This window comes from Salarias fasciatus, chromosome 20 (genome assembly GCF_902148845.1).
Source record: "Salarias fasciatus chromosome 20, fSalaFa1.1, whole genome shotgun sequence".
NCBI classification, from domain to species: domain Eukaryota; kingdom Metazoa; phylum Chordata; class Actinopteri; order Blenniiformes; family Blenniidae; genus Salarias; species Salarias fasciatus.
In genome coordinates, this window is record NC_043764.1 from 16,155,592 (window position 1) to 16,227,680 (window position 72,089).

Sequence of the window (72,089 nt, forward strand, 5' to 3'; positions counted from 1 at the left end):
CTCTTTTTAGTAGTAGGCGCTTCACGAGACAGGAGAGAGCAGAGAGCAGAGCAGGCGGCAGAAAACCCCCAGATGTGCTGACCGGGTTGTTTTAGCATCGCATAAAGCAAAACCCCCCTCATGACAAACTGAAAGTGGGAAACACTTCCGTCGTCTCGTCTTTTGTGAGAAGTGCGCGGAGATGCAATCTTCCTTCTCACTCACTCGCGTTAAGTCATGACAGTCGAGCACAACAAGCAGTCTAGCAGATCTAATTAATTTTTGCTCGTGACGGGTCTCCTTGTATTTCCGTTTGATGACCTGCGCTGCCCAGGGCGGAAAGTGCAAAACTGCTTGTTGAGCAAACACTGCAGTTAAGCTCAACGTTGCTCAACGGGCATATTCATTGGATTTATGTAAGCAGGTGCTGATGCAAAAGCCTTGCTCTCTTTTTTTTTTTTTTTTTTTTTTACTAAGTAACTGGCAGGAGGAGCGTAAAAAGGCAAGTGGTCCGTATACATGCATAGACATAAAGTGAATTTCTCCTGTTTCCACGTACTGACTTCAGGAGAATGGTTAATTGTTCCCACCGGAGCTGAAAGAATTTTGCTGATACGATGTTCGCTTCTCTGAGGAACTGCATATGTGTAATTTCGCCCATGAAAGTTCACTCTCACAGAGGCACATTAGTAAAATACACTCACAAACTACACAAATATACCATATCTCATAAAAGGTCATCTGATCTAAAGGTCACTGTGACTCGTTATATTTATATTTTTTCATAATATTGCACTTTATTAAAGACTAAGCTGGTTAACTGTTGAAATCTGTGAATATCAAAACAAAAGATGAAGATCTGGCCTCTTGGAAAACCCCGGAGTGGCCCCACATTTTAGCGGAATAATTTCTTCCTATTTGACTATGTGCCCTCTGGATCATTTGACTGAGTCTTTCTGGGCTTCTCTTGTGGGGATGTTCTTGTTTTTTTGTTACAGATAACCGGTTAAAATCATGAGACTGATGTTTTTTTTATTTTATTTTTATGAAGAAAAGCTGTCTGTTTTTGCATGAGATGACTATTCAACAGCACATTATGAACTAAAGACTACAGTTTGTCAAAACAAAGCTCTCTTCTTCTGTTTTTCCTTGATTCAATCTTGGGTCTGTTCACCATCTACATTTCCATGGAGATGTTTTTTTTTTTGTTTGATATTAAATATACTGACGTTGATACTTACATTATGAAATTATACAGCTCTTCCATACTTTTTTGAAAGATTGGCTCTAGTCACAATGTGAACCGTCGAAGTGACTTTATAAACCACCTGAACGTAAAGTGCTCAAACATGTAGGATGTAGGAAATGAGCTCAGTGGGTGTTGCAGGCAGATTACATTAAATCTTGTACCCCGGTGGTCTATAATTCAGTTATTCCTTCAGCCCTGGACCGGGGTTAATAGACAAAATAGACATTGACAAAAATCGACATCTCCTTTCTGTAGAGGGATCAATAGAAGCCCAACTAACCATCCACCCCCAGGGTGAAATGTCCATTTTTAGGTAACAGAACTCAGCAGACCAGCTTTTTCCTGCTCAGGGGGGCTTTGCCCATCTAGTTAAATGTAAAGATTGACAAGCTATGGTTACTCTATGCTGATTTAGGCTTTGAAACCTTAATTTATCCCCAGCAGTGGGGAGAACGCGCTAATTTCCTGGGAGAAATCACCGGCAACCCCATGGTCCTTGAGTTTGAGGCGTACATTAATACATACCAACCAGTCATCACATACAATACTTGTAATAAGCACATCAAAGGTAGTTTAGAAAGTAAAAAGTTTCAGTATTTGTTCCTCCTTAGTACAGTGTAAATGTGCATTTGCATTGTTGCACCTCAGTCTTGCTTGATGTTGATCACTTACCGTGATGAGATAGTTACTGACGCTTATTAATTCAACCTGATGAAATGCTGTTGGTACACATCTCTGAACCGTTTGGCTTGCATATCCTCCTGAATTGGCTTTTAACTTTGTAGTCCCGCGTGTTTTGGCAGTATCACATATTTGAGGCATGAAACAAGATTTCAACTGAAGAAAACCTTTTTTTTTTTCTTTTGCTTTTTTGACCTATTTTTTATGTTTTTCAAAGTACATTGTAAGGGTACCTTAACATGCAATTTGTCTCTAAAATGTTCCCTCTCGTCATTGTTTCCTTCCACTCTTTGCTTTTGTCTCCCGTTCATCGTCTGGCTGTCTGTTTTCTCTAGAGGAAGTCACTCTGCAGCTCGTTGGAGAGCTGACTGACAGCCACCTCGCTGTGCTGCGATCCTTTCAGTATCCTGGCAGTCTGCTGGGGGCTGTAGTCTGCGAAGTTGTCTCTGTTGCCGGCGACCGTTTCGGGACAGGGGCAGTGTTTGCAGGTCCGGTGGTTCTCCGGAAGCCCGTTGGACAGCCTCGTAGAGTTGCACTCCTCGTTGTGGTGAGATTGCCTGCAAGTTCCCTTCTGCGCAGGACTGTGCTGGCACACATATCCACAGAGTGTCCTTCTGCACAGGGCCACGTCCCGACACAGAAACTTCCGGAAATTGGGCTTGAAGACCAGGTAGACAATGGGGTTGTAAAGGGTGGAGGACTTGGCAAAGATAGCTGCCAGGGCGAAAGCCATGGGTGGCACAGTTGTTGGGTTACCGAACGCTGCCCACATGGACACGATAGCGTATGGGCTCCATGCGGTCAGGAAGCCGATGCAAACTGCCACGGAGAGCTGCGAAAGAGACGTGACACAGCCACATGAGCATCGGGACAGAAGATGAACAACGCGATGAAACGCCCGTGTGTTTACCTTAACGATGAGTGCGTGTGCATTGGTGATCTTGTTCTGGGGCGACATGTGCTGCTGCACGGCCTGGCGAGAGCCCCGGACAGTCAGCAGGATGAACGTGTACGACAGGAAGATTACGGTGCACGGCATGATGTAGCAGAAGAAGAAGAGGCATACGATGTAGCTCATGGCTGCCGAGTTCTGACTGGGCGCGTGCCAGTCGATGCAGCAGGCCGTACCGTAAGGCTCGGGCCCGTACTCCCCCCATCCTGACAGCGGACCAAGGGCAAAGACCCCGGCGTAGCACCAGACGCAGGCGACCAGCAGGCAGGCGTGACAGTACGAGAACTTGTTACCTGAACACAATTAAAGGAGAAGAATGATTACTGGGGAAAAAAAGAGCAAACTAACTCAGGAAGTGGAGAGAAATCATCCAATAAATACTGGATATCTTGATGGAGAACTTCTCTTTGTCGACACGAATTTTTGACAGAAATTAATTGATGCAAAATGACAATACAGTCATTTCTGCCCCGGTTTCCATACAGCATATGTTTCCCCTCAGGCGTCTTCTGATGTGGGATTACAGAGGACACAGGAATGCACATGTGGACTTTGTAATGTCCATAATATCATCAACCTGAACATAGACATTATTCTGCATGATTCTAAAGAGAGTGGCTGCACAGCATGTTCGCTCTGGACTCACACTGGGAAAGGAAAAAAACACTCGGAGCACCGATTCTGAGTCTGAGATCTGTCCACGCATTTCCAAGAGAAAGACTCACATCTGGTAGGGACTGTAGCCTGACATTTTTCGGTTCAGCTATTCAGTTGAATAAAGATTTTGATTTATGAAAAAAATAGATATTTTGAATAGAACATTAATTTCAAAAGCACTATAATGAGAACGTTAAATCCTTCATGTTGTCTGGTTTTTGTGTGCACCAAGTGTCGCCCTCAGTCACTTTCTGAACCAGAAAATTTGCAAGTTAAAAAAAAAAAAAAACTGGCAAGTCTTGCATTTTACAATTTACTACTTGCATTTATTGGTTCTGCAGAGATTTCTAGACAGCATAATGAGTAAATTTATGTTTTCATGTCATTCTGGGCTCTGTTATATATTCTTTTTTTTTTTTATTTATTCATGAGATGCATATTTATGCCTGTTTTGAGCAGCATTTGAAGTAGACTTTTTCACTATTCTGGCTGACGGACAGTAAATCAATACATCAACAAGATCGACGTCCATCTCCATTTACCTTCATTTTGAGAAGACGGTTGCACAGTGGTGCAGCGGTTGGCGCTCTTCTCCCGCTGTGAGAAGTGGGACATGTTTTGAAATGTTTGAAATTAAGGGAATATTAGATTATCACAGCCTTTAGTAATGAGTGGCGCAGCGCTGGCTGGTTGTGCTCGTTCCAGATGTAATTGAGAGGATGGTTGGGAAACGGCCTTCATTACTGTCTCCTGTAATTGTTTTAGGTTGGAGCTTCTTACATTCAGTATGGAAGGGAGCACAGGCTGCCTTATCTAAGGCACTACACAGCCTCTTTAGCACAATGTCAGCTCCTCTTACAGTTCAAGCGAAGTGTATGTGTGGGGTGGGGGTGGGGGTGGGGGGGGGGGGGTGATTACGCCCTGTGGCTCACTGGACTGTGTGGCGTTAAGAAAAGATGGCTAGTTAGCCATTACAGATGGCTTTGATGGGATGCTGAGTATTCCTGTGCTGTCCTTACACTGTGGATCCGTGACTCATAAACGACTCATTTGACCGCGGTTCTGTCTTTCCCTCCGATTCAGATATGCTGCCACGTAGCATTGAGATTACGTCATTTTTACAATAAAAGTCTTGTACTGAACAAGAAGGGGTTTGTTTGTTTGTTTGATAGATCTCTTTCGTAAAGGTCTTGCTGCCTCATGAAGTTGTCTCTCAGTAAAATGCACAAAGCCTTTATTCAACAGGATTTGTAAACAAGCTCTTTGGACTTAAAGAAATTGGTATTGACACAAAGATGCCGTTCTTATCATATGTCTGACGATTGCATGGCCCGGCATCCAGTTTTTCTTTGGAAGACAACACTGAAGCTTGTGAAAGTAAAAGAAAAAAAAAAAACCTGTGTTTGGCCTGAGCATGCGTCACAGTCGGTTAGAAGAAAGAGCACAAACACAACCAGACTGTTCTTGGGAGAGCTTTGGAAAGAAGCTCAAGACACGAGATAAAGAACGATACTGTTGGCGCGCGAAGTCACAAACGCCTCCTTCTGGATACCAAGATGGAAATAAATGAGCAGACAAGTGTAAAGTTTGGTTACTTCAAGCCACAGTAGAATAACTGGTAGGCTCCCCCTATAGAAAACTCACTGGTGATTATTCTCTTAGTTTGTCTTCTAAGTGCTTCAGGCGCAGATAGATGTTTGGAAAATCCTCCTGAAATCTGTTTTGAAGCATTGTTAAAGTCAGTGGGCACCTTACAGCAGGTTTGTGGATCACAGCTGATAGCTGACTGCGTTGTATTTACTTTCTTTGTGCATTCAAGGGTTTTCTCTGGGAGCTCAATCCCCTTTCTGAAGTCTCAGGATGTTATGTACACCTGGGATGGCTGGACAACGTCCTCCTGCTGTCTTTAAATTTAATTAACAAGGTCAAAAAATCTGCAAACAGTTCTTTCAAAACGACAGTCAGCCCTCTAATTTGTCAAATAAGTTCACTTAGTAACATGAAATGTTCTCTTTGCCCTGCAATAGCTTTCGCCCCGTCCCATTTGCCCCCTCATTAACCACGGTCACAATGTTATTGATTGTATGTTTCAGACCAGTAGACTCGTCTTGTAAATTGCAGTATGTTAATGTTTGATTGCTCATTTGTTTTTTTTGTTTTTTTTTTCAATAAACTTTTGGTCATATCATTAGCCCAGTGCTTCACTTAATCTGTTAATAATTAAATGATGCATCGTTTGCGCTATCAGTTCAAGCTGATTGCACAGCCTTGCTGTTCAGATGAAGGTCTAACCCATATATTCACACCAGTGGGTTTGCAGATGATTTAAAATTTTCACTTTGCTCTCAGTATATTGTGGTGCCTGTGCTGTTGTGGAGTTATCTGCAGTGATTACGCGGGTTTTCACATCAGTGATGCCGTGTCCTTATTAATTTTTTTTTTGTTTGTGAGAAACGGTGTTGCTGTGAGCTGGAAGGGCAGTCCGTTACAGTATATGAACTAGTTCAGAGGCAAGAGGACAACACTTTTCGACAGAGGTCCTTGCAGGGAAGTCTCATAAAAGTGTAATTATTTGTGCTCATTTGCATTTCAAACACTTTTTTTATTTTTTGAGGCTTGTGGTCTCTCGAGTTTTAAACTTTGCATTGTGGTTGTCTGCCTTCGTCTGGAAAACTGACAAGTGAAAATGGTTTATAAACTCTCTTAAATGCTGCGTGGCCATTAGCTGCATTCATTAAACCTATGGAAAACACATCTGATTAGGAAACAAAGAACAACTTGTATCAGCGAAAAAAGCACCGCAACTCATACGTCTTCCTCACTTGGCTGAAATTTCAAGTACTTATTTGTTCCTTCCACCAAATCTGCTACCCCATTGTGGTAATTGCACAGTGCAAGGGCGTGCGTTACCTTGTTTATGAAGCACTATAAATCTGAGTGATACAGTATGTGTCAGAGTGCCTCGGCGGTGTGTACCCCACGCTGTGTGAGAAGCATGCAAATGGGATATCCTTTGGATTCTGCACACCGGGATGCAGATTCCCAGTGTGAAGTGTGAACGCTCCACAGAACGACTGAGCCAGCGTTCATGGATTAGACCAGAGATGACAGTTGGGGAGTTACATAGTGTTCGGTCGTTTTCAGCCGATGCCAATTCATCCGCATCACATATTCAATTATTCTAAATTAATTATGATTTATTAATTATGAGTCATGACTGACTGGTGCTGTGACAAATGAGCACATTTTCATAGAATGAAAAATAAATGTAATAGGCTTGTTTAATGAGCAGACTCATGTGGAATGATGAGTCTTGGTGAGAAAAGAAAAAAAAAACAAAACATAAACAACTGGCCCCTTTTAAAAGGCAGAAAAGTACTGAATGGGAATACCTTTGAAAAAACAACTTTGTTTTTAATTTGGCTACTTAAAATAAGATATTTGTTTTTGCTCAGCATCCGTCGAGTTGTGTATTTCTTGTTATTGCGTTCATGGTGTAGCTGTCAACACATTGAAGGTAGGTGAGCGCACTTTCATAACCATGATCTAAGTACAAGAACAATAAATTCAAAAGAACCCAAGCATCTGTGTTGCTTAGAAATAGTTTTTCCAAGGCAATTATTTAAAGTTTTTAATAACTTACAGCTGCAAGAAGGTTCATGATCCTCCACAGTGTTTAAAGCTCTGGGTTGACTTTTTTTTAACAAATATTGAAGCAATACTTTATTTTCTAAATTAAATTAATGTATTTTTTGTGTGTATTAGTCAGTTTTCTTGCATATTGCAGTTTTCTATTATTGCTTTCATTATTTTTTTATGGTTTCTTTGTGACTTTGGCAGTTTTTAAACTTCGTGACTCCTCTTTAGTGGCTAATTGTTCATTTCTTATTTGCTCACCGTTCCAAGGTCACAGGGTAAGACTTGAACTAGCGGAACCAAACTTTTGTTTTTGATTTTGACTGTGGAGGATTGTGTTATTTTCTCTGTACACTCTGGAGGAATTTAATCATGACTAACCATCTTATGTGGGCGGGAAAGTGGGTGAATTTGAGCGCAAAGCCACACAAACAGAAAGTCATGGATACCCCAAGAGAGGGCTGGGATGGGGGTCGTACAGCACCGAGACTGGCGGGTGTGGACCTGCAGTGACGCTATATTTTGGCTTCATTGAAATTCATTGTTGATCAGTGTTTGATAAGCGAAGATTCCAATCTTATACCTCGTATTAAATAACCCTTCCACTGCAGCTTCAGGAGCAGATGGAGTTTGCTCAGCTATAATGGAAATGGACTTGTTCTGGCACCCCGTCTTTGTTAGCTAATGAATTGAAATCAGTGTGGCTTTTCGCGACAACAGATTCCTGCAAAGACCAGGCGAGCACTGCCCAGTCGAGTGTGTCCGATGGGGTTGAAGCCCTGTGAGAGACCAGTAATTGGACACTTAGTTTAGTTTATACCTCACTTCACCCAATTTGAGGCTTTGGATAGCTTCGAAGAAGCAGACACTGGGCTTTGAATGCCTCCAAAAGGAAGCTATCAAACGTGTTTAAAGCCTTTTTCCTCCCTGCTCGCAGTCACCGCGTGGAACAGGATCTGTAAGTCGTCTGTTGAAACTACAGAACCTGTCTCTTGTGATATCCGCAGCTGCAGCTACACTCAAACACACAGCAGTTTGCAGTTGTTCTTAGGTTGTTATCAAAGTGTCCTCCGTAGTTTGATCATTCATCATCCAATTTCTGATCTGGGCATTGTTTCTGAGAGTGGAAATCTGAATGAAGACAATTGGTTCCCATGTTTGTGTCAGATAATGGATGACTGTGAGACGAGGCGAAACACGACACTGAAACCCTCATCTAATGGACTAACGGGCGAGATTGCACATTTTAATGTGACACTTGAGCGAAGGCAAAGCGTTTTATATTGTTAACAACATGATGGCTGCACTCAGCCCAAAGCTAAAAAAGGAGAAGCGTCCATTAGAGAGACGCTTCCAATTCCTCACATCTTCAATTCACTCAGATTTTCCAGAAAAGAGTAACAGACACAAAAGAAAGAAGTGAACTCAAGCATCTAAACCCAGAAATGGGTCCATCACATGAGCACTTACTTATTTAACTCAAATACTGCATTATAAGCCAAGACATTACATAAATGTTGAACTGCCAAACATTCAAGGGTAGCAAGTAAATATTTTCTAAATGGTAAACAACACTGATATGAGGAGACACACAGTTTAAACAAAATTCAAAGTTTTGGCCATAGGTTAGATTTTAGCTATAATCTCAGGCCTATTAACTAAGATGATTGTAACTCCAACAATATCAAAATGTTGCTAGTTCAATGCTCTGTTTTCTCTGAAAATGAGCAATAAAAGTTTGGAAATATCTGTTAATCATGCTTGGAGTTTCCAAAACAAGAAGCCAAGTTGCTGTACTGTCACATTTCGGTGGTTTGTGAGTTATTTTCATATGAAGCGTTGCTGAGGAATACATTAGAAGGAAAAAGAGTACATGAAAAGGCTTTGTAAACATGTTATTTACATAAGGCGCTGTTGTAGTGTTGTAGTGCAGCCTTGAACACTGGTATTATTCCGTGGCCTCTTTACTTGGTAATGAGCCCTTGAGCTGCTAGCTTCTTCTGCGAGCCTCAGCATTTCATGGGCTCCGCTGTTCTGTTTTAGTTTTTCCTACGGGGGAACGCAACAATCAAAACGCTATGTGGCAATCAGTACGGCTGAAGAAAACCTTGTCATAAATAGCACTAATTAAGTACACCCCCTTGAATGGTGCCGTGACATGCATGTATGAGCTGAAGAGTCAGAATATAATCAATCATGGTGGTGCAGCAGGTTGGAAACGGTCCAACTTTCAATTCTGGGTGTGGCGTAGTAACAAGATATTTCTGTTAAAATCTTGTGAAATTCTATGCAACTATTGGCTCCATTAAAAATTAATTTCTGGACCGTGAACAGCTCCTGATCAGTCCAGGTAAGTTTAACCCCCCCATTGCGCTTTTCTTACAAGGAAGTGAATATTGCATATTTTTAGTGATAATGTGACAGCATTAGAATATGTGTTTGTGCTATTAGATGTGTCCTTCATTAAATATTTAGCGGTAAAGTCCATGTCAACCTTTGACTCATTCTTTGGATAATAAGGCGTAAGTATCTCTCCAAATATTTAACCTTCATGCAAATCAAGTATATAAGGCCGATAACTAAATAATTAGTTTTAGATATTTAATATGTTACTGTTGTCACAACAGTTTAACTAAGAGGAAAACTGAAGTTGGGTTACCGTAGTTTGGGCAGCAGACCTTGAGCCAGCAGACGCAGGAGAGCACGGTCAGGTTGGTCAGACTGCACAGGCCAAACAAAACGCCGCAGAAGGCGTAGGCAATACAGATTGTCTTATTGAACAACCACCTGAATGGAGACAGAGAAAACGAGGATTTGTTTGTGGCGGACACTGATATTCGAGGGATTCTCTGTAAAATCCTTGCTGTGAGTTGCATCCTGTGGATAGGTAACAGAGACAGATGACACGTTTTCCGCCCGTCCACTGGGTCAAATGCTGCTGTAGAGAGCAGTGATGCACTTTGACCCCTCTCCTTGTATATGACAGTGATTGGAAAAGCATCTATGAGACAGATGTGAATGCAGATAGAGCACCAAATATATGACAGAGGGAAATGGAACCCTTTAACTGTTTATTATTAATGTCTTTTTCACTGCATCTTTATGTATGATGGAGACACAGTAGGAATGTTGCATCTTCACTGGTCTCATGGTTCAATTCCGCAATGCATCACGATGCTTAACTATAAGTTACATCCCCGTTTTTCTTCTTCACTGCACATGGCTGCTTTCTCCACAAATGAATGCAAGCAATCAGATAAATATGAACTCTTTATAATTTAGAAGATTACAACCAAGGCTACAAGTGTATTTATACCAATGAGAAACTAAAATGGAATCAATACAGTTAGTATATTAAAAAAGAACTGCCAAAAATCAAGAAACATTACTGCATTACAACTGATTGCATTAACTTTTGATGCTGCATCGATGCTGAATCACGTCCGCATCGCAATGCATCATAGGTTCGATTATATTCAACCCCCCTGAAACACACTGCTCCTGTTCACAGAGAGAACATCATATCATCACAAAAAGTAATCGATCAGTGTTACACATTCATGAATTTCTGTAGGTATTTTTCTTTTGAAGGTCTTTGTACATACATATTTGCAGTTGTGTTTTTGTGGCTGGTGCAGTGATATTGTTTAATTCTAGCGATCGACGTTTAATTCTACTGCGTGCAGCCTACACTATATTAAAATTTAAATTGACAAAACAACCTGGGTGAAGTACATAGAATATGGAGCTTATTTCTGTTCCGTCTCTTTGTGTTCTTTTCTTCTTTGCAAAAACATTAAATGTGCAGAAGTTGCAAAACATCAAGAGACACAAACAGCGATATAGCACTGCAGATCACTTACATATGAGCGTAAGCTGAAGGAATTGCCAGTGGAAACAGGGTTGTGGTCATTCCCAGGTCACTGATGGCCAGATTAACCACAAAGAACTCTGCAGGCTTCAAGGAGGACTTCTTTCTATAGGCCACAACCAGCAGGATCCCGTTCCCCAGCACTGACAGCACACCTGGGACACATAGGAAGGATATGTTAATACTCAAGCTCAAATGGATCATTACTGCAATATCAACATGCAATTTAATTAATCAGTTGTAACCATTAGAAAATAATCAGTAATTGGCCAAAGGTTGGCAGACTGACTCCAATGTTAACATTTATTTTTCACTAATAAAAAGCAGGGAAATATGGTGTTAGAAATAATATCCTTGTGTTATCCAGTCAAGGACGCTCCGACTCCTTTCATGAAACGCTCCACAGTTAAACCACAGCAGAGCGAAGCGGTGAAGACTGAGGAGCTGACAGTGCGATGAACCGAGCGGTTTGCCTCGATGCTAAGTTTATAACTACTTTGTGGAATAAACAGTAACTCAATAACCTCCACATCTCCCATGACAAAACTCATTTTGTCCATCACGCTTGACTGATATGCTAGTGAGCTAAAAGTTAAAATCACCTAGCTTAAACACTTCAACTGAGTCAGTAATGGCACAATAAACGCACCGGTAAGCATCGCAGTACCTCAAAGTAATAATGTGCTCACTCAGGCAGCCGCATGCTACCACACTAGATAAAACTGGATCGAATTAGGATAAAGTGTTCTTGCAATAACTGTTGTGGGCTGCATTTATTTACCGCAGGGCATGGGCTGTTTAACTGATGGCAATGAGGAGGAAAAAGCATTTCTGGTCAAATTTAAACCTTTAGAAATGAAAGAAAATGTGAACACGCATTTAGAGGACACCAGAGAGGTGCATCATGTTTTACCAGATACTTTTATGAAACTGTTTTTTCCACCTCCATTTTTCCTACAGATAATTGAACAGTTGAAGAGTAATACTGGAATGAAGTAGCCAGTAGTGTGCATGCCATATTCATATTACTGGCAAAGGTAGAGCATTGTTATACTCTGAAAAGTGAGGCGTTGAACGGATGGATAATGCGCGCAACAGTTGCGACAACACTTAATTACCTTCTATCATTGGAAACAAACGGAAACAGCGTTTCTGTTTGCTCATTACTGTTGGTCTGGAGCAACTACGACTCTGCGGAGCTTCACTGCTGACTTCGTTGGTAAGAACTTATCGACAGTCCAGGCTGTGCTAAATGTAAAGGCCACGTTTGGGTCCCACACACGACAGTCTGTCAGTGAGACTTTTGACCATAGTAGAATGAGACGTTTACACACCATGTCCATCTGGTGTTGAGGGACAGAGGCGCAAACATGGTCAAGGGAATTTTACCCTTCAAAGAAGTCTGACCTGAGCTGTAGAGCTCATACACTGTAGCTGAAAATTACTGATAATTAAAATCAAACTACTCTCCCTGCATTAAACCCTGCATAGAGGGCCTGTGTCTGCCACAGCCAGAGGGACCAAACACTGCAGGTATCAAGCCTCTGGGGAAGACCATGCTGGAGAAGAGGTCCGCCAGCGAGTCAAAAGAAGTGACGCTTGCATCTCTGCTTGATCCACGTTGCAAGAAGTGACCCTTGTTACCAGAGACACCGGCTCAAACTAAACCTTCACTGACAGATGAGTTGGAGACAACTTTATCTGACACAACAAGAAGAAGAAGACACAATGCTACCAGAAACTGCTGGAGATGAAAGAGGAGTACTCAAAGGACCAAGACTGAAGGAGGACCGGGTCCACAGTCTTTTCAATAATCTGTTAACAGGCCAGGACCAGGTACCTGAGGGGTTCCTTGAGCCTGAGCGATACATGAGGGAGGCTGTCATTGTCAGGAAAAGCCCCCCCCTTCCATGTAGCTAGAGGTTGGAGCTATTTTTAAGCCACCAAAAGCAGATATTTCTTTTTGTTGTAATTTTAATTGAAAAATTGAAAAATGTTAACGGTTATCTTCATTTTTAATTCCCAATCATAACGGTCACTCGTGAATGCAATAGAGAAGCTAGTCCTCATCCAACATGGCTTCTGAGCTGACGGTGCTCCAGCAGTCAGTGAGACTCTGCTTGTACTGTCTCTGTGGTCTGAACCGAGATAACGAGCGCTTTCCGAAACACATCGTACTGCCACATGTCAATTGAAAAGGCATCACCTGTGCCTCGTCGTTTCAGAAAAGTTTCACGTTTACACTGCAGAAACGCCTGTCTGCTTACATGTGAACAGATGATGTGGTTGTACATTTGTAATAAAAGGACTTTAAAGAATGCATGCATGACTCTCTGTAATAAATGCATGTTAGAAGCAATTCTTACCTTTTAGTATACATCCTTGGATTGGAGTGAATACAATTTAATATTTTGATAGTATATAATTTTCTGTCATGTTTTAAACCTGTTACTGTGCATGGTGAATATTATTCTGAAGACTGAATTGAAGAAATATTGCCAATCGAATGGGATTTGCAATGTATGCCAGACAAATCGCAATTTAATTTTTCCCTAAATCTTTTCAGCCCTATTCTGTGCCACATGAATTTGTTTGTATTTCCCTGTTATTCAGGGAAGTAAAATGAAGTTGTTAAGAGAAGATCAAGCTTGTCAGGAGCTGATGAATCTGGTCATTTTAATAATAAAATTGATTGTATTTCACTTCATTGCTTCAACGTTATTTCTTCAGCACAAGTCAGAATCCCAAAATGCAAAAGATCAAGTGAAAATGACCAAAAACACTCACCAAAAATGGTGTAGAGGGTTCCCATGAGGAAGTCATTGTCTTTTGATATTCTGGACTCGAGCAGAAATGTTTCGGAGGCATTTCCCATCTACAAATAAGACAGAAAAGATAAGTGAGAAACATCTCAGCCCTGCACACATAACAAAACCAAGCGTGATGGACATCGCTCATATCTGTTATATTGAGAGAGAATGCAATAAAGTGCATGAGCAAATCATCCGGTTTCAAATTATATTTGAAGTTTTAATCATCTGCTTTTTCATCATTTAACAAGACGCATCAAATGAAAGGCATTTGAAGTCTCATGCTCTCTTTGCTTCAGTTACCTGGATCCCCCACGCAGTCTTTAAGATGTGGAGGTGCATAAATTCAACCTCATATTGGAAAAGCAGGCTTTGATTTACATGCACAGTAAAACCTTCTGCCAGCACATTCATCCATTATCACTAAAGCAGGCTCCACAGACACAGTTTGTAAAGGAATTAACGATTGAAGATTGCGTGAAAATATATTCATAGCCTTTGTATTTACTCTCTGGCTTCACCTTCCACTTACACATTAAAGAGAAGAGACAAGCTGAATCACCCGGGGTTAAGAGCGGAGCTGCTTGTGAACAAACCATTATTACCACATATTCCAGATTATCTTCAAAGAGGAGAAGCAGAAGGACTTTTTTTTTTTTTTTTAATGACATTCTGTGTGGACATTATACCACTATATAAGTGGACCTGGTATGGGTGGGCGCAATGGGAATAACTGCAGACCTGCGTCGTTTCAGTAGTGCATGCGACTTCATATGACTTCAGTTTTTTTTTCTTCATATTTTGGCCTTTTGAAGAGTTTCTCAGGATGAAGTGCCTCGGGATGGCACAGTATGATTCTTTTTTATTTTTTCATATGTTAACACTGATATTCAGTGGGGTTGAATTTTTGCTGACAACGAAGTCAGGGAACGAAGCGTGATGTGCTTCTTCTTTTTTTTTTTTTTTTTTTTTTTTTTGAACCCTGAGGGAAGTTTTGGATGTCTCACCATTGTTTGATAAGTTCCAGAAATGCATAAAAATGACACTTGGTTCATAAAACCCAGTGTGCAGAAGGAATGATAAAATGATCTGGCCATGTCAAAGTGGCACCGTTGTAAAGAATGAAGTTTATCTTATACACATATAATATTCAGCCTGTACTTCTCCAGGACTTTCATTCGCTGTTGGCAAATGAAGCTGATGTAGCAGTAATGACTCAGTGACGATTCCTCTGTGGTGACCGAGTGAGGTGGAGTCAATCATGTACTCATCCATGAAAGAAACAATCACATCATCGGTAAATTATACACACATCTTCTCACTCGGCCTCTGTGACCTTCAGGGATCTGCTCTGGGTGCTCTTCTGTTTTCACTCTATCTGACAGGTTTATTCAATCTCTAGAAGACAAAAGCTCATCTCTTGCAGTCTTTAGTTCATTCCCAGAACTTCCTTAATGCAAATGAGAAAAGATCTGATATGTTCCCATCGTCCACAAAATCACCGCCTTCGTCTTGCGGCCCACCGTCAGAAACCTTGATGTTGTTCCAGATGCTTCATTAAAATCTGATCACAGAATGAGATCAGTGGTCAGAGGCAGCTTTTCATGTGGAGACTTGTGACTGAAGTTAGCCCCTCCTCTCTTCCTCCTGGGCTGCTGCAGTCAGTCTGATTGCTCATTCAGATCATTAAATGCAGATTTCTTACCGTAGTGCCTCAACTCATTTGTTGGTAATGATATTTACAGAAAGCATAAAAAAAAAAAAAAGTGAAACACGTTGAAGTGAGTGTACATTTTCATGCGGTTTATTGAAGCTGGGCTCCAGAGTCGTGGTCTCGCCGCTGGATTTATATCAGCAATGTCACCAAAGCTTCTCCATACGTTTCGCAGCACTTCAGTTAACACTTCTCTCCCCCGAGCGATCTCTCCCTGCCGATTTATGCTGCGGTCTTTGTGTTATTGGTCTTTGCATTCTTCCCACTCACTTTGCACTCTACCTCTCCTTAGCACTGAAATATCAATACAAAAATATGCTGCACTTTATAAACCCCTGGCACCTTGTGTGGGTTTTGAGTTCACCCAACTTGGTGAGTTTCAGTTTTTACAATCGCACAGAAGCTCACAGTGCTCATGTTTTATGTCTCTGCAAACTCTTATTTAACTTATTTTGAGTTTGTTGCTCTTGAAGCGTCTTAGGAGTTCTAAAGGAGTATCTCATATGAATGAAAAAAATACTTATTTTCACTTTTATTCCCATCAGATGCTGAAAAATAATGTGCTGAAAAAAACACAAAGAAAGAAATTAAAGTAGTTTTTGATCAAAGGTGTTAGAAATTAATTCTTGGTACTGCACTCAAGCTTTCACACTTCAATTGATGTGCAGATCAGAGTGTTTGGAGTCCATTAGACTTTTATACGCCCTAATGAATAAATATTGAATATTCATTATTCATCCTCAGTGCTTTTATTCAGCCTTTACATCATGTTTGAACAGTCACAATGTCTCCTCTGAGTGTTTTTTTTTTCTTTCACATGTGCAACATTTCTCAGTTCTGCAGCAGCTGTCCTCTTTCTTTACACTAATATGTGAATAAAATGCACTTCTATGTCTTAACAGCTGCTGGTGTCCTGGATTCACATTCTGTAGCTGCATGTTCACGTCCTCGCCTACATTTAAAGTGAACCGAGTCCTGATTCACAATATTGATCACAGGTAATCATTAAAAAACCCACTTAAAACCCAGAAAAGCTTCAGCTGGTGTCAGGAAAGGTTAAAGAAATCATTGGCTGCAGTTTTTTTTTAGAGCCAAAAACCAAAGATAGCATTTAAGATTCATCACCAGGGACTTCTCTCTAGACATTTTACATCCTGTGAAATTTGTTAGTTTTTCTTTTTTTTAAAGAAATAAATCCTTATGTAAGCCTTTTCATAACCATTCAAGTCTGTGGTGTTTTTTTCAAAGGGACGCTCAGCTTAAACAGCGGCAGCACAGCAGGACATAAACTGAGATTAAGAAATAACAAAATCATATGAAACACTTTCAATGAGAAAACATGTCAAACACCTACATACAAATAACTGAGACCCCACAGGTTTTACAAGTGTCTCAGAGGTGTCAAACATTTTAATTCAGGGGCCACATACAGATCGATTTTTTTCTTGAGACGGCTGGACCTGTAAAATGGTGTCATAATAATGTTTTTTTTAAGTTTAAACTTTAAAGCTTCTTTGTTGTGGCGCAGATGGTCTGTGATGGGATTTCCATATTTCTGCAGAAACCAAACACTTACTGCCAAAAATGACTTACAATCTCAATATAGAGTCAGTTTTAGTCAAACAAATTACTTTTCTTTGAATTTTTTACAATTTACTTGTATGTTTGTTGGGCCAGATTGGAGCATCTTCCGTGCCAGTTTTGTCCCACAGGCCTTGGGTCTGCTCTTACATTTTCCCTTAATTTGGCGCTACAAGCTTTCTGGAAGCTTCCTTTTCCAGTTCAGAACAAACTTTGATGATATGGAGCTCCAAGCTGTGCACAGAATGAAGGTTGTGGTTCCCATTTCCAGTTTGAGAGAGAAAACAAGTCTGAAGCAATTTCATAGATAAACACACGTGAAGACGGTGGAGACGGTCCGCCCATGGAGCTTCAAACAAGTCTGAGTACAAACACAGTTTCTGATTCTTTGCATGAACAGTGATGCAAACTGTTCATATGCAACACACACACTCATTAATAAATATATTCAGCAACAGGTTCTGCTTCATACAGTAAGAACTGCAGCTCCGGTAAATTCTTCTTGAAAGAGTTCAATCTAGCATCGGGGGATTTCAAAAGTAGATTGAAGTAAGTGAAGTATTTTACTGTATGTGAGTAAAATTAATAATAGAAGAATGAGGTACAACAGGTGTTGTTGTGATTGTGAAGCCTCAACAGTCTGTCACATTAATACTAAATGGTGTCTGCCTTCTGGATTTTAAATCTTCATCCACATTTATATATCCTGAGTTTTAGAAAGACTGACCCAAAAACAAACAAACAAACAAAAAAGATCTTGTCTTCACTTCATATGCAGCAGAAAAGTCGATGTCTGGCTCCAAATTGGAAATACCTAAAATCTGTGAGTCTGATATGGCGTCATTTTAGTCTGACAGAGGCTAAATCTCAACCCTGTCATGGTGACTTATTTGAAATGGTTATTAAAGCCCCAGTACCAGTTGGTAGTTTAGTCTGATAACATTTTGTTAAGTTGAGATCAGATCTAAGGGAATTTAAATAGTTCAGTCTTAGTAGTCTGAAGCCTGCAGCCTCTCGACTGCAGGTTTTGTTGCTACTGTCATTTTAAGCTGCTGTTCTTTTGATATGAACGAGTTAGCTTTATCAAATAAACACATATGCAGCCATTATCCATATTCGACTTTTTATTTTATCTCATTCATATATTTACCAACCGTGCCATAACAGTGCTGTGAATTTTTATTTTGAAAGGTTTAATGGAAGCGTAAACCTTACAAAAGTGAATTGGTTTCATGCTATAACAGTGATTTATTCAGACCATAAAGAGTAAAATGTTATCATGGTTCATTACAAAAATATATCTTATCGTAATATGAAAGGATGAAACCTGCCAACACGTTATATCAGATAATCACTGACACTCAACTAGATGCATTTCCTCCTGCAAATGAGATTCAAACCCATATTTCCACACTCGAGGTCAACCTGATGAGCCTCTGTAGAATTTTTGTAAAATACTTAAGTTCAAATATTGACATTTTCACATGATCTTTTGTATCTGCCTTTGAAGGCAGTGTGTACTCACTCTATATTTCACCTTGTTTTTCTCCTATATCTTTTCTTGATAGTTGATTTTCAGCAACATGTAGTTCACAACTTTGTGCGACTAGAATGAGATTTGTCCTCAACAGTGTTGTCCATCAATATAATAAACAGCCTTCCATATTTTCCCATCACTAGATCTGTTGACATGACCCTCCTGCTCCCCGGCGCTGGCAGCCCGCTGCTCCCAGAATGCAGGATGGGTTAAATTCGGAGAGTTTCCCCAAGAGAAATCAAGAAAGTATACAACAATAAACAGACAATTGGAATCATGAGGCTGACGTGAGTCTCAAAATTACTGTTAACTGTCAAAACATTTGTTCGTTCATTAGCTGAACATGGTCTTCAGGCCTAAATATAGTTCACTCCTTATACGCACATTAACTGGAACGTGTGTTTCAAGCTTTGGTGTTGGTATTAATCATGACATCCAGTAGGGGGCAGTTCAGGGTGTCGGTTTGATGTGGGACAGGGTTTCGAATCCAAGCATCCAGGAAACATGTTGAAAATTCGTAATCGTGTCTGTCGTAGTGTATAGAATTTGGGAGGATCATTTGTTGTTTTATGTTTTGAACTTTTCTCATGAAGACACGTCTAAAGCGTTTTTGTCTCGATGTCCAACTGAGGAGATGGTCGAAATTAGTTTGTATCCGTACTTTCATGCTGTCTTTCCTCACATGATCCTCATTTCTGTTGTCTTCTTTTCTCATTCTCTGGTCACACATGAACACTACTGCTCAACACTGCCGCCGCAGGTCATCAGTGGGATTGCTCTGCTTGAGACATCTCTGAGCTCCCTGAAACAAACGAACAGAAGCTCCACGTCGACCCATTTGAGGATGTATGAGCGCCATCAACTTTTCCTTTCTTAAAACACGAAATAAATTTCCTTGTCACTTTCACAAACTTCATCGTTCTGTTTTACCCATGATCACTTGAAAAATCTGATAACTCCAGTAATGGGATGATGATCAGATCATTAGTGTGGATGTATCCTGGCTATACACCAGAATAGCCCGTCAGTGAGAGAGCGTTTGCTTTAGTCCCACAGGATCACGTCAGCTGATAATATGATTCACAAGCTTCCTTTGGCACAAGCGTCTCACTGGATTCCCTCCGTGATGCAACCTCAGCTGTTGGGGTTTAGGGCCTGGCGGTATTGACCACCGCATGCTTGCTTTCCAAACCTCCGAACCAGTTTCAGTGACCAAAAATACTCATCGAGAGTAATCTCTAGTATGCAGTACACACATTAAAATAGTGTCTCAAAAGTCATGGATGTGGGTGTGTCATGCAAACAAAGTGCTGAAGTAATCCCCCGTCAGAGCAGAACTGAGTGAGTGAGTGTTCAGCCTTGTCCGTAGGGGTGAGGGGGCAACACTGGATTAGGGACCGAGCCCGAGGTGCGTTTGAAGAGGAAAGGCAGTGGATGAAGAACCTGTGCTCACTCTATAAGAATGAGAGGGTGAATAAAGAGTGAGGTGAATGGTGGCAAAGCGGTTAAACACTGCGCAGGGCTGCTGTGACAATTTAAGCTTTTCTCTTGAGCAAAGGGAACTACACACTGAGGGAAAGACACAGAAACACACACTTGAGCGGGGAGGGATTGAGGAAGGTGAGCACTGCTGTAAGAGAGGGGGAGGCTGGAAAACCTGAATGGGAGTGAAAGCGGGACAATCTGGTTAGACGCACATACAGTGTAATACCCATCAAGACTACAACGTGATGCACAGTGAGATACGACAGTGAATGGATTTTCTCCTTTTTTCCTAAGCATATTTGAGTAACAGATCATTATGTACACAGATTCCCTGAATTTCTGCGCTACAAAGCATCTGTTTCCATTTAAAGATCCCAACTCAACACATTTGCTTTCAGACCTATCTTCACAATGACTGCAGATTGCTGTTATTGTTTGCCTACTCACATCATTTGACCATATCTGATAGATAGATAGATACTTTATTCCTTCCCATGGGGAAATTCACAAGCAGTGCTTTGGTAGTGCGGAGCAGAAGGAGCAAAATCACATGTGGCTAATAATAGATAATGTGCTGCTCCAGACAACAGGAGTGACTTTTCATGAATCGTGTTTCATAGCATCACATTAAAAACAAATGGGACTTCCCTGAGGGCTGTTTGTGCTTTGCTGCTGTTGCATTAAGTGCTTCTTATGTCGAGGGTCCAGGCTTCACACCCATTAAGCGGCGTTGAGCAGTTTGCTGAAGTTTAGTTACCTGTTATTCACTTTTATTATTATTAGGAAGCATAGATGCATATGTAGTTTTGCAGTGACTCATTAGTTGAGGTGTCAACTTTGCATTAGTTTCTGAATTTACATTTAACCGTAGTGAAGTCAAATGCACGCACACCATATTGATGTATTTCAGTTAATCAGGTGTTGTTGTTTTTAACGAAATGCATCTGCTCGGCGGATGCAATTTTTTTTTTTGTCAGTTTTGCAGAATTTGGCACAACATCTCAAAATAAATTAATTGATGAATAATTCACCAGCAGAGCTGAGAAAAAACAACATGCAAAAATGCAGTGTTTATTCTGAGTTATGAATGCATGAATGCATTGGAACTACTGTGGACAACGGCTCCTGTTTATTATCGTCAGACATCTTTCATCTGATCTCGGGGAGAATGATGAGATCGTTAATGTAATATTAGATGCTGGAATTAACAGTGGTGCAGTGGTGCAGTGGTTAGTGGTGTGTGTGTGTGTGTGCGGGTGTACCCCGTGGTCATAACTTGTATGAAATTGGAAACATGGTGGCAACTCGTCAGCAGTTAAGACTAAAGATTTGTTTTATGTCAACCATTTTCAGAAATGGCAGGACGGCGAGAACTGTGGATTGTTTTTTTCATTCGCTACTTGCGAAGTGCAGCAAACTCAGAGGAACTGTCTTCGCTCTATGAAGCCATTACAAATGTTGTAGTTAGGCAGTATGACACAGAAGGGAGTGCTGGTGCACTCGGTATCATTACAGCTGAACGATAATGACAACCATCCCGGCAGCACCGAGCTTTCGCACAATTCCACTGTTTGTGTTTCCCTCATGATTGAAACATTACAACAATGATTTGTTTCTTCAGGCATTTGTTGGATCTCTGCCTAAACCACTAAACCACTAAACAACAAATTGATTTTAGTAAAACAACACAAGTTTTTCATTTGTTGTCAGATTGCTACATTACTTTATGAAAGGCTCCTTTGAATCATGTATATTTCTTTTTTCAGTTTTTTCAGTTTTATTTTTTTTTTTGCTTTTCCAAGGGGAGCTTATGAGTATAAGCCCCCCCCCACAAGTTCCTGGGGGCATCTCGATTCTGGGACGCCACTTTGGGCAGTGACACGCCCCAACCGGAACGCAATGAGTGGAGCTAGCCCCACCCATTTTTATTCTATATTTCGATTCAGTGTGCAATCCGCCTTATGGCAGACGGCCAAATGATGTTCCTGTCATCCTGTAAATATCGAATATCAGAACTCGGCATCTTTTCTCATCAGTCGTTATTGCACGAGCAGGAAAAGTCAGCAGCGTTACAGTAATGAACGAGAACTTGTAAAGTTTTCTGTTTGTTTATGACGTCTAGCAGTGAGAAAGCTCCAGTTTTACTTGTCTTATTGCAATTTTTGTGCAGTGAAATTAGAGCGTCTGAGCATCTTCTTTTCCCTCGAATCGCCTGCCTCTCCTCAATACTGCTTCATGAACGTCTTCATGGCCTTCCTCTTCCTCTCTGGCCACTTTATACCTGAATTGTGTTTGTCGTGAAAATGTTTCTAATGTTGACAAAAGCAGCACAAAGCATATACTTCGTCTTGGTCTTCAGCCCTCACGGCCGACAACAGATTTGTTGTTGACTTCAAATCTCTGAGAGTTTGACTGTTCCTTCTTGCACTTTGAGTAACTTTTGACCTTTAAAATATTCAATTTGTTTTCCTGATCTTAACTCAGGACTTTGTTTTGCTTTGAACCGCCATAAAAGGCTTTTGTTCTCAGGAGTGGATTTAGAAAATGTTGTTGTGTGCATTTGACAGATTATGCAGATTTTCTTTTAATGAAAAAGCCCGGTTTGTTGTTTGTTTTATAAATGCGGCACATTCCTTAATATAAAAATTAAATTCCTACTTGACAGCACATCAGGAGGCCCGAGCCAAAATGTGCCAGCAACATGTTTACTCACAGCTAACTGCAAAATTATACAAAATTAAGTATGAAAACCATTTTGTGATCCATAAAGTCATTAGGAAGTGACAGTTTCAATGTATCGGCATGATTTTTCTCACTTAGGAGTCTGTCATTCATAATTAATTTCTTTGTTACATTAAATCAGCACTCATTCTGCCGCGGCGCTGTAAACCAATGCTCAGGCGCTGCGTTTGATAAAGTGCTGATCATTACTGTATTTCCACAAGACGTCACTGGCTGGCATAAATCCTCCTCATTTCAGAGCCGTCATTTATCATTGTGTGCTTCTCTTTGCCCTCATACATTACTGTTATTCCACAGAAGCTCTATCTCCAGTGTGCAGTCGGTACAGTAATGCATGGAGTTACCAGATGTATAGCAAATGACCGAGTGCAGTCTGCAGGAACAGCAAATTACAGTTTCCATCATAAGTCAGAGTGAAGTGGAGAACGAAATCCTTTAAACACTGCGAAGAACCAAGCGGTGGAAATCCACTCCCTCATATTTTCACACTCTCATAAAATGTTAATATTATAATTTTAAGTACACATTTGAAGACGCTGGCTGCTCGGTGGAGTAGCGGTTAACTCTCTTACCTCACGGCAAAGATAAGCCCAGAGTGAGTATAAGCTCGAGGGGTATTTCTTTGTGGAGTTTGCACGTTCCCCCTGTACATATTAGAGTTTTCTCCAAGTGCCTCGGCTTCTTCCTGCAGTCCAGAAGCGTGTGTTTTGCAGTTAACTGATGAATCTAAATTGTGAAATAGCTTGTGAAAGGTACATACATGCTGGGATCAGTAATACAGCCGCGTCCAAGGTCTTGGGGACAAACGAAGAGGAGACCCTCACTTAACAAATGTCAATACCAAGATGTGAAGCTGTGAATCATGAATCACTTGCAGGTTCAGAGGTGACTGTAATCCAGTTGGATTGCTACATTTTTGAGCAGGTGGATGTTGTAGCATGTTTTAAAACGTGAAAACCTGCATTGCATCGATCCAGCTGCTGTTGGATAAAGATTTTTGAAGGAACATTCAGCACAACCAACTCATTGAATTGAATTACACTGACAACAGAACACTTCAGGATTCATATCTCAAGGTCATTATTTAACACGTGCTCCAGACCAGTCATGTGAGAACACGTCACTTTGAGCCGTGCTCACACTGAGAAAGTTAGATTCACGAATAATGATGCAGATCGGCGACACCGACCCAAACTGCACCAGGATCCCAACCTTTTCATGGATATGAAGCACAGAAAGAGGGAAAAAAGAACAACCAAGGAAGAATGCATTATCAGACTCGCCACTCAATGAATGACAGAGAGAGCCAATTATAACAAATAAGCATGATTATGTAAACAGGACATGAGTGATTATCTTCTCCAAGATTACTGATGAGGACCAAACAGAAAAGTGGAAATCTCTTTCCCTCACTTCTTCGGTTCTGTTTATTCTCTCGTTCTCTGCTGTCTGTTGCTGTTTTAAAATAAAGCTCATTAATTGATCCTTACTCCACATTCTAAGCACACAAGCTTGTTCATTCTGTTGTGTTTTGCTCGAGGAGTCACTCCTGATTACTGATTGAGGCGGAATGAATACAAGAGGAACATTCTTTTAAACAAACTGAAAGGTGACCTGAGACACGCGGGCCCTAAAAGCTCAGAAGTTGTGCCAGAAAAAGAAAAAAAAAAATTGAGTATAATGACGCCATAACTCACTCAGCCGATGTTACTTTCTAATTTACAACATTGCCAGGAGTTCCACTTTCACCGTTGGCATCAATTCAAATTTCCGGCTGGAGATAGATCACCTCTGACAGAGCCACTTCATCAATAACTTGTCCATTTTTTATGATAAAGCGGAGCGTAAAGAGCCTAAAGTGGGCTCCATTATGTCTCCAGCCCACCATTCCTCAACCGGCTTCTTGGTGAGCGAGGAAGGAAATGGAAATGCTTTTAGATTCACCTCATTATTCCTCCTCCTTTTCCGCTGTCCTGCAACCTCAGTGTGCATCCTCATGTTCTCCCTTGGGGCTGCTGATTCATCAGCACAGTTTGAAGTGAGTTCTTTTACAAACTTAGCATTTGCCTCTTTTTATCTGACTGTTCCATCTTTGCGGTGAAACAAGAGGGACACGGTTTTGTCTGATTCATGGAAAAATTATGACAGACATTCTCATGTTTCCAGTGCTGAAATACAGAATCTGTGTGAAGGATTTTATATTTATCCGCCGCTTTTTGTGTTCAATTAAAAGCTTGTTTGGTCAAAAAGCTTTGCACAGGCTGGTTCCCAGAGTTATTTGCTTGTGCTCTTAGTTGGTTAAACTTTTTTTTTTTTCAGGTATTTCATTTGTTCGTGTTTATGAAAGCCCCAAACAAATAACAGAATCCTGTTTCACCTGAGTGAATACTGTCCGTGGTAATATCTGAATCATATTCACTGCTGTCACAGTTGACTGTGTGAGGAACAAACACAGATGGCCAGAGAAGAGGGAAAAGGTCAAAGACTTTACCGGCAGCTGGAGGAATCCAACAAATCCAGTGGGACACGAGAGGATTTCGAGGCAAACAATTCAGACGGCTGAAAACCAGGTGGAGGATGACAAGAGCAGCGAGAGCAGCTGTTTGCGTAGGTAACCTAAAATATAATGAGGAAACTTCATGAACTATTTTCGCAGATGGACACTTAGTTGAAGTTTCAGCCACACATCTCAAAAACGATCATCCTGAGTTTTTAGGGTCTGTCTTTCATTTTGGCTGCCTTTGCTGATCACCCAGCTTCTTGTAATCAGCTTCTTTCACTAAGCATGGATATCAGGTAACACTCAAGTACTTTGTAATTTGACATCAGCCTCTTCATGATGGTTGCTGGATCAGATTCCCATATCTAAACAGTAATACGTTCCATATGTTCCAGTATAGTGTCTAATACATTAAAACAGGCTGCATCTGGCAATACATGCAAAGTAGTCTAGTCAATTTATTTTACACAATATTTCTCCCTTTTTACAACAAACGGTGGTAGTATGTACTATTTTAACTTGTCAGTCGATCATTGCTGCTCGGCATCACAGACCGCAGCTGTAGTCAGTGCTGAGAGTGAACGGTGGAAAGCCAGCCTGCAGTCCGTCACACGTTTTCACTTTTCTGTTGTTTGCACTTTCAGGGGAGGATTTTATCTCAGTTTAGAAAGATAAGCTCTGAGTCCAGTGATGCGCTGTACAGCTGGACCATTACTCCTCTTTCTTTTGTCATTTTTTGGCACACACTTGCTCCTTTGTTTTAGTTGATTTATGGTCCTTTCTGTCTTAAGTTTCTGTCATCTCTCGGTGCTTAAAGGAGTTTTCTGAGGTTTCCTCCCGTGATCCAACAAAACATTTATGCGATTTGTGTTTTCATGACGTTAGGGATCTTTATATTGACCTGATTATGACTTTTAAACATTCGTATATGTTTATTTTGACATTTATTTTAAACTTGTATGCATCATTTTTGGGTTGCAACCAATAGTTACATTATGCTCAGTTACAATAAAAATTTGGAGATTTTTCATGAATCTGTGAAAGAGCTCCTGGTGGAGATTTGCTGTCTGATGTTACTCAGTGGTTTTCTTTTTTTTTTTTCTTTTCTTTTTGGTCTGGTGCATTTGGAGGCCAGGCACTGATCCACCTTTCTATCAAGAAAAAAATAAGATTCAGTTCAGTGCTTGACTCAATTTAAGGTGTGAATTTCTTTGGAATCGATAATTGTGATTAACACACTTCAGCCCAAGCTGGACTATTTGATACTATCAGCTAAAAGCTGAAATGGCTGCGAGAAGACGACGTGACTGTCCTGCTCTCCCAGATTTTGAGAAATTGCTGTGATTGACTCCTGTTTGGAATTCAGCGGGGGAAAAGAGGGACCGATATTGTGCCCGTCAGTCTCATGAATACCAATGTAGTGAAATCAAGCCAGTTTCCCCGGAGGCTGCACAGGTAGAAAATGACAAAATGGATCTTGAATTATTGAGCATATGAACATAAGCACGGTGTCGCTTTTCTCCAGACATGAAAGAAGATGGAGATGATAGAGATTATGTAATGTGCTGTTAGCTGTTGGAGTAGCCCTCAGGCCAGGGGATGCAGACAAATCCCTTGAAGAGCATGTTATTTAAAATCCATAGCGGCTATGCTACAACATTTGACTTAAAAAAAAAAAAAAAAAAAAAAAAAAAGCCCTGAGAGGCTCCCTGCAGCAAAAAGCAACAGAAAAGCATTTTGTGCATTGCATGTCACAAGCAGAGTTCGTTTGCACATGATACCATATGACTGCTAGGTTCAGTTAAGCCTTTAGTTAAAGTCAGTCAAGGTCCTTGTCTTGTTGTTCATTCACTCCTCCAAACATATTTATCCATTTCATAGTTATCCACCTATTCTTATCACCTATTCACCTTCATTTTCTATATTCAAATTTTCCTCCTGCTCTATGCATACTCGTACATCTCCTCCCTCCTTCATTCATTTATTCATCGTCCTTCTCTTCACCCCGCAGACGGCGAACCACTCGAACATTTGAACAGTCGCCCGTTGCTCTCGGCTTGTCTTTAATATGATTGAGGACTCCAGTAACTCATCTCAGAGCTCACCCCCAGTCACGCTGCCGCACATTAAAGCTCTGGATAGAGCATCTCTGAGGAGGAGTGTTTCTTTGTGCTGCGCTGACTTATGAAGACGTGCGCGTAAACAAACAAGTTGGAGTTGGCCTGTCGTTCTCACAGGAATCAGATAAGAGCCTTTCATTCATCTTTGAAAGAAAATAAAAGTCCTTGAGATTTGCATGTTCTGTCATGCATGCTGAGGACTTTTGGACTCAAGGACCTTAATAATTCTCCCTCCTTGATAAAAGATCCCCATCAGTGCCTGCATCACCTCTGCGCTCTGCTTTTTTACCACCTCTATTCAGCTGCTGATGGGAGATTGAGAGGTGGCTCCCATATACATATGAATAAGATGCTGTGTTTACATTTAAATGCACTAATCTAAATATGGTAATCGCAGCCTAACATTTTACTCTGACAGGCAATTCTCCAACTAGCAGCGGCAGCAGACAGTGTCACAGTCAACGAGCAAGTGATTGGTAAATAGAAAAGCTCAAACCTGAATCTTATTACATGCTGGAAGAATAAGAAGCATGCAGGGAATACAGATGAGAAACAAATCAGTCACAGGTGAGCCAAATACTCTGTCAACAACAGTAATCTCTTTATACGTTGGAATATGTTGACGGTTCCACTGCGCGGTTACAATTATCACAAATAACACACCGGCAGCTGGGCAGCACGTCACCCTGAAATATTCATGTCAAATTTTTAAAGATAAAAACTTTTTCTTTCTTTTTTTTTAAACTCACTGAGCAAATTTACTGACTTCAGTGCTTCTGTAGAGTCGAGGATGAAGTGTCCGTCAGCTCGTGCACCGCCCTATTTAAAGCGGGTGTGGAGGATGTGTTGACGGACGAATTGGGCTTAGGTTTTATTAAAGACCACGAGCAAATGTGTTTGGTGCTAATCTTCAGGGTTCAGCCTTTGTGTATGCAGCCGTTTCACGAGGCTCCGGCAGCAAGCCTCTACTGATGTGTGTCGTTTATCTGATTAGGTGCCGATGAAAAGCAAAATCAACTCGGTACTTTTTTCTCAGTTTCGAGCTTAAAAAGAAAATACAGCAGAAACAAAAAAGCTTTGTTTGTGCATATTGTTGCATTCATCCTACGTATATGTCACGCATCCCATGTTTTCTTTTCTTTTCTTTTTTTAATTCCTGCACTTCCCATTGGAAAATGTGAAAGATGTAATTTCCCTTGGTGAAATGACGAACACATTTCAAGCCATGATATCAGACTGTTGCTGTTTTGTCTTAAAGTTAGTCTCAGATGAACCTGGAGGAAGTGGTTAGATAATGTGTTTATCTCACTGTGTTTCCAGTTTTTACTCGTCATTTCACTTGCGCTTTTTTCGTCTGACGGTATTCTCCACGAAGTCCTGGTATCACCGTGGGAGCTCCGTCTGACTGCATGCAGTCAAGCCAGGTTGTTCATATTTCACAGAGTTACATATCAAAGGTGAACTTAGATCCTAACAGAACACAGAGAATGAAGTGAAGCCTCAGACTGCAAATTCATTCCTTCAGCTACATTAACCAAACCAGACAAGTGTGAGAGCAACACAAACCCCCAGCACGCCCTTCTTTTTCATGCCTATATATTTAAACCATTAGCACAGTTCTCACTTGAAAGAACTGCAAATGCTGCTGCCAGCGTCTGAAAATCCCGTCTTCTACTGCAACTTGCACCTGTGTAAGTCATTCAGCTCCTCCGAAAATAAAAGTGGACGTGTTTCAAAAGTGAACGCGTGCACAAGCCAGTGTTTGGTATTGAGCTCTGTGCACATCCATCCGGTTGCTTTACGCCCCGCCTGACATCTTCCATTATTGTTAGCGGTGGGTTTGATGTGAGGAACAGTGATCCACTAGCTGACCCTGACCCTTCCTGTCTTCATACAACCTTTGTGCTGCAGGCTGCAGGATATCTGGCAGAGACAAATGTGTGCACAGATCCATGCTGTCACACTACAGCTCCACTGGTTCTGTCATGTATTAATGTGGCGCAGTGACAACACAGTCTGTGTTTCCATCCCATCGGTGGGCGATCAAACTGCCACAGCGATGCTGGGGATTCTGACGGATCTTAAAAACGCGTTTTGTTGACATTAAAGGACCAATTAGAGATTGATGCTCTGAGGAGGAAATTTAAGATGGGCCTGTTTATTGTGGTTCCCACCAGTGTGATCGACCGTGAAGCAGCTGGGATTGTTGATAGGATGGTTGGTTGTATTAAGACCCTCATGATGGAGCAAAACAGCAGCTACGGTTTACCCAATATATACAAGAGTATAAGATGTCTACACACAGTAAAGTCTGTGAGGAATTGGACTGTCACCAGTCAGATGTTTGGTTTAACAGGGAGTTCTGTTTGATTTTTGCAAAGCTCATGTTCAGGTTTAGTGGGTTTTTTTCTCTCTCCCACATGATGCTTTTGATTGAACTCAGAGAAGCATTTCAGAAAAAAATTTCAAAGTACTGAATGTTTAAAATTGAAATGTATTATGATGTAAAAACAGGCTACTCTTTCAATAATTTCAGTGCTAAGACTATTTTATTTTATTTGATGGTCTTGGTATTGAATATGTAGTTTGTATCAAACACTCAGTTAAAAACAGAAGTCCATCATAGTTTGAAATAAAAAAAAAAAAAAAATGTGTTTTTATATCAGGATAGGTCCCTGGAAATATTGGTGTTTCTAAAAGTATTCATTATGTTCAGTATTAACTACAGTCATTGATGTATAGAACACAGCAATTCTTCTGCTGGTTGTCAAAGTTAGAACTAAACTACTAGACTATATGACTACATGTAGTCATAGATATATAACATACAGGAAATCATGGTGCGTTTATTAGTTATGATACTGTAATCCACACGCATCTGTAATGGATTTATAATTTAAACTCTCAAATAAGGGAAAAGCAGTCAATGCAATTTTAAGTTCTCTATTAGCTATAGTATTAAAAAATACAGGAATATTATTCTTACATGATTCAATATATCTGAAGGGGATTTTTAGGCGGCTGTGCATTGCCAGAGCGACTGTAGAGAATGTAATTTTTTGTTGATGTGGGTTATATAGCTGTAATATGTGTCAGCGGGAAGCAGTCTGAAGAACTTTCTCTTTACTGAAACCGGTGATTTGAATACAGAAAACATCCCATGACAAAAGGAAATACTACCGCAGCCATGCAAATTAAATGCCTGTTGTATAATTTAATGTTTAATGTGGCTCAATCGTCCATTTGCCAGTCCCACAGACTAATGTTCCAGTCAAACAGCAGAATCCAGTTACACAGACTGTAACTATAGACAGCTCCCCCCGCCTCACTGGATGCACAATGGAGAACTAAAATAATGGCTGTGTGCAGGTCAGGCACAGTACATGGCATTAGTACAACTTTGTAATCTTATTCGAGCAAAAAGGCTGACTGTAAAATATGTGAAGAAAACGGTAAAGACGGCATGTCGGGGCTCTTGTTTCTGTCCCGAGGCCGATAGCTTGTCTGAATCTTGTTCTCTCAGCTGGTGAGCTTCGATCTGAATGAAGACAAACTGACAGCGGAGCCACAACACTGACGCAACGGCACGCTGCCAAGATGGCAGGTTCAATGGTGGGACGAGGGCAAGATGAGTCATGGGGCAGCTGCAGGTGAGACACAGCAAGAGCCGGGGACAAAGGGATAAACCAGCAGTCCTCTGTGCAGACAGACATGGAACTCTATCAGACCGGCGTTGATTAATGTATCAACCACCTTTAAATCACAATTTGAGCTTCATGAAAAGAGCAACTTGTCTGTAATCAGCAGTGTGACTCAGCCCTAATCAGATATGTGAACATGGTTGTTTTGCCACCTGTCATGCTCCACTTTGCTCTCTGGGTTATTAGAGGCTTTCAGCCTTGAACACAGATCTGCTTCTCACTGACTGATCTGAATGACCTCTGTTGGTCTGATAACAGTTCTAGCAGTTACAGAAGCTGACCTTCCAGTAACATATGATGGTTATACAGGTGTTTGTATGCAAGATTCTTTATGACTGTCTCAGCTGCTGACTTCTGGGGGGGGGTTTGGTTTCCAAGTCAATTCAGCTTTATTTGGCACCATTTTATATGGCACCATTTTCAATACAGTCATTTCCAGGCAACAGTCCAAGTATTGTGGAGCAGACGTAATAAAAGACTAAACTAAGGGGAGACATCTTTATCTACTTGTCTTAAGCAAAACTTTCCACTGTGTGACATATTTTTACTAACTTAATGACTTGTGGATGAAACTGTTCTCCAGTGTTGGTGTTTTTTTTTCTTCTTTAGTCTTTTAAGTAAAGCTGTTCCGATGAATGAGTACAGCTATTTTCAGAAAAAGCTCTTCCTCAAATATCTTTTCAGAGAAGACTCAAACTGGTTTCTGACTTTAACTGAGGACATGGCAGCAGAAATCATTTTTCTATGCTCCTCTCCATCCCTCTTGCTTCCCTCCATTTATGCTCTTTGTCCATCTGGCTGTCCACCCTCCCACCCTTTCTCCTTTGTCCATCCTTTTTCCATCAGTGTTTATCGGTCTCTTCTTCCGTCCACTCCTGCTCCGCCTCTCTTTCTCTCTCTCTCTCTGTTTCTCTCTGTCTTCTTCTCCTTCCCTTTCTTGCCTCCCTTCTTCCGTATGCTTCTGGGAAATCAACTGCAGCGGTATGATTAGATTAAACATCGTGCGCAGTCACATGGCTGGAACACTTGCAAAATACATATTGAAAGCATATTAAATGTCTTAAATGTAAGTCATAAATCATCCAATAGATGATTATCGTTATTACTGTGGGACCAGAAGAGAGCGGCACCCTGGTTAGAGGAAATGAATAGCTTATTTCTAATAATGTATTGCTGTTACTTAAGAGACGGACAGTGAAAATTTGCCAGTCATTAGAGCCGACACCTTTGCATGGACGTCTCGGTGTGCCGTGTCCCCGCGGTGCAACTGGAAGAAATGAATCGGAGCCAGAGGTCCCCCGCTCCTCATGAAATACTAATACAGAAAGCAACAGAGGGATATTGATTCAATTCGTAGTAGGGATAAAAATGGCATTGAAAACGCAATCCAATTTTCCTGCAAAGTGCCGACTACACATATGCAGAGCTTGTAAACTCAGTCGCAGTTGGAGGTTGCAATCTATGAAGCACCAACAAGGGAGCATCTGACTCCAAGGAGAACAAAGGATTACTTTATTGCACATTTTCATTAATTCTCGGCAAGAGCTCGCGTTTTAAAACATCAGAGTAAAACTGTGGAGTTTTGTGAGAGAATGGATGATTCCAACTAACAGTGTGAGGCGGTTCGGGTCTGCTGATGCAAAGCGCTTTAATTTTCCATGAATGCAGAGATACCGTGCTCACCAGCAGTCGGAGGTGTTGACAGACGTCTACAACACCTGACCCTCTCAGGCAGCTGCTCCAACCTGCCTCAAATCTGCCACCAGCATCCCCATCGCCGAGAACTCCAGGGCGACGGGTCTGAATGATTATTGGCCGGTCGGCCTCGCCCCAGCAGTCATGAAGTGCTCTGAGAGGCTGGTTATAGCCCACATAAAAGAGTCTATTGACGTCACCGTTGACCCCAAACCGGTACGCCTGCAGGAGGAACCGCTCCGCTGATGATGCCGTTTCATCAGTGGTCCACACAGACCTCATCCACCTGGAGAGCGAGAACGCCTACGTCTGTTTACCTTTCCTTTAACACCGCCATCGCACAGACGCCGGTAGATAAAGTTGCAGCGCTCAGAGTGAGCCCCCTCCTCTGCACCTGGGCCCCAGACTACCTTAACCTGCAACCACAGGCCGTCAGGGTCCTCGACATGCCCCCCCCCCCCCCCCCCCCCCCCCCCCCCCCCCCCCGGCCCATTCACCCTGCTGCTTCACCAAACACCCCAGTGTGAAGATTGCTGACGACACAGCAGTGTTGAGTTGGTGTCCAGCTTCAGGTTTTCAGGTGTCCGCCTCACCTGGAACTGCAACACTGACTCACTTTCTGCCTCCGCCGCCTCAGGTACCAGGCTGCGGAGCATCGAGAGCAGCACCTCCAGAGTGAGGAACAGAAGCTGTGAGACTGTCGTGTAGCTCTGCAGCCATCACTAACATACCCGCAATGTACGTCACAGCGGTTCTCACTTCTGAATCAGTGGAAAGTGACACTTCTATTAAGTTTAAAAAATAGTATCTGGAATTATTACAAGTAGTCTTTCCAGGTAACTGTTTTGTAATGTGCTTTTATTTAAAGTGCATCACAAACACCAATGAAAACTCCGATTTGTTGAATAATCTGACAAATGAGAGCTGAATATTATATTTTAGTTGTACTCCAGAGCACCAAAGGCAGCAATAATTTCATAACTGAATAAGCTACTGACTCTCCCATTCTTAGTCCCCAATCAAAGGATGATCTCCAAACCCAATACTACAAAGCTTTAAGTTACTACATTTACTGCTGCACACCAAGAAGTAAAATTACTAAAATATTTACATCTAAGAAAACAATTTTTCTTTGAAACAGACTTTCAAAGAAATCGAGGTGGTTAATTGTTGCTGTACGTATCAGCATATCATTTTCACCTCTACTGCTGTCTCTGCTGTGAAGTCGAAACTGTAATTGACATCTTTATTTAGCAGACACATTCATTTAAAGTGGCACGTATCTGTGTATACGTAAAGTGCCCACAGCTCCTTCCAGTAGATAAGAGGCTGAGTGAGCACCAGGAGGCGGCTGTCAGTCTGTGGGTGTCAGCAGACGATTCACAGACTCGCTGAAAGAGCCTCGTCTCTCCTTTTCTCCGTCATCCATATGCATCGATATGCTTTTTTTTTTTTTTTTTTTTAATGCAAATATTTAATTAGTGCTCTGGCTAATTTGTTAAACCAATTATATGCTTCAGATGCCCCTGCTGAAAACACTCGTTGCTCCAAGACACAAACAGCTTTAGAATGAGGAAAACATGAATGAATGAAAGTAACAAGAAAAGAGCAAATAACACTCGTATCAGACACGTGATTCCATGTTGATTCGATTTGTAATTCACAGCATAACAGTGTTAACTTTGTTTTCTTATCGCCTGCAGCGGTTCTCTCTTTAATTACGCCCACTGTAGGAACTACATACACGTTCAGATTCATTCCAGAGCTACGCCGCATTCTTTCACAGGCTATTGACCACTCTGGTACAAAGTGAGATGAATCAATAACCTAATTAAATCCTGAGCTCAATCTTCATGAAAGATTGATACAGTTCATCCTTTAATAATAACGGTATGTGGTCACGCCGCGTGGTTTTTATTCTTGCCACATATACCTCAAATAAATATATTTTTCTAAATGATCCTCCCTGCATTTGATCTGCTGAGGATTTGTCGGCATGTGGCTGCGTCGTGACTTCTCCCGGCTGTAATTTATTGGTAAAGTTTTAATCAGTGACCAGAGCATGTGGTTCACCCACAGTCCTGGAATGAGTTTGTAACAGGATAACCAGAGTGTGTGGGAGAAGGCATTCGGGTTGGATTAAAGTGTGTTTGTGTGGATATGGCCTGGTGACAGAAACAATGTAAACTCACTGGAAACATGAAGTTTATTCCCATTTTTGGTGACCGGATCTGTTGGAGATCAGGTTTATGAGACGTGTTGAGTTTGCAGGATTATGATGCATGAAACCATGAAAGTTCACTGAGCAGTGCACTGATTCCACTTTATTTAGTTGGTTCCCTTCAGGCACTGGCTGGATAGTTGTCTGCTTGTATCAGGCTGATGTGGAGTCAACACAAACAATGGACATGAACTCTGAGACATCTTTTGGGCTTCTGTCCTGCTGGTGCTTAAAGGAATGATCGGGGTGGCGTCTCAACTGATACCGGCTGAAAAGTGATTATTCCAGAAATGAGATGTGTGTGTCCTCTTGCCTTTATCATCCTCGGTTGTTTGGCAGTTATTGGTGTTTTTCAATCTGTTTGGCGGACTCAGTCTGTCTGCATGACTCTGTTCCAGAGCATCCTGTCCATGCTCCATGGGTGACATGTCCGGTGAGTCTGCTGGTCACATAAGAACCGGGATGTTTTCAGCTTCCAGGAACTGTGTTTTGATTCATGGGGCCGTGAATTATCAGCATTATAATGCTGCAACATGCGGTGATGGTCGTGGATGGATGGCGCATCAGGATCTTGTCACGGTTGGAATTATTCCCGAATTCTCCGAAACGCCTTTGGAGACGGATTACGGTAGAAAAATAAACCTTCAGTTGAGGTTCAGCAGTTCAAGTGGAAATCCCTGCAGTCAGCATGCCAGGAGCATGCTCCCTCCAAGCTAGCGACATCTGAGGCGTTGTGCTTAAAACTGCACATTTTGGAGAAATGGGCTTTTTGTGTACAAAGAACACATCATAGATGTTTGTCCCAATTTTTCATGAACTGAAGTCAAAGATGGATATTCTGTCTGAAAGCAGTAATGCCTGATGAGAAGTGGTACAATTAAACTATACAAACATGATAATAAAGCCAGCCTCGGAGTGCAATAGATTTGACCCTTTTAGAGTTTTATTAAGGTTTTGGTGAAATAGCACTGTCCTAATGTGCTGAAAATTAAACCAAACGATTCCCTTGTGCAGGCTGGGTCATTTTTATCCCTTCAAACGATAATGAATTCTGGGTGTTTTCATTCACTTCAAATATTGCACTATAAACGTATTAAATAACCGTTGTGTAACACAATATTGCACAAAAGAGCTTTTACAGCACCACAGCTTATTTGCTGTGTGTAAAACCCCGCGGGAGAATGCAGTGAATGAGTGTGAGACAGTAAAGCACATTATTTGATAAAATACAAACAGACTCCCAAGATCATTGACTTTCCATCGTGGCACACCGTGATTTATTGCTTTATTGCACATTGACAGCGGCACATATTTAACTGGAGAATGTTCTTCTGCAAAGATGAAAAAGTATTACTGGGAGATTTCACCTTGAATGAATCTCTAAATCTATATTCCATGTATCTATCTATTGCACGATCACCTCTCAATATATTTTAGCTCTAAGTATCTCTCTTATTTTTCACTGTGGTTATTGCTTTATCTACCTTTGTCTACCCTTCCCCACTTTCATTCCATGGAACTTTCAGGCTTTCTAATGGTCTACCAAGTATTTTTTTTATATATATATCTTTCTGTGTATCTTCCTCTATGTCTTTCTCTATATGTTTTTGCCTTTCTATGTACTTTTCTTTCTATATGTTTTCTGTTTTCAAGTAAAGATTTCCTAGTTTTATGTGCTGAGGGCGCACCGGACGCCTTTCCTTTCGTGTCTTTTGTTTTGAGATTCTGGGTTTCAGCTCCTGCCACGATGCTGTTTGCATGAAGGGAAAACAAGCGGCGGCGTTTGGAGCTGAGAGATGAGCGAGGCTCAGGTGATGTTTTATTCAGACTCCTGTAACAGAGGATGTTGAGGAGAGAACAGCAAAACAAAAAGAGGGGCTGACAGGGGGGCTCGGGGTGTGATTCTAGCCATGAATGAAGGTTGCTTTTCTTGACTTCTCCTGTGCTTGACTGTCACCTGCTGCCCTGCACACATCATGATTGAACATGAGACATCTTTAGTTCCTTAACTTTAGTTACCCAAAAGTATTCCAAGACGAGCCCAAAGGGATTCGATGCACTTTTTAAAAAGATTAAGATTCGATAAGTGAATTCAGCAGGTTTGCTCAAAGTATCTCATCCCAGTTACTTTCTTCTTGAGGGATATTCTTCACCTTCACACTGAGGTCGCGGCTACTGCAGCCACTTATAATACAGGCCGAGAAAAATCAATTTGAAGACATTTGTATGAGGGGGGCACGCCGCATGCTGGAGTGCTTATGAGTCATGCCAATGATAGAGGCTAAGTGCTGCGTTTCGTCTCCTCGAATCACACCGCGGCGTTTCTCGGGTACAAATCGGACCACTTTGTATCGACAATAAGTGCATGTCACGTAACAGCAGGGAGGTCTCCGCTCAGATTTACCTAAAGGGGAATGCTAACCTGTTTCTGAGCCGACGGCTTCTTGTGAAATGATTAAAGTGTGGCTCATGAACTGAAAAACATTTTTCCGGGTGACCTTCAAGACTGTACTAACCGTCAGTCCGTCCGTGTCCTCGCTGCGAAGGACACGAGTCTCCACTGTAAGAACGTTACTCCCTCCCGGCATTTGTGAGGAGAAGCACACCTTCACTGCTGAAGGACGTTATCTTATTCTTCCGCGGCTTTCACACCTGGAAATGCCGACTGAGTGACGATAGAGCAAGAGATGAAAGCCAGAACTTACAGGCCTGCATGTTGTATTTAATTTACCAGAAGCACTTTTTGAACACCTACCTTTAGGAAAAAGCACCACAAGGAAAATGTCTCACCTTCAGTCTCATGATCGGAGGCGTCTATTTTCATTTACTTTCTAGTATTGATCAGCGTGAAACCAGAAAGAAGAAAAAAGTATCACAGTCCCAAGGAAACCACTGAAAGAAGTTTTGCTTGTTCTTAACGTGCAAACTTGTGTCCGTTGAAACTGTGCTGTTTTATCTAAAATACAAGTGAACTTACTTCTGAACAGCAGTGAGCCGTGTCAGAATAAACCTTCCGCATATTGCTTAAACTTCATGTGTTTCCCTCTAATGTTGACCTGAAATTGGCATCAGTTTCTCCAGCTGTCCTCTGTAGTTAATTATGTAAGAAAATTGTCCAGTAAAGAGCCTTGGACTTCAGTTTCTTAAAGCGCGTGACGAATAATGAGGTTGAGTTTCATGGTTAAAAATGAATGGAACAAAAGATTTTCGAAAATTTTAGAAAATAAAATTGCAATAATAACAAAAGCAAACATACTCAATCAGCATTAGAGGGAACACAAACATTTTCATGATCACCGCAACAGGATGAGGAGTCCTGTCATCTGGTCCACAATGGACTGTTTGGTCTGCACGAGGATGTCGGAGAGTCAGATGAAAAACAAAACTCACAAGGGAGCTTTTGTTTCCTTCGATGAACCGCTGAACGGACCAGTGTCCCAGGGAAAACAAAAAAAAAAAAAAAAAAACGGGTCTAATAAATGCCTTCAAACAAAGCACAAAGTCTAATACAAGAGTACAATTGATACAATGATTTCCTCTGATGAATGTTGTGTTTTCTTAAGAAAAAAAGTAAATGATTAGTCAGAATAATTTCAACAAGAAGTAAATGCATTCCTTTAAGATCTTGTTTCATTGTGTTTCAAGAAAGCACAATAAGAAAGACCATGCAAAAGGTCTGTTACTTGGTTTCATATGAAAGCCAAACAAAGGTTACTTTGTGTCTGCAGAGTTCAGCCAAAGGAAACTCCAGCGCTGACGGCAGGGTCGCGATGTTAAGGATGAATTCCACTGTGTTTTAATCTGGCTCATTTCTCAGCTTTATGGCTATTTTATTGCACGTTTGTTCTCCACAGATGATTTTTTTTTTTCACTCATTGACCCCGTGATACAAATAGAAGGAGGCAAAAAGTCCAACAAAGCAAGCTGAGGGACCATGAGCCTGCTCTGAACTGCTTCCTACACAAAGATGAATTGAACTGTTTGGGAATCTGACCGATGGTATCTGAAGGCAAAGGAACGTTTTGATAATTACGCTGATTTGGAGCTTCATTTGAGACTCGTTCCCTGATCACCACAGTCCTCTTGTTTCCATTCAGGCCCCTCTACTGCTTTACAAAATATCATTCAAAGCTTTTGTAAACAGCATCTCTGTGGGTTTTTAGTTACAGGAAGAAAATCTACAATCCAAAGATTTTTTTTTTAATTCCCTTAAAACCATGAAAATCATTGAATGTGAGTTAATCTGATAACTGAACTGCAAATTGATGGGTCATGCCACAAACACGATGAAAATATAAAAGACCACAGCACAGACATCCTTCAGGGCTAATTCTCATCTGCGATTTACAAATATGCAACCCACAAGTGTAGAGGTCTGCAGCGTTCTGGACGTATTCACACTGCTGTCAGAGCGCTTGCACTTGCTCTCAGACTTCTGACTGCGATGGAATACCGCTTTTGGGATTTATGAACCTAAAAGTGTCGGCGATAATTCACTGATCCTCCTCAGATTCACGGACCCATATCTGACCTTCTCATCAAGTTTCATGAAAAGTGGACTGATTTTCATGTAATTTTTTTTTCTTTTCAAATTGAGACGAACACAGACATGCAGAAAAACCCACAACATCCTTGATGGGCCTGAAATATTTTTGTGAGCTTTGAGCTCAGAAAAAAAACAAGCAGTTGAACTTGAATGTAAAAAACACAGAGTAACAAATCCACACATACTTTCTGCATCATCCATCCTTGTTTCGTGAAGGAGGCAGATATTGGCCTTATAAAGTGAGGTGGGGGGTTGTGACTGCCGGAAGTGACTAATGCTCCGTGCCGATCTCATTGTAAAACTGAGCTGTGTTGTTATATTTATGCAGTGGTAGCAGGCTGTCAACCCACTTTATAGAAGCACTGTCTTTGACAAAGATGCAACTTTGCACTGTTTCTGAGAAAACAATGTCTGGTGTTTACGTTTTCAAGATTCCACCTTGTGGTTTTTTCCTATGCTCATAACTTGATATTAAAATGATTATTAACAAAAACTGTGAGCTTTCCTGTACTTTAAGTCAGATAGAGCTCATTCTCTCCTTCTCCTCACCCAAACACCGAGGACGTCTTAGATGAGTCTTAAAGCAAAAAAGCAAATAGAATCACTCATCATAATTCATCAAAATATGAACTGATAAACTAAAGGAATTAAGTGATATTTTACTGACTATCCTAAAAGAATAGAACTAAAAGTAACTCTACTTTGGTACCATGTTTTATCCCATATTCTATTTTTTTTCTGCCTTTTCATTGACGGTCATCACCAGTCCTGCCTCAGCTGATCCAGCCTGTATATCATATTTGTGATCTGCTGATTTCACCCCGAAAAAAAACATTTTAATACTGAATGTCCTTCCTGATGCGATCCGCTCCAATCAAACTAACTCTTCATTGATGTGTCTCATCAGAAGCTCGATAAGATATCAGTTTAAAAATGTGTGCTTTCATTAAGTAGATCTGATTGATGCAATTGTGAATTTTGCAGAAAAAAGATTCAATTTCTGCAGAATTGACAACACTCCAGCCAGCCTGAACATACAGGAGCCAGTCAGTCAGGAACTGGCGGACATCACTGAACTTCAGGACCATCAAAACCAAGAAACCTTTCATCAGACCAGTTGCTACTGAAGCCTCCGTTTATCCTCGTGGACGTGGAGAGGGATGATTCATTTAGGGATGACTCGTGTTTAGCAGGGCTGGATGTGGTTTTGCAGCTCCTGTGGCTGATTGATGGATTGACAGCCGATGGGAGAGAGGTGCTGTTACTGGACCGGCGCAGCGTCAAGCATGAGTAATCAGCTAATCCAACCATCCAAATAAAATAAATAAATAATTAAATAAATAAAAATAAACCTGCTGGGCCCCGCCGGGCAAATGCCAAATCTGCCAGATGGCCAGTCAAGCTCCAATGCACAGTTTAAGTAAAAGGGTATAAGTGCAACCCGCTCTTCTGGGACTGGTGAAGTGTGCTCAGTTGTTTTCCATGATTTCCCGTAATTTCATTACAAAATGTTTGGACTTTTTTTTTCTCCATGTTTGTCATCAATATTTAACAGGAATTTATCCAAAGAGATTCAGCTATGCCCCTTTGCTTCTTCACCCTCCACATGATGTAGCGGCAGCCGGAGTGTTTATGGGATTAAAGTCATCTGTATGGTCAAGTGGTGTCAGTGTGGCTGATTCTGTGGAGGAGGAGGAGGAGGAGGAGGAGGAGGACGAGGAAGAGCCACATCATCTGTGCGTCATGGAGTCAGACAATCATGTGTGATGTTAGCGGGTGACCCGGGGGAGAGCTTACGCTGAAGAAACTCTATCTAACACCGCTTCATCAGCCGTGTACAGTGAGAGAGATGAAAGACAAAGGATTACATTGTTTTCCTCTTTTGTTTTGTTTATTTATTTATTTTTTTTTATTCAATTCCACAGGGGACCGTCAGCCTTAGCACCGGCTCCCACCAAGGCTGCGTGCTGAGCGCTCTGCTTTATTCCCTCTACACATCGGACTGTACCTCTGCACACCCCAGTAACACCATTTTAAGTTCGCCGACGACACCACAGTAGTGGGGCTCATCTCCGGGGGGGGGGGATGAGTCTGCATACAGGGCTGAGGTGGAGCAGCTGACTGGGTGGTGTAGAGAAAACAACCTGCTCCTCAACACAGTAAAAACCAAGGAGTTGATCATTGATTTTCGAAGGACTAAAACAGACATCCCACCCCTTCTCATCAACGGGGACTGTGTGGAGAGGGTAGAGGACTTCCGCTTTCTGGGAGTCCACTTAGAGAAAGACCTGACCTGGACTATGAACACCTCTGAGCTTCTGAAGAAGGCCCAGCAGAGACTGCACTTCCTGAGGGTGCTCAGGAAGAACAACATTCCCCAGAGACTGCTGGAGTCCTTCTACAGGAGTACCATCGAGAGCATCCTGGGGTACTGCCTGTGTGTGTGGTACACCAGCCTGTGTGTGTGTGGTACCCCAGCCTGTGTGTGTGTGTGTGGTACACCAGCTGCACAGCGGCCCAGAGGACGTCTCTGCAAAGGACCATCAACATGGCCCAAAAGATCACCGGCTGCCCTGTCCTCACACTGGAGGAACTGCATCACTCCCGCTGCCTCCGAAAGGCAAGGAAAATAACCCAGGACCCCTCTCACCCTGGTCACCACATGTTGAGTGTGTTACCGTCAGGCAGGCGGTACAGGTCCATTACTGCAAGAACAAATCGGTTCAGGGACAGTTTCTATCCTACAGCAGTTAGGATCCTGAACAAAAGCTAAATGGAAGGATAAATGCACTCAAATGATGGCAGTTTTTCTGCACCTGCACTGATAGGTTATTTTATTTGCATTGTATGCATCTTATTTATTTATATATATTTATATGGATCTTTTTTATCTACTTCATTTTTATGTCACTTATTTATGTCTGTCTTTGCACTGACTGAAGGGCTTCGCAATTTCGTTGTACTTGTTACAATGACAAAGTTCTATTCTATACCTCATGTATTTGCTAAACCTGTTGGATGTGCTACATGATGGAAAAACCTTCAAAGGAGATTGAGTTTACTTATAGCCAACCAGAGTGGAGATCAAATATCTCATACTGTATTTCTCAGGTGTATCGTGGAGGTTTCCCTCCTGTCTTTCTTTGCTTTGCTCATATTACATGTTCTCGCTTTGCCTTGCATGTTTTTCCTCAACAAGGTGTTAATTTTTCACTAAGCAAGGGCACGTTTGAAGAATCACATCAAAGTGAAATCGGATTCTGAGGCTGAGTGTGAATCTGACAGGCAGCTTGATCTTGGATCAATTCTGGTAAGAACCTAACGGCAGCTGCCGAAGCAACAAAAGGAGAAATGAACAGAAAGTCCAGAAGACAGAGTGGTGCGGTTCATCCGAGGCGGTCCGTATCAGGGAACTCATTTTCTTGGAAGTCGGTGAATAGTACATTGCATCGTGACTTTTCAATCATTAAAGAAGTCCAGGTAACATGAAAGTGGTTCAAAAGCTTAAAATAGGTAAACGTCTGCTCAGAGATCTCCATTCTGGTGATTGTAGACATCAACATTCTGCCTCCATTCGTTTAATTCCTGCTGTTTGTCTCCGATTTGGCACAGCTTGTTGTTTGTTTAGTCTTAGTGGGATCATTTCATTAAGATACGATCTTTCCGTTCAGCAGCAATAGTTTAATGCTGCCCACAAACCAGCTTGAAGTCTCAGGATCAATGCCGGGAGATTAGACTGAATATCAGCGGCAACATCGGACAAAAACAGCCTCGTTTTCTCTCAAGTTTCATCGTATTTTCTCATAAAGTGAGCGTGGGAAAAATACTTTCCGTCATGGCCGCTTTCCAGCCAAGCGCTTCAATCAAACTCTAACTGTAGTTTAAGTATTCGCTAACTAGAAAGCAGGATATCCTGAATACTGATGTGAACACTTAATAGAGCAATACAACTCCTATAATTACTTTTGTGGATGTAATTAGATTTTTTTTCCCTCCCCATCAATGCAGTTGATTCACTCCCAGAACTGTACCGCCGCCGTTCGACATTCGCCGTGTTTCTAAACCAGAGTCAGACTCCCGGCCTGCTGCCTCCAGGTTTAAAGTAACGTTTAGCGGATGAACTGAACCACAGTCTGTAGCCATGAGATATATTAGTTTAAAGATTATTAGATTCACTCGGCCTTTCTTGTACTTCCTGTCTGGCTCGGTCTCTTTTGCTTCCGCTTCCTATTTCTCCAGGATCGTCAGCGGAGCACCGCATCGAGCTGCAGCCGTTTGAAACACGAACGTTATGCAGAATGGAGTTTAATGCTGCAGTGCGACTGCATATTAACTGAGTATTTTATATAGTCTTTGCATCACTAAGCAAGAATTAGTATTACTTTCCTTTAACATTGTGTTAGTTCCTTGATCCTTCATTAGCTAATACACCAAATAATCAAGCAACGCAAGTCTAATGTGTCATTTTTAGTCAGCTTCGCTTCTGTCTCAGTTGTTTCAAGTTCAGAATGAATGAAAATAAACTGCACTGAACTAAAAGCGTCATCGTGTTAAAGATTTTCAGATTGAAAAGAGTCAGTGGCTTCAATGCGCTGCTAAACAGGTGCGTCAGGAATAAAGCGGAGCTGGCCTTGACGTCCGTGAAGAGCTCTCGCTGCAAAGTGGACGTGTGACGTCTGAGGAGAAATCTCAATCATTCAATCTGAGAATGTTTGAGGAGAGTTATCACCGTGACTCATTCAGAACAAGTGAGCTTAACAGTCACTTTGAAGTGTTCTTTTGCTTTTAATATCAAGTTTAATAAAGGATCAGAATTTCAAATATTCAACACGGTGTCTAAATTGCTTACCGGAGCCAGAAAGCCTTTTTAGCAGCCGTCAGTGATGATGGTAATGGAGGAGTGTCGAGGTTTACGCAGCTTGAGGTGCTCCGTCGGTTAATATTTAACAGGTTTTCAATGAGTTCAACCCGAAAATAAATAAAATATCACCTTTAACTGTAACTCGATTCAACCAGCATGCTGCGCCTGCTGCCACTCCTGTTAGAATCCATTACCAATGCATTATGACCAAAAAGTCTGATTTTGCATTGCGTTAAATCACGTTATCTTTTTTTGAAAGGCTCGCTGCTGTGGTGCAGTCGCTTTGATTCGATGCTTTCACAGTTGTTTTCTGTAACTAACACATTGTCGGCATTCCTCTCTGTGCGATCTGATCCGGAGTTTGGCGGCGTTAATGAGGCCGCACCACTTCACTTGCACAGCGGTTTGCTGAAGGGCACTCTGTCTGTCGTCTCCATTTTACTCATTGTGCCGTCAAGTTCATGCGCTATTCGCCAGAGATTCATTCATCAGCAGCAGCAGCTAATCAACAAAATGCTTCCTACCTCTACACATGCTGATTTCTCCTCCGCCGGTCACAGGTTGAGTCATCAATGATTCGACTCCTCTCACAAAAACGTTTACAAAATTAGCCTTGTCCCAATCAACACAATTTAATGTCATGTGAAATTGCTCCAATTATTCCTCTTGGTCCACTTAACCTTCTTATTTTTGTGCATCAATTTCAGTATTAGCAGTATTGGTTTTCACTGAGCTCTCTGGTTAATGTCCTGAAAACTCTTCTCAGTTGTAAGTCTTGCCCTGAAATGTTCCTGCAAACTTAATTGTTTTAATTTCAATGGGCCGAGTTTACACATTTCAAGTGAAAATACATCATTGATATGTTTTCGTTTCAGAAAAGTTTTGTATTTACGCTACAACATTTCGAAAACGCTGCGTGTTTTACAGAGAATAATGTGGTGTAAACATGAACAGTGGTCATGAGGACTGTCCACTGTGAAACTAGCGTCTCCCCGGAGGAAATGGACTGAGAGTTACACCACACTGGATTTTTCTCTTGTTATGTTTCATCTCATGCATGTGCGAAAGATTTATTTACTGCAGCCAAGGTATGCATGCACTGTTTCAGTGTTTCAGAAAAGTTGTATTTTCCTCCATCTGCATGGAGATGAAGATCAGAGAGATTTTAAAAAGTACTGCTGTGGGAGCCAGTTTTTCAAAAAGTTTCTGTCTTCAGTGACGCCGGGCACACTAGTCATGCAAACAGATACACAAAACATAATGAAAGTATTTAGTGTTCGCTGCCGGAGAACATTATCTGGGTCGTGTGAATGGAGCCTAAAAAAAAAAACTGAAAAACTTTCAGGAAAAGTTCACCGCTACATTTGAGTGTTTTTGAACAAATTCTATTAACTTTTCGTTGCAAGGTCATTGTGTCGATGAGCTGCTTTATCTTCTCAGACAGTGGAAGAAGCCTCCGTAAACAGTCAGAGTTAAACCTGAGTGTTTACCAGAATCGGAACACAGCCGGAGCTGAACGGAGCTGCTCATGGAACCTTTTTTTTTTTCTCTTTTACTTTATATTCTACCTCATTCTCAGTTTCCAGATGAACGTACTGACAGAAACACAGATTTTGAAGGAAGAGATCTCCACAGCCTCCCACTGCAATGTTCCCCTCTGTACGAGCAGCGGCTCTGTTAATCAATAAAACCACAAATCGATTTTAATCACAAATTAAAACACAAACGAAGATTTCTGGTGGAAACTAGGGAGGGAACAGATCCTCTAAAGTTTGGTTTAGTTCCCTCATTGTGACCAGATGAAACTTTTCCTCCACACACACACACACACACACACACACACACACACACACACACACACACACACACACACACACACACACATACACACACGAGCGCATCTCACTGCAGCACAGTGATGAATTTTCATCTCCCCTGTGTTTAATGATTCAAGAAGGTTTGTGATTCCCAACAGCTTCATGTATAACAGAGTTGCGACGCTTGTATGTGTGTGTGTGTGTGTGTGTGTGTGTGTGTGTACTCCCCGGTGTTGGTTCAAGTCATTCACACAGGCTCCCGTGACGTCTTACACGCTGACTCTGAAGGCGTTTCACAGATGGTGTAAACTCCTCCACCGCATGTCTTTACTCAGTCAAACAGTGGGGTACGAGAGAAGCACAAACGGCCTGAAACAAAACCGCCGCTGTTATTATTTGCACTCGATATGCCCCACATACCCCATCAATAGACACTCACTGCCTTTGACTGAGCGCTCCGGGAGCTTTGTAGTCCTGCAAAACTCTGTGAGAATATAAAAAAAAAAACCCACTGAGAAGATTTCAGCTCCTCTGCAGAATGAAAAGCCTCTTCCTACTTCTGTATGAATTACAGTGTGTGAAAACGCTCAGGAACTGAGCGAAAGTCTAGTGTTCTTCAGATGGACATTTACCTCCTGATAAGGATTGTAATATTGGCATAATTGATATAAAATCATTTTTCTTCCACACTGATTTCATGCTTAACTATTTTAATCAACCAGGATATCTGATCATATGATTTATTTTCAAATAAACACTTCTCCAACTAGCACAGTGATGAACCATCTGCTTCCAGCGATCTTTCCAAACAATCACAAGTGAGGTCAAGCAGAAGGGACCTGAACACACACACACACACAAACACACACACACACACACACACTGCACTGAACTGCATCTGGTTGAAGCAGAACAGCCTTGAAACACACAAACACCCTGTTTTCTTTTCATTCTATAAGTGGGGCGACAGCCCTGTTTTTGTTGCTGCGTCTCTATAAACGGACAATTTATGGTTTTCTTTCAGGCTCTTACAGTGATTACATTTACTAAATTTCTCTAAGCATAGTAAATCATCTTTGCTGCTTTATTTTCTGACCTTTCAGGAATTTGCCATAAAACCTAGTTGATGATGTACGAGTTCACGATCCAGGCGCCAGCTGCACTTCAGTTTGAGCTTTGAGGTCTTCAGCGTTTCTTTCCAGGCGTGCTCGGAGCCCGGTCTGTTTTCTCACCGACCGCTTCAGTCGTCACTATTTTGGGTAGCTGAGACAGTCGTCGGGAACATTTGACCGGGGTTATTACTGGTGCAGGAGAGTCCGATTCAGCATCACAAGCACTTCAAGGAAGAATGCTCCAGGAACCAGTGACCGGCCAAACACAGGGTTAAAATATGACCGGCGAGTCTCTCGTAACGAGATTTAAATGGTTTCCTGCTGTGATCTTGGTGTCAGGTGTTCGTGCCTTGAAAGCTTTCATAAAGCATGATCTAAATGTTCGATGGAGGTCAGACTGTTTTATCGAAATTCCCTGTTTTTGCTGGTGTGAATGATTTTGGCCAACTCATTATTTACTCCTTCAACAGGAGCTTTAGTTATTTTACTGTCTCAATATGCTGATTTCTTCTAGAAATTCATTTATTTTGGAAATAAAATGCTAAAACATGACAGTCAATAAGCTAAAACTGAGAAATAAGATAGTAAACACTCCAACAATGTAGAAGAAAATATAGCATATATCTTCTGTGAACAGTTCAAACGTGACTGCTGGATTTTTGTAAGTTTCAAGTAGTTCTTGCTATTTTTCAGAAACCAAAGAGGATAAAAGTTCTAAACTGATTTTTAAATGAAAGTCTGAACATCGGTTGTGTTGCACCTTCATGTCTTCCGACTGTGCGATCCTCATATTTTAGTCATCTGCGCTGAGAAAAAGGAGGGAACGCAGCTGAGCTTCTGTGTCAGACAGACATGAGACTAAAGGGAGAGCGACAAGGAGATGTGATGTAATCTTTCAACAGACAAAGCGCGACGTGTAGGAGGTGAGGAGAAGCGACAGCGAAGGATGTGGCCTTTTCTACCGACTTCAAATCGACAGAGTTGAATAAATGAGGGTTAATGGGAGCGGAGAGCTCCTCGCAGCCAGGGTGGAGTGGAGAGTTCCATTTATAATACTAATAACCATATGTGAAATTTGAGTTTGTTATCTGAGATAATGTGTGTGTGTGTGTGTGTTTGTGTAGATCATCTTCAAAAACCAAATCTAATAGTATCTTTAGATAAGAGCTAATTGAATTATATTTGTTGGCTGCTGTGAAGATATCTGTTAATATTCATCCAGAATGAAATGTTCTTGTGATTTTATGCAGAACTATATTTTTAAGGAGCCATTATTTACAGAGGCGTACAGGCGGACTCAGTGACACATTTAGTTAAGTTGGTAGTTCCACCCCAGCCGTTATTCAGTGTGCAAATGCCTGTTTGTGTAATTTGCCTGCGTTTCTTAGTGTGTCCATGTGAGTGTGTACATGTGTACATTCCCGTTCGTGTTGTTCTTCCGGTCTAAGTTGGTCGTGACAGCCTCATCCATAATGCATGGAGAACATGAGGATAAGGATAGCTGACATTTGCTTGCTCGTCATTTAGGATATATCTTCCCTCGGGGTATGACCATGTTTGCAGATAATCACACAAGGGTATTTACACACACACGTACATGCACACACACACACACACAGACTGTACAAACGCCAACGCATATTTCTCTTCAGGATACTGTAAATGGCAGATGTCCCTGCCATTGTTAAAGCTTTATTTAGCTCAAAGGCAATTCACTCAGTCGCCATGTAAAGTCATGAATAGTACTGATTACTCATTGTACAATTCACAGTACAGCTCAGTACAAACTCCTGCAAACACAATATAAAGATACATTAATATCACAGTGAAGTAATTGCGGTTCATGGATTCAAATGACACGATTTACATTCAGCTGCAGTGCGATAAAATCAAGCAGAAGATAAAAAGACAACATTATATCAACTAAGCAAACAGCCTGCATGCTCATAAGTTAGGATTTTCTACAAACACTCTCAACACTGTATAAACACACACACACACACACACACACACACACATAGACAAAACACTGGGATGATGGAGTCATGGAAAAAGCAGCTGCTCAGTTGGGGCTTACTGTTGCAATCACACTTTTATTTTTAAACTTGCTGTTTGTCACTTCAGTAGGAGATCAGATGACGTGAAGCAGTCACGGCAGAGCTTCCGCAAACATTTTAGTGTCATAATTTTATTATTAAATCCTCTATAATGGACTTATATTGATAATCTGATATTTGAAATATTCTTGGAAAGAAGCGTCCCGTGGTGTAAATTTGCTCACAGTGTTGTGACTGGAAAAGTTTGTTTAGAGTGTTCATCTGTTTCACACACTTCTATATAACTTTACATTTTCTGTGCGTTTTGTGTGCCTCATATGATTTTTTATAAATGTTGTTTCTTAAAATGCTTTTTATTCAACAATTTGTCCTTCTAACTTCATCAGCTGTTTTTGAAAGCAGTGTCAAGCCACTGCAGGTGCAGTGTGTGTGGTTGTAAGGTTGGATTAGATATTACAGTGATGTTGGATAGTTTTTTGTTTGTTTGTTTTGTTTTTAGAGAGAGAATTGGTTTGTGATGTAAAAGTTTTCACAAGTGAAACAAATAAAAAAATAGTTTTCATTTACAAATTTTCAAGACTGAGACCCCCGTTCACACAATGTCTCAAGTTTTTGCTTTTAATTTCAGAGAAAGTTTTTCGTTGACGAACGATGAAGTTTTCCCGTTTGGCCGCTAGTGGGTGCTGCTGTTTGCTTTTGTAATGAAACCACACAACAGGATTTTTTATTTTCTACATGAACACATTGCCGCGATCTTGTCAAAATCTTAGTCTCATCCTAATTTGGTACCATTCTACTTTTAATCATATCTAAACTGGGAGACAGGCCTTCCACGACTCCGTCCATTTATTGCCTTGTTTTCTGTTGTTGGAACTTTTCTCAGTGAACACTGAGCAGCATTCAGGGACACGTCGCCAGTTCTTCACCAACATACACACTCCTACATACAGCTAGAGACACGGGATAGTGGGAGGAAGCTGGAGTCTATCTGCCCATCCATCCATCCATCCATCCATCCATCCATCCATCCATCCATCTCCTGTACTGCTTTATCCAACTGAATCTGATCCCAGCGGACAAACGCAGAGAGACACACACCAACGCCTACACCCAATCAGAACCACGAGTTAAATTTAATAACATGTTTTTTGACTGTTAGAAGAACCTGGAGTACTTTGTGAAAACCAGCGAAAGCATAAGAAATATGTGCAAATCACACTGTGCTCCACCGCGCCAGTCAGAACCATTGCCTTCGTATGAGCTCTATCTTCATAATGTCACACGCTCACATTTAAGGACGTCAGGTGAGTTTTAATCCCATTGAGTGACGGGGAGGAGGTATTTTGAGAAACAGCTAAGCAAAGGCAAAAAACAAAAAAACCGTCACTGAAGCCTGAGATATCAACAAGGTCAGGTCCAGTTGTGAGCTTCCAGCGGAGAGAAACTGTAATTGGGGCATGTGAAGCTTTGAGTAGTTATGATAATATGCAAAAATGATAATTTAAAAAATAAATAAATAAATCTAATACCCATAGAGAAATCTTAGCCTCTGGCGTCTTTTCTTATTTGACATGTGAGAAATGGAAGGGACATTTAAATAAATGCAGTATGTGACTAAACAGCAACAGAAAATAAAGTTTATGCTGCAAGTTATTTATGCCACATAAACTAAATCCCAAAGTTATAACAGAAAAAAAAAAAAAAAACTACATTAAAATGCATGGATTTTTTTTTTCAGCCTGAAATGCGGCTCCAGGCAGCCTCCAGGCTTCTCTTCCTGACTTCAGGAAAATAAATCATTGGAGATCTTTGCTAAGTATCAAGATGTAAAGAGTCTGATGGACTCAGATGAAGGATGGCTCCGCTTTGCTGCTTCCAAACGAACAAAACAATGGATTGGGGACACAACGTGGAAATTATTCACTAGCTGGAATAAAAAAACAGGGACATTAATAACAAAAAAGTTCAAAACTTCCTGCATTAATTGAAGCGTTAAAATAACATTTCTCCAATGAATGAAATCGATTATGTAGATTTTCAAAAGAAATTCAAAGAGCGGCTCGCAGGCCGAGGTGTGACTGGCTTCTCTCCACTATCTTCAAGACTGCTGACACTGCATAATATGCCACACACTTTTCAATGAAGAGTAATAATTACACCCAACTTCATTTTGGATACAGCAAACTGACAGAGCGGACAGTGATGGAGATGAGTTTGTAAAATAACAAAGTTTCTTCCCCACAGGGAGGACAAATTGACTCTGCCTTGAGAAAGCAGATCCTGCGTTGTCTGTCGGTGACTGTGCTCTAAGGGGCTTGCATTCATGGATAACACTCTGCAGTGTAACTCTATATGCTCAAATAAACAATGGCGGGTGGAAGCAATCATTTGTGTTGTGATATTTGATATAAGTCATGTTCCCATTGGAGCGGCATTGTAGTTTAGCCCCGGTCTAAATCAGTGCCTCAGAACATTGTTGGTGGATTGTTTACTTGTTGTCATGCACAGAAGAAAGTCCTCAAACTAGATAACAGCAATAATAATTAGAAACTTTTCAAGATTGTAGATTCATATTTCCAGTCAGTGCTGGAATGTTTTCCATTGGCCCCTCATACCTTACACTAGACCGGGTGTCCCTGCTGTCGGCTAAGAACAGGAAACTGAGGCTATAGTTCGAACAGGACCACCTAAACTAGACCACAGAAGACTGAAAACACACTGAAGGTCTGATGAGTCTCCATTCCTGACGTCACATTCAGAAATTAGTTTAAATAAGATGAACTGCTTGGGTCCATTCTGACTCGTGTGAACAGATCAGCTGGTGTAGCGTTGCTCTGGAGAATGTTTTCCTGCTATACTATATACCTTCTTCTCAGCTGAGCACTCTGCACAGCCGCCGTCGACCTCCAGATCCCTCAATGTGACACTTTACCTTTGGGATGTGGGTGACAGGACACCCATATGGCTATGCAGCAAAAAAAATCAGCTGCAATTGCATTGTGCTGTCATGCCAATAAGGAGGGGAAAAAAATACTGTCAACATTTTAGGGTGGACAGTGACCTTTGACACCCACAATCCTTTGTTTTTCCCACTCAACGCTGTTATATAATGTTGTCACACAGCATTGGGAATAACTGTAATATAATCTGGAAAAACTGTACTGAAACTACCATGAAGAATAAAAGAAAAGCCAGCCAACAAGAAAGCACACAGCCTTGTTGTGGGTCAGAGTTGTTCCTGCTTATCTTCATAATACCGCATTACCCCAAATCCCATATGTTCTTTACCATCAACATTAAGTAGAAATGGCTTCAAATTTTAAACTAATGCATCTAAAGCTTGCTCTCTGCTCTCCGTATCAAAACTAATGCAAGGCAAGGCACAGTTATGCACAGAGGGATTTCACCCCCTCGCACATTATGCATTCAGCAAATCCAGCATTTCTTAAAGAGTTTGAGGAAATACCTGATGGCACAGAGCACCACCTCCTGCTGACTCCACTGTTTATGTCTCGGTTCGGCTTCAGACCAGCCTGGGACGCATGTGGAACAAACATCACATGTTTTTGTTGTATTTGACTTTATTAGCTGAGGGACTTTTTTAAATATGCTTTGTCTAACTACATCCAGTTTTATTCACCTAATATGTTCTTTTTTTTTAAATAAATTCCCTTTCCAACTGGCAGCACATTATGTCAGTTTAAGAGCGAGGAGTTGTCAAATGACCCTGATTTCCACTCTGGGGAATTTTTGCTTTCATAAGTCAATAGACGGATGACCCTCTCTGTGACGCTGTGCTCAGATGTATCAATTGTGTGTGAAGCTATCAACCCACACTGCAGCCATAATGATGCTCTTTCATTATGTGCTCCCACACTATGTTAGTGACTTGTTTTCTCTCTTTTTTATTATTTTTTTCTGCGTACTAGAATGAGGATAACAAGGCACTTCTGAACAACACACTTGTGCATGCATGTACTAATAAATGCATGCCCGCTTTTCCCTCCACAGTCACGCATGTGCCCTTGATTGTTGCTCTGGCGTGTTCACAAATAATCATACATATTATGTATGTTTGCTTCTGTACCTTCTTGTTGTCTGTTTTGTAGTAAGTAGACCAACAAACAAGCACTGTGGAGCACGAACACGTGCAGCCACAGGGCGGTGGTCAATAAAACATCTCCTCCCTGGTTCAAAGCTTCACGGGAGTTCTCCTTCATTGGCTCCATAAATGTGATTAATTGGACGCAGCATTTCAACTTCAGCGGCGTGTCACTGCAGAACGCCCTCCCTCCCACTGGAATGTGGCGTCCGCTGCTTCCCAGTGACACCTCCACATGGTCACACTGGGCTACAGCACGGAACGTACGTTTGCAAACGCATAGATTTCAAATGAATTCATGTGCTCTGGCACATTAATGTATTAATTTCTGTATTTTTTTAATGAATGATGAAATGTGTTGTCTCTAAAATGTCACCAGAGCGTAAAAGGCATCTTCCTCTGTGTTAAATCTGCTTCAACTAATTACTTTGTCATTTTATCTAATGAATAATCTCCAAATGAGTCGCTTTATCATTTAGTCTGTTAAATGTCAGAATAAAGAGACGCTAACACAGCCATTATAACTCCCCAGGTGACGTCCCTCAGTGTCTTGTTTCATCCTAATTAGCAATCCGTTCGTGGGCCAATCTCACTTTTCACTGTCATAAATAAAGAGAAACATCTCCTGGCACCACGCTCGCTGGAATCAGCAGTAAATCTGCCCGTATCAGGAAGGCTTATTTGAATACGTGCACATTCCTTCATGATGATCCATTCATCATTAACTAACTCAAAAGCTTTGTTTTGCCAGAACTGACACAAATTGTTTTCAGCTTCTTGATTGAGAATATTTTCTCCTTTGTTTTTTTCCTTGATTCACTAAAACTGCACCAACCAAGCCAGAGCAACATGGCCAAATGTGAAAAACCCTCGCCTAATTCAGCACAGGTCTCCGTTCCATTCGCAGATTGATCAACTCTGTAACAGCTTTCTTTCAGGACCAGAATTAACGTGTTTCGAATTGGAGCGACTTTCCCCTGCTGAACGTTGGCCGTACCTGGCTCACCGCATCTCCTTATCGTATCCCATCACGCATGTCGTGCGCCACATTAAGATGAAACTGCTGATATTCAAACCACCTGTTACGGCTGATCGGTGTGTGTGTGTGTGTGTGTCTGTGTCTGTCTGTGCTTTGCTGCAGTGTTTCAGCTCTGCACAGCACTTTGTTACTTTCTGCCTTTGCAGGTATTTTTTTTTTCCCATCTATTCAGAAAATACATGAGAAACACTTTTGAAAGAAAGCACACACACACACACACACACACACACACACACACACACACACACACACACACACACACACTCTCATACCCAGAGCAGGTGTATAGCTTTCGTACCTGCTGGAGCCGCTCTGATGACTTATGGTCATTCCTGCAGACCTTAACTCACCTGTAAATATGACTTGTCAAAACCCTTTTCCAACCTGAGTCTTATCTCAAAACATCTCCACAACAAAAAAGAAAAATTCTCCTGCGGTTGAGAATTTTTGTCCTAACAAGTTCCCTTGGTGTGAGCGTGTGAACAAGTTTCCATTCTTAATGTCAAAATCAACTCATGTTCCACGAGGGATGCATAAAACCACAGCGAGGGTTTCTGCAGAAGCCTTTGTTGCAGGCGCAGCGTTGCTGGTTTTGCTCGTGCATTGTGTCTCAGCGCAGTCTCTGCTCCCGACGACATTCTGCTGAGGACACGCTCGTGGTTCAGAACATCATGTGAATCAAAGAAGATTTGGCAGAAAGCGGCGTGCATTACAGATTTTCCACAGCAATCTTGGCAGCGGGGCACGACAAGGCTTGTATCTAATGATGGATATTGGATGTGGACTGCCTAATTATAATAATGGCTTGTAGGGCCACGGCGAGACACCAGCGGCATAGGATGCGGGTATGTCTCACTCTCAGCCTAACAGGATACATGCTGCTTACTGAACATCCTCCCCTCAAATAATCACATGGCCTTTCGAAGGGCGAATGACATGTGTGGGTGTTTTTTTTTTTGTTTTTTTTTTGTCCTTTCATTGATCCTTGCATCATATTTACAGTCACGTTGTCTGACTCCTCTGTCCAAGCCCCTTGTTTTATGGAAAACTTGAGCTGTAAGTTCCTCCTGAAGAGTCAATCCACTGTGATTGAATCAGAGGCGGGTCAGAACTTAGAAAACTGTCGGTTTCACTCATATGGGTGTTATGAAACAGCTTAAGAAACGTTTCTTGAAGCCGAGCAGAATCGATTCGAGAAATGAAATTACCAGTTCGGCTCAGACAACCATTCGTTTTGTCAATTAGACTGGTTATTAAGAATAAACTGTCTGCGGCACGTTATTGCTTACGAAGAGAACTTTAATATCTATGTGGATTTTACGCGCTCATGCAGGACGTGTTGGCTGCTAATGGAGTACATATTTCGAAGACTTGAGGCTCACAACCAGAAGGTCACTGGTTCAAATCCCTGGACCGATGAGAGCTTTTAGTGGGAAAAGTGAAGCCATGGTTTGTCTTCGCTTTTGTGCCTGTGAGACCCGGAGCAAGTTCCTTTAAACCACGGCGCTCCAGTCGCCACAAACTGCCCTCCCATTGCTTCTTCAGCATGAATGAAATAATGTAGAACTATTTCTGTTTTTCTCTCTTCAATTATTATTATTACTGCTTCATGAGAATTACATTCAGTACAGCTTTTTTTCTCATTTTCTCAGGAAACTGTTTGCTAAAGTGGTCAATTAGTTACTCAACACCTATTTCAAAACTCGTGGTTCTCAAGTTTTAACCGCATTACCAGTTTAGACAAAAATACAGTGCAGTTTATTGATCCATGTGTATATTCCCAGTGAGAGGTCCACATCCCCGACTCCCACTAACCTAAACTCAATAAACTGTACAGTCTGTACGATCAACAATATGGACAATGCAATTTTTCAGCCAGATGATGCCGAGACATTAATAAAAACTCATCTCAATTTGCTCAGGCAATGTGAAAACAATCATCCAACAGCCTTTTCGCTACTGAAACACTCAAAGGCAATTACATGTGCCCGAGAGCCGGGGAGAGATAACACATGGGGTCAATGCATGATACAGTATAAGCAAATCTATCAAGGCATTTTTCACAAGTAAAGCAGGTCAAACCAGACACAATAAACAGTGAAACTAGAGTGGAGAACATGTGCAATGTGATATAGCGTGTTGCACTCAGCTCCACTGCTGTTTCTTTAAATCCACCGAGCGTGCCTTTGTTAATTAAACTTTGTTTAGATCCAGAGGAATTTTCTCAATCATTGTGTATTCCTTGTAAAACAAAAAAAGCAAACAGCGTAACTTTGGAGAAGATGTCACACAAAGTGAGTGAAACATTTAATCTCCTTACCTTAATGAGAGGGTATGCCAGAGTTGGCTGGGGATCATGGGTGGTGAGTCAAGTCCAGAGCGAAGCCGTTCAAATCTTCCCTCGTGTGGCAGCAGTATAGCCAGTGCTGTTGAGCTCAGACCTGAGCATAGCCGCCGGGGAACTCTGCCGTGCTCTACGCACTCGGGCGCTCTTGTCATGCAGTCACTGAGCAAGAGGATCCACTCACAAGTCTGCAGCTGCCCGGCAGCTGTGCTCAGGGAGATCCAGGAGGCGGCGGATCGAGGCAGACAAGCTGCTGGTCTCTGCTCTCTCCTCCTCTCCTCTGTCTCTAAGTCTGCAGCTCCCTCTCTCTCCCCACCCTCTCCCCCTCTCTCTGTTCCTCTGCTCTCCCTCTCCACTTAAATCTCTGTCTTGTACACACATACATTCCCCACACTCCATCCTCTCTCTCTCTCTCTCTCTCCCTCTCTCTCTTCCTCCCCCTCGCTTATTCTCTTTCTAACACACACACACACACACACACACTTCTGTCAGTGTCAGCTTTCATTCTCCAGATTTTTTTTTTTCTTCACACACCACGCTCATCCTCATAGTTCCTGCATGGAATATTTATTTCCATTATACCTCACACAGCTGTTCATTTACTCATTTATTTGTTAATTTGGACACTTCCACTTGAGTTACTCTTCTTCACAAACGTTAAATGCATTTAAAAAAAAATTGGACTAAATGTGATTTTTCTTGACAAGAGAAGGAAGGTGAAGAGTGTCAGATGAGACGTAAAGATCACAGTGAGGTTTAATGACATGAAACTAAACGCATATCTGGATGAGGAGAGTTCTGCAGGGTGGGGTGGAGACGGCGCTCGGCTTTGAAGTGCAAGTGAAACAGAACGTCATGGTTAGTCTTTGCGAGCGGCCGCGGCGTGTCGCCACCGGTGTGCATGAACTCAGCCAGTAGCTTGTTTAGATGTCGTTCCTCGTCGGAGCTGGAGACGTTCTAATTGGCCTTTGTGATTTGCTTGCGCATAAAACACGGGTGGTGTTTAGAGAGTGCAGTCCACTGTATGAGAGGCAATGAAGATGCTCACACTTCTGCATTCACTCACGCATGTGTTTGGCTGTGACAGTGTGAATTCATTCTTTGCAGATAGAAAAGGATGCAATGAGAGCTGGGGCCCAGTTGCAGCTTAGATTATCCACCAGTCATCTAAGAAGTGTGTGCGTGATCTTAAATACATTTTAAAGCTGAAGATGAAGATGTGCACTTGTTGGTACCATGACAGCTCTCTAATAAAATGATTCATACCTCTTGAGAAACTTTGAAAGGGAACATTTATCGTCTGGACTGAAATAAAGAAAGGCTCTTAGAAAAGATTTAAATTAAAGGTCGAATACACGATTTTCTCGAAAAGACGAAGCCCCACGTCTGTTACTCACTTTTTGAACAACGCGCATGCGCCAGACCATCCGCCCGGCTCTCCTGCTTCTCCCAGGAAACGCGGAAGTGTACGAGCGCGATCTCCTCTTCTCCGCCGTGCACGGCTCTGTTTACAGTTTCTGCGATCCGCCTCGCTCATAAATAAAGCTTTTTTTTTCCGAAACAGTTACAGTTTCATTATGTCAGACTCGCCATCGGTAAGTACTAGCTCAGAAGCTCACCGGCTACATAAACACTCTGAATGCGCATGCGCAAAAGGGAGAACCTGATTGGGCGCAAGCACGTAGAACCGCCTTACGAAAGCAGCTCGTCAGAATGATTGACAAACGGACCCACCAATTATTTAGGTGATCCACCCGGAAATCAAAATGTTGTATTACACCTTTAACAGTGAAGTTCTCTTTCAAACTGCGTTTCAGCTCGAAATGTTGCCTATTTTCAATATGGTTTTCAGATATTTCAGATATTGAACTAAAAAAAAACAAATCATATCTCTGTTGCTGCACATTATGGAAAATAATCCTCAATACAGACGACCGAGGGCTAAAGAGACCACATCCAAGCAGTTCGAGGTCCTTGCAAAGAAATTTGAGTTCACTGAGTTAAAAATCTTCTCCCCCGCAAGAGGAAAATAGAGCAGTGCCGATCAGGTTTTGGAGTGCAGTGCAGAAGACTGTTTGGGCCACAATGAAATCTCCTTCCTGTGTCAGAAAGCTCCGCCATAGGTTCCCCAATAGGAGGATGACCCAAAACACACACCTTCGAGGATGGCTGGGAATGAACTGGACTGTTCTGAAGTGAACACTGATGATCCCTCTGCTGCTTTGATATCCTCCAAAAAACAGCACCTTTCAAACTGGAGAATAAAGAGCTGCTGTGCTCTGAGGAACCGGAGTGTCCACAAGTCTTTTAGAGAGAACCTTCAAATCTGTTCCCACATTTTGCTCAACATTCAACAAACAAAACAGTTACTGATGACTGTTATTTCAGTCATTTTCAATCATCGCTAAATCCTGTGGGGCTTTCTCCTTATTTAAAGGTATCTGCTATTAAATCCATTGATCTATATTTTTGGCTGTCTGCCATGATTACAGGGTACAAAATGAACATTCACCAGTCATATGTGTTTCTGTCTGAGACTGTTTCTCTATTTGTGTGCATGTCCGTGTGTGTGTGTGTGCATGTCCGTGTGTGTGTGTGTGTGTGTGTGTGTGTGTGTACCTACTGCTTCTTCGTATGGTCACAGCATTTCAAGCGCCTGTAGCTCTCTGCTGCCACGTTCCCACACACTTGAGCTTGTGTCTTGCTGGACTTATTTTCTCACACTATATCTTGGCTGGAAATTGGAGGTAGGACGCACTAAATATAAATAAATTGCGCGTGTCTGTGCGGACCTTGTTATGACTGACTGAGATGCAGTTCAGGGGAAGTTTTTTTCAGAGCAGCTTCAGAACGCCCCTCACCTCTCGGCCCTGCAGAGTCCAGCCACCGGACCACGAGCGTCCTCTTCACTTGCATGTCTCATGCACATAATTTGCCACCATTACAGGCAGATTTTCATCTTGTACTTAGTAGTTTTGATGGGATTTCCTGGACGAGATGCCATCAGCTGCTCATCAGCGGTGACATTAGACCGAGGGTTATAAAACAGGAGGAGGCGTGAGATCCACTGGTCCAGCAGTGTCTCGATAGCAGCCAGTTTGTCTCTCTGTCCACGAGCCGATCTGCTTGTTTTTATTAGTTTGTCAGTTTTGATGTAGCGAGGTCCTTCTGAAAGCAGAGGGCAAAATCATTTAAATGCTGAGCGCTGAAATGTTTGGATGACATTTACAGCCTGTTGTATTGTAGCGAATGGAAACTATGCCAAGCCACTTAACATGTCTCTAGTTCCAGAAAACTGAGCCGTCATCAGATGTCATAAAATGCTGTGAGAAGTTCATGCAAACACATTTCTGTAAGACTCCCCTGAAAACGTTTGCATATTTTATGACTGCATCTATTTATACCATGTTTGAAAAAAGAGGTGCATATTGTCTCGGCTATTAGTGGAGCTGCTGCTGTTTATTGTATTGAGAGGCCTTTCCTCGGCCGGCTCGCTCAGCTTTCATTTTGAGACTGTTGCGCCTCAGAGTTTGACTTTGTGACTGATTTTGCCCATCGCTCCTCTGTCACCGCACCAAAGGAAAGACAGAAGACGGGTTGAATGGACGCACAGTTCTCATTCATGGTGTTATTCTCAGATGATCGGCTTCAAAATTCAGTGTTGTCAGAACCGTCAGGTTCTAATTTGTCCTCGTTCTGCCGTCATGCTGCTCATAATTATATCTTGAGCTGCAAATTTCACATCAATCAAGACACATTATACCAGCTGATGTTTTAAAAGGAAGGTTGTTTCAGTTTAAAAACTTCATGGAGTTGTTCCATTCCTGTGTATGCATGCACAGAGTTACTTGTGTGACTTAATTACCGTTGAACGTTTTACAGTTTTTTGCTTCTTTTGACACAGAGCAAGAAGGATTTTCCCTTCTGGACACCTGATGTCTGGTACAGTTTAAAGGGATCATTTATACACCGGGTGTGAGCACACACAGACATTTTGTGCAGATTCAGGCACTCAAGCAAACACATGAATTCAAAAATATGCACTCCTAAAGGCTCCTTTTACATGTCACACACACACACACACACACACACACACACACACACACACACACACACACACACTACTGTCATTGTTTTCACATCAAGGCCCTGTCTCCTTTCTGCTCATCTTCTTCGCCGATATAAACAGTTAAAGTAGAAAATTCCTGTAAAAGTAATTTAAATTTCAAAGCTGACTGGTAGATGATCTCAAATAGACCGGAAGGCCATTAGATCAACCAGCAGTGTCTAAAAGCCTGCCGTAAAACTGAGGAGATGGAAAGAAAGAGGAGGAAAAAAAAAACTGCTATTGACTCAGTCATGCAGCACAGCAAGCCATCAGACAATTTCATTTCATAGTGTGAAAGTAAATTAACTGTCTTTTTAATTCTTTGAGTCATCAGTCGTCTGCTTCTGTTTTCTTGAGTCTGCCTTTAAATCAACTTCATATTCCACACCCGATTAACGTGACACAACAAGTGCGACGGCTCAGTGAAAGCAAACAGCAAACAGCTATGAGCTGTGACGTACCCGTGAGAGCGCGGCGCACGCTGCAAGTGTGTCCGCACACATATAATCAGAAAATGATTGCGTCTTCTTCATTGCAATGAGTCATCAGGGTCATCGTGGTGACGATCGTCCATATGCATGAGGGGGAGGGCGCACTTCAGCGATCACATGCCAGTACAGTCGCCACTGTCACTATTGTCGCCGTGCGTGGTTAACTGTGCGGAATTCAGGCTGAAAGTTGATTTTAACGCGAGCGCCACGTGTGATCTCATCTTAAATGGATCACATTTCCTCGTCCTCGTCTTTGTCTTTGTCTCTCCATCGGTTCCCCTCTCTCCCGCTCTCTCTTTGTCTTATTCTTCGGTGAGCAGAAGTCCTTTCAGTATGTGGGTCAGCTTTCCACTGTGTTATATTTCATGAAAGCTGGGGGAATAAAGAACGAACACCCAGGAATGAAAGGAGCGAAAACTGTTTTGTTGGCGGGGAAAGAAAGGAGCGTAGTCACATGCCGGTACACACTGACAGTCGCTACTCAATAATCCCCGCTCCTCTCATCGCCGCTCTGTCAATAGTAGCTGTGAGGAATTCAATAGGCGCGACTCTGATGACGTTCCCGAAGTTGCTTATTGCAAAAGCCATGTGGCTCTAAATGGTTTCTCGCATTGACAGATGGGAGATCACAGGGGCCGTACGCACATCTGTACTTTCTCGTAGATCAAAGCTTGTTTTAAATAAGCATGAAGAGTGAATATTTTTTTTAAGTATCGCACACACAACGTATCCAGGATGGGCTGTTCCAGCACTGCATGCTGGAGCCGCAGTCGTCTTGTCCGTGTCTTGAGAGTCGAGCGTACGTGTGCTGATTCTCATTATTTCTCCAAACAGCACTGAACTGCTTCATTACTGTAAACCGATAAATTCAATATATGTGATTAAGTTGAAGAAATGGCCTTAAACGGTTATTATTATCTTCACTCAATAACAACACAGAGATGGACATGCAGATTTTTAGTTAATGTAAACTTTTTTTTTTTAAATGTTTGTGCATTTTGAAGTTACTAAACCGTTAAGTCAATAAAAAAGTCATATTTAATGAACTGTTCATGCAACAGTGGATAGAATATGATTAAGAAACAACTAACAGTCCACCAAAGAAGAGGATTGTTTTTGTTGTAACCACGTACGACAGAGTAAAGAGTCACCGCTTCAAAGCGCCTCGATGGTTAATTCTTCCGTACATGTGTTTAACTAGAGGTGATTGAACAGGATGTTCCCTTCACAGTAATGATACATACTGGGTGGTAATACTTTGTGGTAAATCGATGTCCTCAAAGCATTTTATGTTGTACACACACTCTCACACACACTCAGGTAAAATATGTATTTTAACTGTATTCAGAAACAAAATCTACCAAATTAAGGCGTTGAGTAAAGAAAATCATCAAGAATACTAACATTCTGAGAGGAGAACTGCTGCAAAAGTAGGTTTGGCTTTTGTAATTAAAACAAATCCAAATGTGTCTTGACTGTCAGCGCCCTCTTGTTTCATACAGACAGGTAGGATTCTGCACACTGGTTTGGAAAACTGCTCATAAAGTCAACCTTTAACAAGCACTGATCCTCTTCTTCAGTCTCTTCAAGCATGCTCACCACTACCTCGTCTGGGTTCACGCACTTCAACAGCAGTGTGCCTTTATTATTCCCACATGCAGTCTTTGCACTGATCCAACAAAACGTAGCCACAGGTCAAAGGTCAGCGCAAATCAGCATTCAGGATGTTTCGGCATAGAGGCACTTCACTTTCAAGACGTGTCACAAAAGTTTGAAGGACTGAAAGCCTGGGAAAAAAAATCAAAGATCTGGGAAGCGGTTGATTGCGAGAGACAGCAGATATATTTCAGCTGAGAACAACAGGCAAAACGAGCTACGGCACGCTAAATAAACTTTGCAAAAGATGAAACACCTTTGTTCAAAATAAAAATCCTTGAAGCTGAGATGCAGCTCGGACTTTAATCAAGCTCTAACAGACAGTTTCGTGTCGGGGTTCTCAACGCGTAGGCGGATTTGCCACCCCGACTCAAAGAAAGGTGTATGCTAATAGAATAATGCACAATGTGATTTTCTATACGCGCTGTTTATGACGGTGTGTATTTTCAACATGTTTGAGAAGGAAGTGTACATCAGTTCAGCCCACACATGCTGCTGCTACTGTGCTGAGAGGAACTTCATCCACATTGCAATGAGTTTCGTTTCTTGGACGTTTTTATGAGATTGCACCCCTTCTTATGTCTTTTCTGAATTTCTTTTGTTGCTCATTTTCCCCACAGCGTTGACTTGGTGACAGATCATCTCCCATATTGTGTTTTTCTTTCTTCTTTTCTTCTCTTTTTGTTGCCAAATTCAGATTTATGGCTCAGGGCTCCTTTCAATCACTCCTTGGCAAACAAAAGCCAAAACAATACTGTTTCTCAGCAGAAAGAATTCTTGTAAAAACTCCCATTTGTGTGCGATGTTTCTTCCCACACGGCAGGATTTTGTAAATCAGGGACTTACTGTATGCTGTTTAATTATAATCCTTAGACACCACAGGTTCAGTATTCTGAAGTCTTAGTTCATCTTGACATCGAAACAGACAGAAAAACTGCAGCTGATTGTTTGAAACGTCTTCCTCGCGAGTGTAAAGCGAAGAGAAACAATTAATCTTCACTGACAGGAAAGCAGTGCCTACAATACAAGAACCTGATGTTACGTAACTTTTAATCTGATGCATGCAGCAGAGAAAAAAAAAAGTTTCACATAGTCCCTGAATGAGACAGGATTCATTTCACGAACCACCCACTGTGGCGAAGACATGGGCAAATTTAAGTGTCAGTTTGAGTCAAATCCCGCAGAGGCTGCTTATCTGCTCGGCCGACTGAAGCAAAGTGATTAGGGCCTAATTGAGTTTTACAACATGACAATGAAATGACAGTGACCTTGGGCTGGAGCAAACACGCACACGAGTCCTGCTTCTGGTTGCGAACAACCCAATCATGCAAGTAGGTGCATGGGTGGGAATGCCAGCACTTCAAACCCCGTGTGTTTTTTTTTTTTGTTTGCTTGTTTTTTGTTGTTTGTTTTTTTCAGTGTGTGTGTAAATATGTGTGCATACATGTATGTATTCAACTTAGAGACGCATGACCTTACGTAATAACCTCATAGACGGTCTTACAAAATGCATGTTGTCTCTACACATGAATTCTATAATCCATTCAAGCCTTGAGGCCATACAGAATATATACACATCTAGCATATTAACCATATTCTATTTAATGTCAAGAAAGTTTAACCAGTGGAGAAAGAAAAAAAAAAAAAAAAGAGAGAGAAAAGAAACCGTGTTCCTGATGTACTGCGCTCCAAATCAAAGCTGCTGTACAGATAACCTTTCCACTTACGTAGCCTCTGCTGCTTCCTGAAGCATGCCAGGCTGTGACCCATACAGGCACCGGCAAAAGGGGAGGTGTTAGCCCTGCTTTTAATCTTAGTCTGGCGTTTATGGATGAGTCCAGCATGCATGCGGTTGCAGCGCATTCATCTGCAGCGATCTGTGGGTTGAGCTCTAAAACAAACCGTGGTTTAGCTGCCGGTTGTGTTCTTTTGTTATCTGTCATTTCAATTGGTTGTTATTGACTTTATTACTTTTTTTTATTCCAAGTGCATCTATGAGTTGCTTTTTTTTCTTTTTCTTGTCTTTTTTCTTTTCTAACTGCATTTCTCAGCTAGTCGAAGCTGAATTGTTTCCTCCGCAGCTTCCTCGTCCCATGTCCTTGGCTCTGTTTCACACCACCTGGGCCTCTCCTTTACTGTCCTTTCGCCGATGGTCAAACAGTCACTCACATATTTCTCGGCTGATAGCTCGACAAGCTCTGGGCAGCGGCTGACAATAGATCTTCAGAAGTTTAAGGGAATACTATAATTTCCATTTCTTTAATCCATTTGTTGACCTGAAGCCTGTTTCATCTTATTTTCAATACGCTGCTGTATACACCAGAAGGTACTGCACTGGCACGGCAGCCCAGCGAAATGAACGGTTTTCAGTCCAAACCGCAGGCCACATCGATAATCTGAGTGTATCCAAGCTGGTTGAGTAAATCAGGAGAAACTCCCATTGGCTCTGCCTCTGAAGTGTATCTTCAGAAAATGAGAACAAGAGGTAATGAACTAATGATTATGAGTATCTCTGGTGTGATGATGTTTCTGCTGTTTCTTATTAAAAACGAGCTGTCCCCAGGCGAACATGAAAAGACAAAGAAGAAAGATGTGTTCTCTCTCTCCGGAGCCTATTGTTCACACAGCGAATGTCCATTTTTCCAAGAAACTCTCCACATTTCAGTTTTTTTCCAAGAAAGAATAAAAAAGGATACTTGATCTGAGGAAGGCCCTCTGTGAGTGTGAATGTGTTCTTTGAACCACAGGTATTGTCGATTGGTTCGGAGGGTGTAAGCAGAGACTGTGAACAGCTTGAAGAACATGTGAGTTCACAGTAATTCTGTGTGTCTCCGGCTTTAAAGTTTCATATCAAGCCGCAGTTCAACTCGCATTACGTCTCTGCAAGTCAGCAAACAGGCTTCTAAAAGATTCACGTCATGAACACTCATAAATGTGTTTATTGGTCAATAAATCTCACTAAAAGACACAATCATGGTCGGTTGGAAAGAAATATAAAGTTTGTGTGCGCCTGATACATATTTCCCTCCCTGCTGCTGCGGTTAATAGATTGCCCCCAAGTTATACAGGTAGAAAATGAATACAAATGATGTTGGGTGTCCACAATCTGCTGGCTTGCTTCAGAAGGACACGCTAAATGAGATAAATGCTGTTTCTTGCCTGATATCCCAATTTAACCCGTGCAGTACATTGCAGTGCTTTAGTTAAAGAACAAGAACAGCAAAAAAAAAAAACTAAAGGTATTGGAGAAAGCGGGAATGGGTCTGTGGATTTACAACAAAGAAAATAAGCAGCAAAGTGTATTTGGAGTATATTAACTTGATAATTAAACTTCTATCTTTCCATCTGTTATCTGTGAAATCAAATTAAGCAAACTGTTCTGTCTGGGGCTTATTATGCTATCTTTTCACACAATGTAAAATCAAAAGAAAACCAAGCTGCGTTGATGTTCATTCTGCTCACTGAAGAAATGCATTTGTGTTGCAGCATTCAGATACGAGGCAACTGGCAGAGCTTTACCAGGGAATGAAAGAAATCCATGAGAACAAGGCAGATCTGCAGGATGGAATTCATGTTGTTATTTTGCTTTTTCTCTACTGAAGTCAGTTACCATTTTGGTTATTTACATTTTTGTTACCAAACTGCGTTTATTTGTTTTTTTACTTGAAACAAGTAAGATGAAGAAGTGATTATGATCAAAATAACTGGATGGACATGCACAACACACACACACACACACACACACGCACACACACACGCACACACACACACAGACACACACACACACACACACTGACACAGCAGTGACTGTCCCTGTGCTCAGAACCACTCCTCCACACATTCAATCATCCGTTCTAAGTCTTCTGCGGCCAACAAGCCGATCGACTTTGTTGTTTCCCTGCTGATTGTCACAGTTTCTTTATTACGTGGCTTCTCCTCTCCTGGTCGCCCTTCTCCTCTCCACACAGGCCGCTCTCCCTGTTTTATCGTTCTCTCCATGCAATCAGCCGAGTCTTTGAAAGCTGCTGTGTCCGCTGGCCGTCTCTTCAGACGGCCATCCTCTGGCTCACCTTCAATCTCTCTTCTATGTGTGTCATTTCCACTTTTGTCCTCTGGCTTCACACCTCAGAGATTGTTTTTTTTTTTCCCCCCGTTCTGAAAGCCGTAGGTTTCGTGCTCCTACAATTATATGAATCTTCGTCATAACCTCCTTCTTGACCTTCATCGTATTCTGTCTTTATCATAACTGTAGTTTACAGTGAAACATTTTTAAAAGAAAAAATGCTTTTATTCTTGAAATACTACAGACCCGCGGTCTCTGGACTCCACACATTATCGTCCTTCTGCGTTCAGTGCTTTGGCTCTCTGATCATCACTGGACTCTCGTGTTGTCTCTGCTTGTCAACATCCTCACGGTCTTGCAGTTCAGAAAGCGTTGCCCGGTCCCGTTTACAAAGCCCTTACTTCTGCAGAGGCGTTTATCGTCACGATCGCCCTCCCGATGGGACCCGACTCCTGTCAGTATCCACTGCTGTCATGCGTCAAATGGAGCGTGGAGTGAAAGTCAGCAGCAGCCGAGGAAAATCTGACACAATCGGTTTGCTCTGCTAATCCCAGTCTGCTTAATTAAGATGTGAAATGATGTGATCGGTGTGGCCCATTTTATGTCTCAATTGTTTGAAAACATTAACATTTTAATTGCGTTACAAATCTTTGCTATGTCATTTTTCCATTATTCTGCAAGAAAGGATTTTTAATATAATGTCAGAGATGTAGACTAGTTTAAAAAAAACTCATTCCATTCATTCTCCACACATCTATTGAAGGAATAATCGCCATAAATCCATCTGATAATCTTTTGTTCCCCTTTGTTACCAGCCAGCTGCCTCTGGACAAAGGCAGGTGCAGCCTTGAAAGGTCACCAGGAGAGCCAGGGGTCATTGTCATCTGACAGTATGTTTCTGGTGGCAGAGAAAATCCTCACATAAGACCCATGCGTGCACAGGGAGAACATGCAAACTGAAGCTGTTCCATCTTTTAGTAATCAATTAGAGGGCAAACAGAGTTGCTGGACATTTGATAGTTGACTCAAGAGAACTGGATTTCTAGATCTATACTGTAAACTCAAGATAACGTCTGAATTTATCCATGATTTTAGCAACTCTGTTTAAGCTTTATTACTTTCCAGTCATCTGAGGTCCAGCGAGGCTCAAAGTTTCTCTTTCCTCTCTTATCTTTTCCATTAGCCTTCCTGTCTGTTCGCCCCATGATATAGATTACCCCTATCAAGAGCCAATTCATCACTTCCAAATGGTTTTGCCCTCTTTTCACCACAGCTGCTGTTCCATATGTCACTGCTCCCATCTCTGCCCCCTGTTCTAACTCCCATTTCCCACTTTAGACTATTAGATAAATCAAGTTTCGGAGCATAAAATTGTGTATTTCCTTCTCCTGAAGTGAACTTATCGACCCTTTTTAATAAACCTGTTACCACGTTTCTATGGAATAATAAATCAAGAATGAGAACATTTCATTCAGAGGCAGCAGTTTTCTCCAGGTTGGGGTCGTATCTCACTGCCAAGCAGGTCAATGCTGTGAGCTCCTGAGCCAGACCATAAACCCCAGTCAGACAAAAAAAAACCCTGAGTCAGATCAAGCTCGGGCATCACATTATGCGCCGTCTGGTTTGGAGCAGCCGGATCCTTCCGTCTCATTTCATTCATACTAAGACCATAATGAAAATCATCACCTTGTTACTTCAGCACTGAGGAGCGATTCCTCCATTTAATGAGAAGAAAAGAAAACTTGATCCAAATTTAATTGATCCAAATTAACTTGATTTTTTTTTTTTTCAAGCAATTTTTTTTTTTTTTTTTTTAATCTGGTGCCTGGCAGTGAAGTATTTCTGGTTCTGAGAAAATTTGAGGAAGCCAAAGTCACAATTTGGTATTCAGTATTTTATGCTTGTATGGCAAAAGAGTTTGTGAAAGTTGTGGCGGTCCTTGGTGGGGAGACCGGACGCTGTGTCTCTTCTCTCTGGTTAGGCCTCGGTCTGAGTTCTCCTTCCTTAAGTCATGGCAAATCATGAATCCCAACACAGCTATTTAGTAACTCGGAGCTGTTGCACTCTTGTATACCCTACTCAAGTCCACAGTTCGATACATTTTCACTCCAGGCAACGAGAAGAAGAGGTCGCTTCACACTTTTGAGCTGTTTTCTCAGCTTGACAGCATGTTATACCACCCGCATCCAAAACACTACAGTGAGGAGAAGAAGAGAGCCGAGGGGGGGAACTGCAGCTAGTTACCATCCTTCAGTGTTTTTTTTTTTTTTTTTTTTGTCCATTTTCATGGATTACTTTAGTGAACTTCCCGCAGGCATCTACTCTCACTCTCTGTCTAAACCAATACATTAAGGAAACATAAGCTTTTCAATTGAGATAAATTCTGTTTGCCCTGCAGTAAATGGGGGATGAATAACACTGGAAGAGTTAGAGTTAAGAGATAGACTGAGGCGCAGGAAGAAGCCGCAAAGACGAAAATTAAGCACAAATAATCCTCTTTGAGCTTCACTTTAAGTCAATCCGACCCCCCCCCCCCCCCCCCCCCCACATGCTGATATCTCAGTAAGTAATGCACAACGTCAGACTGTGCTGCTTCTCCTTACTCCAAATAATCACATTTATAGTCGTACCACTTAATGCACAAAATACAGAAACAAGAAAAGAAAAATTTTAGAGCCTGAATATACGCAGTGTTTTCTTTTTCTCAATCTATTGTCCTTTTGGCACACAGCAGGCAGTATCAGTGTTTTTTCCCCTGATGGTAATGATCATGATCTTAGTGATGATAAAACTCTGTGGGATTCATGAAAAATGATATTTATAGAATATAACTTGCTTCAACTTGCTTTATATTGGCACAGGCTTTTAGGATGTTTCTTCAAAATGATGTATCCACCCATTTGATTAATGCAAATACAGTTTGAAGGATGTGTCTTTCTGTCATAAAGAACATACTCGAAAAAAGCTTTAGCAACAAGCAGGATATTTTTAACGATATTCACCTAAACTTTCCCAGAATAATCCACTCTTTGTATGAAGGTTTTTGGGTTTCGGATGGATAAGATAAAGATTTTTATACAGAAAGTGCGCACTGTGATGCAAAGCATGAAATCTATTGAAACCAGCTGCTTTCAGACCTTAACTAAAGGATGTTTGTTGCAGATTACCACAGATGCAAAGGCAGGTCTCTGGTGTTGGTGCGGTGCTCTTTGTGTGCATTTAATCCACCTGAACCGACCTCCTGCTGATTCAATTTATCTGAAAATCCTCTGTTTCATGTTTTGATGTTTGTCGAAGAATCAAAGACACGTTTCCCCACACACACACACACACACACACACACACACACACACACACACACACAGTGAATACTTATAAGATAATAAGAGAATCACAGATGCCAAGGTAGATAGGAAAAATCAAAGTAATTAAATTAGGAAAAGTTTTTTTTCACCCTCGTTTGTTCTCTTCCTTCATCTTTTTCTTCAAATAAACATAACGTACACTGATTTATAACCAGCCTTTACATTTCTATCAGTTGAATCAGTTCAATTGAATTGAATAGAACTGTTTCCTGCTTCAGAAATTAATTAAAAACAACCGTTTTATTATTACAGTTGGTACATCAGTAGATTCTTGCTTTGAGTCTTTCCAGAGAAATAATTCTGTATGTTTTCTTCCGTTTCTTTGTTTACGTCAGACAGCTGTCTGATTGTGTTATTTTGTGTTCATGAAGCTCTTTTGTTGATGTGAAGGTTGTGTTTGTGCCCTATGTAAACCACTGACACAAACACAACCATGTGTCCCTGCTCAACAAAACCATTGTGTTCCAGCTCAACGCTCTCGCCATTAACAATGGAATTCAAGAGATTTTTTTTTTTTTTTCCCCGTCGATGATTGCCTGCTTGTGTACCCTACAACCATCAAGTCAGAGTGAAAATGCTTTTATTGATCACTCAGTGTTGCAGGTCTTTGTAGGCAGAAGTTAGCGTAAAGTCATTATTCACAACAACGTGACGGCTCAGTCCTGCGTGGAATGAACAACTACATTTACACACGCCGTTTGAATATATGGAATGCACTGGTATCCGCGGACCTGATCTGTGCCGTGCAAACCCTCGCTGCCCCGTCAACTCGTCGCCACCATTGCCCTGTTAATGTGACTTAAGCCACGTTTAGGTCTGCAGATTCATCTGCTGCCGGATTGTGAGCCTGCCGTCTGCATGTTTTTGTAGCCTCGAGCTGTCAAAGTTCTGGTGAGTGTTTCCCCTTGGATTTCTCTTTCAAGCAAGTACAGCCAAAACCTGATTTTTTTTTTTTTTCTGTGTGTGGATGATCCACCTTTTGTTTTGATATGTTATTCACTTCAAGTTGTTTTTTTTTTTTTGTTTGTTTTGTTTGGCTTTTTCCTCACCACAAACATAAAGACTGCTTGGAATTCCACCGTTTTGTAAACAGGATTGCCCTTTTCTCCTCCGCAGTGTTTCACCACCAGACATTTCCATTTTAAAGCACAGCTGCCAATCACATGTTTTCCCTTCACACTTTCAAAGTAAACCTCAGAAAATAACAGGACTGAGAAAAATACTCAAATCCGCCTTTCTGACTCCAACAATCACGCCGTGATCAAAGTCACTGAGATCACTTTTTTTCCCCTCCTTTCTGATGTCTGATGAGAATATTAAGTAAAAACTCTGACCCGCAGCGTCGGGATTTTAATGCAGCGCACTGCAGCTTCATGATTGGGCGACTGAACAGTGGT

At 41.6% G+C, this 72,089-nt stretch overlaps 1 protein-coding gene across 1 annotated transcript; it reads right to left on the reverse strand.

Annotated features, from left to right (window-relative positions):
* Positions 1-2,172: 2,172 nt before the first annotated feature.
* Positions 2,173-57,360, reverse strand: opn7b (opsin 7, group member b). The gene is made up of 7 exons (XM_030119659.1): positions 57,326-57,360; positions 56,986-57,289; positions 13,813-13,900; positions 11,018-11,180; positions 9,814-9,941; positions 2,820-3,154; positions 2,173-2,741 (listed from the first exon to the last, which is right to left on the reverse strand). Exons 3-7 carry the CDS (start codon positions 13,898-13,900, stop codon positions 2,241-2,243), a joined length of 1,215 nt encoding a protein of 404 aa, XP_029975519.1. The 5' UTR covers positions 56,986-57,289; positions 57,326-57,360; the 3' UTR covers positions 2,173-2,240.
* Between the last annotated feature and the right edge of the window lie 14,729 nt (positions 57,361-72,089).

What these genes read in the sequence shown, in the direction of transcription:
- opn7b (XM_030119659.1), bottom strand. Translation starts at nt 13,900, where the DNA reads ATGGGAAATGCCTCCGAAACATTTCTGCTCGAGTCCAGAATATCAAAA. An exon ending in CCTTCAGCTTACGCTCATAT is followed by an intron (nt 9,942 to 11,017) that starts GTAAGTGATCTG and finishes GTCTCCATTCAG; the next exon opens with GTGGTTGTTCAATAAGACAA. An exon ending in CACACGCACTCATCGTTAAG is followed by an intron (nt 2,742 to 2,819) that starts GTAAACACACGG and finishes TCTCTTTCGCAG; the next exon opens with CTCTCCGTGGCAGTTTGCAT.